The sequence below is a fragment of the Vipera berus genome, assembly GCF_964194415.1.
Source record: "Vipera berus genome assembly, chromosome: 7".
NCBI lineage: Eukaryota > Metazoa > Chordata > Lepidosauria > Squamata > Viperidae > Vipera > Vipera berus.
The window spans coordinates 9,794,488-9,866,576 of record NC_138209.1 but is presented as its reverse complement, the minus strand read 5'-3'; the positions used below and the strand labels follow the sequence as shown (position 1 = coordinate 9,866,576).

The following is a 72,089-nucleotide window of genomic DNA, read 5'->3' as shown; positions in this document are numbered from 1 at the left end:
TTCTTCACTGTGAAGGTTCAGATCCATTGGTGAGATTCAGCCGGTTCGTACCGGTTCGGCAGAACCAATACCTAAATTTTTGTTGAGTTTGGCAAACTGGTAATGATAAACCTGTGCATTCGGAACGTGTCTGGTTTTCATATTGCCTGGATTCTGGAGAAACTCCAGAGCTTTTGAGAAGATTAGCGGTGACTGATAGCTGTCCTCTAGGTTCCTCGTAATGTTCAGAGGACCCTAGCACCTGCCCCTTTCCATCAATTCTCAGGAATAACAATGGCCCAGGAATGTCCTCTGTTGTTACTTAATTATCTCCAGATTTAGAGTCCAGAGGCTCCCTCATTGCTACTTAACTCAAAGTCTGATTGAACAGGGACAGGTGCCAAAAAGCTACAGCTTTTTCTGATAATAGCTTCAATCCATCAAGCAGTTTTCTGCTGCCCTTTGCACATAAAACCTATATACTGGTGAGAAAAATTGGAGAATGTCTACCGTTCCAATAGGCCCTCTCCTATAGCAGGGCTTTTCAACTTTTTCACCCATTCTACCACTTTTAGGATATGGCAACATCCGAGTACCACCAGTCGCCTAGCACGGTGCCAAAACCTTGATGACCCCCCCAAAAAAAAACCAAAGAAAGAAAAAAGTGATGAAGTACAGGTAGTCCTTGACTTACAACAGTTCGCTTAGTGACTGTTCAAAGTTATAGTGGCACTGAAAAAAGTGCCCCCCCCAAGCCACAACTGAGCAAGACACCTGCCTGCCCACCTGGTGGCGCTCTTTCTCCTATCTGAGGTTTTCATTCTTGTGAGCATTTCTGTTGAGGAGTAGCAGCGGGGGTATGGGGGGGGTGTTTGGTTTTTATTCCCCCTGTCTCCTGGGTAGTTGCAGCAGGTTTTGGTCACTTCACATGACCCTGGGACACTGTGACCGTCATAAATATGAATCAGTTGCCAAGCATCTGAATGTAAATCACAAGACCCTGGAGATGCTGCAACATTCCAGCTGATCGGCACTTCTTCTGGGCTCAGAAATGCCAGGATCAGAGCCGAGCTCCAGCTGGAGCCTGGCGCTGATCCTGGTGCTTCCCCTGAGCCCTGACAGCCCTGCAGCTCCAGCCGTCTCTCGTTCAGGCTTGTGCGGTGCTGCCACAGGTTCAGCTCATTCCCCTCCCCTGCTACCACTTTTCTAGGATGGTCGCATACCACCTGCCAGATGCCAATGTACCACAGGCGGTACCCGTACCACTGGTTGAAAAGCCCTGTCCAATAGAATAGAATAGAATAGAATAGAATAGAATAGAATAGAATAGAATAGAATAGAATAGAATAGAATAGAATAGAATAGAATAGAATAGAATAGAATAGAATAGAATAGAATAGAATAGAATAGAATAGAGCTGGAAGGGACCTTGGAGGTCTTCTAGTCAAGCCCCCTGTTCAAGCAGGAGAACCTATACCATCTCAGTCAGGGGACTGTCCAGTCTCTTCTTAAAAACCTCCAGTGATGGAGCGCCCACGATTTCTGGAGGCAAGCTGTTCCATTGGTTAATTGTCCTCACTATCAAGAAGTTTCTCCTTAATTCCAGGTTGCTTCCCTCCTTGACCAGTTTCCAACCATTGTTTCTTGTCCTTCCCTCTAGGGCTTTGGTGAACAACCTGGTCCCCTCTTCCTTGTGGCAGCCCCTCAAATACTGGATCACTGCTATCATGTCTCCCCTATTTCTTCTTTTCTTTAGACTAGCTAGCCAAACCCAAGTCCCGCAACCGTTCTTCGTATGTTTTGGTCTCCAGGCCTTTGATCGTCTTAGTTGCTCTTCTCTGAATTTTTTCCAAACTGTCAACATCTTTTTTGTGATACAGTGACCAAACTTGGCTGCAATATTCCAGGTGTGGCCTCACTAGGGTTTTATGGTCTTGGGCTCTTCATAGCACCATTTCTTTTATAGGCAAATAATTCCCAACCTCTTTGAAACCCAACCTGTGCTTGTCCTACTTTGCTCTCGGGATCCATGGATTTCCAAAGCCCGTGAGCCACCAAGAACTGTCCTACAGAGCAAACTAAGGGTAACTCCTCAATTTACAGCCATTTGTTTAGTGACCTTCCGAAGTTACGACGGCACCCAAAAAAGTGACAAGGCCATTTTTTTTTACACTTAATGCTCATTGCAGCAACCCCATAGTCAGGTGATCAAAATTAGGACTAGTTTGCCCCTGGTTCATACTTACGATGGTTACAGTGTCCCACGATCATGTGATTCCCCTCTTTTGTGACCTTCTGACAAGCAAAGTCAATGGGGAAGCCAGATTCACTTAACAACCGTGTTACTGACTTAACAGCTGTAGTGATTCACTTAGCAACAGTGAAAGAAGAAAGGGCCACTGGGGCAAAATGGGGCAAAATTCACTTAATAACTGTCTCGCTTAGCAACAGAAATGTTGGACTCAATTGTGGCCATAAGCCGAGGACTTACCTGTTCCTTCACCTCTGAAGTTGCCAGCCGCAGTTAATAGCCAAATGTCAGGATAACAAATATTTAGACCAGACTATTAGCCCGGACATTTACTGTATCTGCTCAAAAAGCATTTCCTGCATTTGTTTCGTCAGAGAGGTAGCTATGAGTCAAGGGATGTGAGGAGGACCCCAACATTTCTGGGGTGTCACTCTTTCCTTACCCAACACAGTTTCTTTTCTCCATCCCAATTTCTCCTTCTGGTTTTCCCTCTCTCCCTCCCTTTCCTCTCTCTCCTTTGTTTGGCTGTCCTCCCTCTCTATGGTCTGGAGTCCCGGGAGGGAAGGGCTGCTTCCCAGAGGGCAAAGAGGCAGCAGAGCTGGGAAAGTCTGGTAGGCAAGAAGAAGGCAGAGACGGATCCTCTCTAGCAGTTCACAGAGTGTATCTATGGTTATTCAGATAGTGTTTTTTTGGTCTGGCAAGATTCTGTTAGCAGGCGAACAGCAATTAAAAAAAACCTGCTCAGAAATAACTCCATGTGTCATTCTTGGTTTGTTGGGCCACTGACACTCCCATTTCCAATTACAGATAATCCTCAACTTACAACAGTTCATTTAGTGACCCTTCAAAGTTACAGTAGCACTGAAAAAAGGGCCTTATGACTGTTTTTCACACTTACAACCATTGCAGCATCCCCATGGTCACGTGATCAACATTAAAATGCTTGACAACTAACTCCTATTTACGACGGTGGCAATATCCCGGGGTCATGTGATCCCCTTTTGCGACCTTCTGACAAGCAAAATCAAAGGGGAAGCCAGATTCACTTAACAAACGTGTTGCTAACTTCCACAATTACAGTGATTCACTTAACAACTGTGGCAACAAAGGTCGTAAAATGGAGCAAAACTCACTTAACAACTGTCTTGCTTAGCAACAGAAATTTAGGGCTCAATTGTGGTCATAAGTTGAGGACCACCTGTAATAGGAATCAGAACCAAATATGTTTTGTTTCCCTTGTTGACCTGGAAGATGTTTGGTGTATTATCAAAAACTTGCAATCCCGCTTAATGTATTTCAGTTCTGTAAAACTGTCTTTTTTAAGCTTTTCAGGACCCAGGTCGCCAGTCATAAAACTTTTTCAGTCATTTGATCAATCAATGGGATATGAAAAGAAACGCGTTTTAATAATACTCTTTATTTTCCATTGCATTTCATGGATCAATTCTAAATTTCAGTGGGATATATGAACTAGCATATCACAATGTATTTCATCCATGAGATTTCTTGCAGAAAAATCTTAGGAGCGGTGTGGTCTTGGGAATATAAAGGATGGTTCGTGGGCACGAGATGGTTGCCCTTCAGGAGGATTGGTGAAAATATGTTTCATCAAAACAATGTGAACTATATCAGGACGCTTAAGAACGAATTATTTAGAAAATGAAAATAGAAACCCTGCAGTAAACTGCACTGTGGAAGGAAATGGGAGAGGTTTTTTTGTAATTGGATCTATTAAATCATTCAGTGAGAAATCGGGAAGCACATGAGCTCATAAAATTCATGACCTTCAGTGCCTATCCACAAAGGCTCACACTCTGGGGAATAAAAGAAGATGTACTTGAATTCTCAAGTACACACAATTTAATAGCTATCATGGAAAAGTGGGTAGGGCAATTCTCATAACTGGAAGATAGCAACTGCGGGATACAATTTGTTCAAAAGGAAAGAAGCAATGGAAAGAGAAACAAGATATAGCACAGAGTCTATATCTGCTCCTAATGAATGACAGAACATCTGGGTTCAAATGAGTTTGTGTGTTTTTTTTAAAAAAAGCAATATCTGTTGTTGCACAGGATAAGGCACAAAGTATCAGAGAGGAAGGGCTTTAATTATTCCAGCATACGCTAGAATACAAATCTACCAGGCTTGATCCTTCTAGGAAATTTTTGGCTTGGCTTGTTGATAAATTTCTCCTTTAGAAGGTTAGGAGAAGGTACCTTAAGGACACTATTCACATAAATAAAAATAGACCTAAGTTACAGGAAAGCAGATTCCAACGGAGTGTTCGTGGAAACTCTCCAACAGGAAGAGAAGTCTGACAGTATGACATACTATCAAGATAATGATTGGCTTCCATTCCCTGGATGTGTTGTTAGTAGAATTTGGATGGCTTCCTTCAAAGGCTGAAAGAACACTGCATCCAGTTTTGGTCACCACAATATAAAAAAAAGATATTGAGACACTCGAAAGAGTGCAGGGAAGAACAACAAAGATTAGGGGACAGAGAAGAGCAACAAAGATGATCAGGGGACTGAAGGCTAAAACATATAAAGAACGGTGGCTGGAACTGGGTATGTCTAGTCTAATGAAGAGAAGGACAAGGGGTGACAGGATAGCCGTGTTCCAATATCTCAGGGGCTGCCACAAAGAAGAGGGAGTCAAGCTATTCTCCAAAGCGCCCGAAGGCAGGACAAGAAGCAACGGATGGAAACTAATCAAGGAGAGAAGCAACCGAGAACTAAGGAGAAATTTCCTGACAGTGAAAACAATTATCCAGTGGAACAAGTTGCCTCCAGAACTTGTGAATGCTCCAGCACTGGAAGTTTTTAAGAAGAGGCTGGACAGTCATTTGTCTGAAATGGTATAGAGGGTTTCCTGCCTGAGCAGGGGGTTGGACTAGATGACCTCCAAGGTCCCTCCCAACTCTTCTGTTATTCTGATTCAGTTTAGATTCCTGCTTGAGGTTGCTCTCTCACGCATGAAATAGCCCTTTCCAATACTGTGATTCTGATAAGAAGCTTTCATCCCAATTGAAGCTATAAGAAAGAGCTAAATCTCTTTTGGGTCTTCACGGTTCTCTGCCTCAACTGAATCTTAACACAGAGAGAGAATTTACTTAACTTATTTATATATTTATCCCCAGCATTTTTCTGTTCCCGAGTTGGGTAACTTTAAGCAGCTTACCATATGCAGAGGAAAAAAACAATCATAAAACACTTCATCATTAAATGACACAATTGTTGCTGGTGCTTACAATAGTCCTTGACTTAAAACCATTTGTTTGAAATTATAACAGCACTGAAAAAAGTGATTTACAACCTGTGCTCACACATACAACCATTAAGGTGTCCCCCACGGTCACATGGTCAAAATTCAGGTGCTTGACAACTGAGTCATATTTATGACTAAACTGGTTCTATGAAAGCACAAAAACAGTATCTCTAAAAAGTTAAAACTTAAAAAGAGGCAGGTATGATTATAAACACTGTTAAAAATTAATTGAAATGCGAAGGGAGGGCTGTATCGTACTGAGACACTTAAGTATGGTTTTTAAGGGAAAGTAATTGATATAAAGCTGATTTTTAGAAACAATTTTAATGTTTATGAATAACCTGTTGGGTAAAATGGGAGAGAATTTAAAATTATGTACAGTCATTTCCAAATATGGCTTTATTAGTTTATTATTATTATTTCTACTAAAGTTTATTTTTCATTTTTTCCCCTTCTCCTTCCTTCTCCTTTTTACATGGCTGCATACATCTTTGGTATAATGACAAACAGTGGTAACTATCATTATTAATATTATATTTCTTATTAATAAAACTTTCTAGTTATTTCTTGATGACCTTCATTATAATAATAATAATAATAATAATAATAATAATAATAATAATAAGAAGAAGAAGAAGAAGAAGAAGAAGAAGAAGAAGTAGTTGGAAGGGACCTTGGAGGTCATCTAGTCCAACCCCCTGCTAAGGCAGGAAACCCTATACCATTTCAGACAAATGGCTGTCCAGTCTCTTCTTAAAAACTTCCAGTGTTGGAGCATTCACCACTTCTGGAGGCAGTTTGTTCCACTGGTTAGTTGTTCTAACTGTCAGGAAGTTTCTCCTTAGTTCTAGGTTGCTTCTCTCCTTGACTAGTTTCCATCCGTTGCTTCTTGTCCTGCCTTCAGGTGCTTTGGAGAATAGCTTGACTCCCTCTTCTTTGGGGCAGCCCCTGAGATATTGGAACACTGCTATCCTGTCACCCCTCACCCTTCTCTTCATTAAACTACACATACCCAATTCTAGCAACTGTTCCCTAATATGTTTTATGTTTTATATGTTTTAGCCTCCAGTCCCCCAATCATCTTTGTTGCTCTTCTCTGTAGTCTTTCTAGAGTCTCAACATCTTTTTTACATCGTGGTGACCAAAACTGGATGCAGTATTCCAGGTGTGGCCTTACCAAGGCATTGTAAAGTGGTATTAGTACGTCACGTGATCTTGATTCTATCCCTCTGTTAATGCAGTCTAGCACTGTGTTGGCTTTTTTGGCAGCTGCAGCACACTGCTGGCTCATATCTGGCCTGATGGGATGGGGTCGGGTTTTATAAATTGATCTTAACCTTTTAATCTGTATTAATTTATTACGGGCATTGCTGTTTAATTACTTTTTAATTTTTGTACCTTGTTTTTTATTATGTATTGCCCTGTTCACCGCCCTGAGTCCTTCGGGAGAAGGGCGGTATACAAATTAAATTAATAAATAAATAAATATTTAAGTGATTGTCTACTAGGACTCCGAGATCTCTCTCACAGTTACTACTATCGAGCAAGGTACCACCTATACTATACCTGTGCATTTGATTTTTCCTGCCTAAATGTACTATACATAGTACTATACAATTATTAATTAATCAACATAATAATTGTAAATTATTTGTTTCATGACTGATACTTTAACGATTACTGTACGTATATATTTATCTAACTTCTGGGTCTTTTTTTCTTTTATGGAACTATTTATCCTGTTGCTTTAAATTTTTTAATAAACAAATTATAACCAAAGGGGAAAAAACTTCCAAATGTACAGTGCTCTTTCTGAGTTGGCACAGTATGCTTTTTTATTATATTATGTCATGTTCAATCATTCTTAATGGTTGATGAGCTTGGGAAAATCTCCTTTCATTCCTTTCTGAACTGAGAAACTCTGAATAGCATTTTTGACCCTGGCTTGCGTTCCCAAGAAACTTTGTGCTTTAGTAGGTCACTTAAAGACCTACCAGATGCTTTCACACAATGGGTTAGGTTTATTCTGTAGATGTTACACAGACGAATCCGGTCAGTCTGATTAATGATTCAGTATATTGCATAAACCCAGAAAAGGGGTTAACTTAGCCACCGTATTAAATGCATGATGTGAATAAAACCTCTCTGAAATCAGGCAGTATCAGAAAAATATTGGGGGGGGGGTGGTGCCATAACTACTTGGAATGAGAAAATGGAAGGTGAAAGTGCTTCCCCCAAATAATGTGTGGTTTATTCTGGAAAGAGTACAGAAAAGAGAAACAAAGATGATTAGAGGGCTGGAGGCTAAAATATATAAAGAATGGTTACAGGTTTTGGGTTTGTCTAGTCCAGGGATAGGCAACCTTGGCACTTTTATTTTTTTTTATTTTTTTTTTATTTTAATTCCATTTATATCCCGCCCTTCTCCGAAGACTCAGGGCGGCTTACAAGCTTAGCAGTATGACTTGTGGACTTCAACTCCCAGAATTCCTGAGCCAGCATGGCTCAGCTTGGAAACCTCTCCGTTTTCCCTCAGTGTGGCTGGCTCAGGAATTCTGGGAGTTAAAGTCCACGAGTCATAAAAGAGCCAAGGTTGCCTACCCCCGGTCTAGTCTAGTGAAAAGAAGGACCAGGAGTGACATGACAGCAGTGTTCCAATATTTGAGGGGCTGCCACAAAGAAGAGGGGGTCAACCTATTCTCCCAAGCACCAGAAGGCAGAACAAGAAGCAACGGATGGAAACTATTCAAAGAGAAAAGCATCCTAGAACTAAGGAGAAATATCTTGACAGTGAGAACAATTAGTCAGTGGAACTGCTTGCCTCCAGAAGTGGTGAGTGCTCCATCACTGGAGGCTTTAAAAAATACACTGTCTGGAATGGGATAGGGTCTCCTGCTTGAGCAGAGGGGGGTGAATTAGATTTAGAAGATCTCCAAGGTCCCTCCCAACTCTGTTAATCTGTTATTGCTTTTTAGGCAAGTTAGCATTTGAATTAATCAACATACATGCAATAGAAATATATAGAAATGTAAATAACCAGAGGAAAACAGATTGCTTCCTGCTACTTATTAAGTCAAATCTCTTTATTGTGGTCAAAAGCCAATACAAAATAAACCTCAATTGTACAAAATAAAAATAAAGAGAGAGCGATATTACATATAAAAAAAAGATTGTAACATTAACTGGGCCGATCAATAGGTTGCCTGTACATTCTGCATACGACAGAACAGAATTTAGCTGCGCTCAGGGTTACTGAGTTAGGTTGCTTGCAACTTGCCAAGAAAAAAAAAAGGAGGAACAAAAAAAAAAGGTTTTAATACACGAAACCCAGCAGCAGGTGAATTTTGTTTTTATGGCCTGAAACTTAATATTATTGTCCCTTACTTATCTAAAGCATACTTTCAAGAATCTATTCAGGACCAGCTGTTATGACGGTTCCATTTTTCTGATCTTAGCCTTTAAGCAACATCAATGCAAGTGGATGATATTTCTGCTTAAAGTTAAAAACTACAAAGAGTGACTGTGGGCTGGAAGGGTTTCAAAGATGTTTTTCCCTCCTTGGTTGTGACTTTTAAACTCAAGTAAGCCCTATTTTTGTGGGGTGCTATAGGTAAGAAAGGGACGCGGTGGCTCAGTGGGTTAGGACGCTGAGCTTGTCGATCAGAAGGTCGACAGTTTGGTGGGTCGAATCCCGAGTGCCGCGTAACAGAGTGAGCACCTGTTACTCGTCCCAGCTTCTGCCAACCTAGCAATTCGAAAGCACGTAAAAATGCAAGTAGAAAAATAGGGACCACTACTGTGGGAAGGTAATAGCGTTCCGTGCGCCTTTGGCATCCAGTCATGCCGGCCACATGACCACGGAGACGTCCTCGGACAAGCGCTGGCTCTTCGGCTTTGAAACGGAGATGAGCACCGGCCCCTAGAGTCGGAAACGACTAGCACGCATGTGCGGGGCAACCTTTACTTTTACCTTTATAGGTAAGAAAACAAAGATAGAAATCAGCACGCTAATACATTTTCCCTGGAATAACATCCTAGTAAACCTGTGGTTAAGCAAAAAAATAATAAATCCCACCATAACCAGTGTTCTCGTCAAGCATTTGATTTCACCTACAGCAGACAATCATGTGTTTCTGAGTGTGAAGACATCTTCATTCCCTTCTACCAAACTCTGTCTTTCATGGTGCAGAAAAAGGAGGGATCACCCGGATCCATCTTGATTCTGCTCCTGCTTTGTACATAAAAGAGTTAAAATTGAATAACCCATGGTGGCAGAACCAGCTTAGTGTAGTGGTTAAGTCGCCAAGCTAAAAACTGGGAGATTGTGAGTTCTAATGCCACCTGAGGCATGAAGTCAGCTGGATGACTTTGGGCCAGTCCCTCTCTCTCAGCCCTAAAAAAGAAGCAATGGCAAACCACTTCTGAAATCTTGCCACGAAAACTGCAGTGACCAGTCTAGACACTCAACAGGAGTCAACAATGACTTTAAAGCACCAACCAGCCACCACTACCCCCAATTCCAAAGCTCCCCCTCTAGTAATTATTTGTGCTAATTGCCCACCGCATTCTTTTCAGTGGCTTTTGAAAGTTCTACAGATACAAGAACATGGAGATATGACTTTGGGGCACCTTCGCTCTGGGCAATGTTTCTCTCCTTTATTTGACTTAAAGATGTTGGATTTCAACTCCCAGCATTTCATGCTGGGAGTTAAAAGTCCACATATCTTTAAGTCAGCAAGATTGAGAAACACTGCTCTAGGAGAACAAGCTGACTTGTATCTAACAGGACAATGAGAGAGTTAAAAAGAAATTGTCTTATGCAGAATCAAACCATTCATTCATCTAGGTTAATATTATCTCATTGTTCTTTCAGCACAGCCATGGACACCTAGGGGTGTGGGTGGGTGGCAAGAGATGAAAAGTGCGTTGCAGCATCACAATGCAAATCTGCAAATGACAGCAATAGACTTATTACTTAGACTTAAATACTGCTCCACAGTGCTTTACAGCACCCTCTGAGCAGTTTACAGAGTCATCATATTGCCCCCAACAATCTGGGTCCTCATTTTACCAACTTCGGAAGGATGGGATACTGAGTCAACCCTGAGCTGGTCAGGATCAAACTCCAAGCTGTGGGCAGAGTTAGTCTGTAATACTGCATTCTAACCAGGGCACCATCAGGGCTCCTGATGCATTTGTGTTAAGACAATTAGCCTTTAGGACATATCTCAATTGTCCATAGATGTCTCTGAAGATGTTATTGCTACAGAGGTACCAGAGTCCCTGGCCTATTGTAGGATCTATATATGTGGTTCTCACACACCTAGATACCACAAAAGTAATTTAAACTGAGAAACTATTGGTAATATTAGATCAAAGTATTTCTTATGTGAATCCTCTGGATGCAAAATGCATCTTCTGCTATCAAGGGTGATCATATTTAAATGCTCATGTATTGCAAAACCAGTGGTGGGATTCAGCCAGTTTGCACCACTTCAGTAGAACCGGTAGGTCATTTTTTGTTGCCCAAGCCCAGAATGGACTTCCGGAAGCGGCATCCCCACAGAGAACCGGTGGTTCACATATTTGAATCCCACCACTGTGCAAAACCATTGCTATTGAAACAGAACTTGGGGGTAGAATCCAGGATGGTTTAACTCTGCAATGAGCCCAAGCTACTTTCTAGGAGGTGTGTGTGCTGAGAAACAATTTGCAAAAAAAAAAAAGAGCCTTTCCCACCCCATCCAACAGAGAGAAAATTAAACTTTTGGGGTTGATGGTGTCATTACTTGATTTAACCACTAGATGGCACTGGACTGAGCTGTATTTAGATTAGGCCGTTTTTGTTAATTCTATTGTTGATAAGTGACGAAGCCTCATTTAATTTTCTGGGTTCTAATTTCCAATCTTTATTTTCATATTTAGGGATGCTGAATTTTCCTTTGCACTGAGGTAGCAACATGTGAATCTCCCTTCTCCATTCTGGGCAACCGCTGAGGTCTCCTCACCATAAACGGCCAAATTACAGCCAGAGAGGAAGGTCTAAAAAGAAGACAAAATCTCCTCTAATGACAGCATTTCTTTTATTTTTAACAAGAGGAACCATTATCCCTGCCCCATTTTTATATAAAAATAATTCAACTTTCTAGCCTACGTGGATATCTACTGAAATTTCAGAAGCAAAGAATTAAAAGGGGGTTTAATTGGCCAGAGAGACAGTTTTAAAGAGGCATGTGCCCATATTTTGAGGCATGGCTGGATAAGATACAGGTAGTCTTCAACTTACAAAAATTCATTTAGTGACTGTTCAAAGTTACAATGGTATTGAAAAAAGTGACGTGTGTCCATTTTTCACACTGAACGACCGTCGCAGCATCCCCGTGGTCAAGTGATCAAAATTCAGACACTTGGCAACTGACTCCTATTTATGACAGTTGCAGTGTCACGGGGTCATGTGATCCCCTTCGGTGTCCTTCTGACAAGCAAAATCCATGGGGAGACCGGATTCACTTAACAACCGTGTTACTAATTTAACAACGGCAATGATTCACTTAACAACTATAGCAAGAAAGCTCATAAAGTGAGGCAAAACTCACTTAACAACTGTCTCACTTAGCAAACATAAATTTTGGGCTCAGTTGTGGCCGTACGTTGAGGACTACACCTGTACCAGATTTTTATTTCGTTATAAATTAATAGCTTTTCTTGCTGTCAGGTTTTGTTGTTGTTGTTGTTTTATCCTTTCTTTGGTGCAGATCATATGCGTCCCTAGCTATGAGCTTGTTAAGAAAATCACTGGAAGCTTTCAAGAAGAGACAGGACTGCCATCTGTCAGAAATGGTGTTGGGTCTCCTGCTTGGGTGGGGGGGTTAGACTAGATGACCTTCAGGGTACCTTCCAACTCTGTTATCCTATCCTATCCTATCCTATCCTATCCTATCCTATCCTATCCTATCCTATCCTATCCTATCCTATCCTTATTTCTATTCTATTCTGTTCTGTTCTATCTTATTCCTATCCTATCCTATCCTATCCTATCCTATCCTATCCTTATTTCTATTCTATTCTATTCTGTTCTATCTTATTCCTATCCTATCCTATCCTATCCTATCCTATCCTATCCTATCCTATCCTATCCTATCCTATCCTATCCTATCCTATCCTATCCTATCCTATCCTATCCTATCCTATCCTTATTTCTATTCTATTCTATTCTGTTCTATCTTATTCCTATCCTATCCTATCCTATCCTATCCTTAATTCTATTCTATTCTATTCTGTTCTGTTCTATTATTTCTATCTTATCATATCCTATCCTTATTTCTATTCTACTCTACTCTACTCTACTCTATTCTAGTCACAGTGGAAAAAGACATACTTCTTTATGGAGCATTTACCCCTGACTTAGAGATGGCGGCCCACACCAAGTTGTGGCAAAAGAGCGCCAAATCAACCCCTTTTCCTCACAGCTCTCCACTCCACCGATCAGTCTGGTTGGACACCATGAGGGGCCCACATGAGTTACTAGCTGGCAGTTCGGCATGACTGGCCTTGAATTGAGACATTGGTATAATAATAATAATAATAATAATAATCCCTCCTTTCTGTCTTTCTGGTTTTTTGTTTCATTTTTTTAATGTGAAGGGGCCTCAGATGGCCAGAAAGAACAACGAGGAGCGTGTTCTACTGTGGAAAGGAAATTTTTGGCTTGCTGAGTCCAACTGTACTTTATTCATGGGCCGCGTGGTGACATTTGATCCTGTCCACTGAATGGAAGTTGCTTCTTTGATTAAGCGGCTTTTTTTCTCTGTGGACCTGGAAGAGTAGAAATTCCACAGGGTCATGGGAGAAGTATTTTAAACACTGTCACTGCGGCATCAGAATAAAATTTGTCCCTCCAGCTGTCCGACAGGAACAGCAGGGGGATCGTTTGGAAATCAGGGCATTGGGAAGGGAAGAGCGTGTTTCCTCTAACTTGACCGCTTCCTCGCCCCTCTGCAAAGGGGGAGGAAAACACCTCAAGAAATCTTAAAACACACCTGAAGACTGAGGAAGGGATGGGATCAGCCCACGGTGGGCACTAAACTGAAAGACAGATACAGGGAGTCCTCGACTTACGGCTGCAATTAAGCCCGACATTTCTGTTGCTAAGCGAGACAGTTGTTAAATAGTTTCTGCCCCATTTTACGACCTTTCTTGTCACAGTTGATAAGTGAATCAGTACGGTTCGTAAGTGAATCTGGCTTCCCCATTGACTTGCCTTGTCAGAAGGCCGCAAAAGGGGATCACGTGACCCCTTCTGAAACAGTGGCCAAGGATGTGGATTTTGATCCTGTCACCACGAGGGTGCTGCCATGGTCATAAGTGGGAAGAGCAGTCATAAGTCACTTTATTCAGTGCCGTCGTAACTTTGGAGGGTCACTAAACAAACTGCTGTAAGTCCAAGACTACCTGTACTGTCTTTGATATAAAAAAAAAACCAAAACGTTGAGTCATGTTCACAAATGAAGGGAATTTAAGGGTCCTTGGTGCTCTCTGAGCTTGCAGATATTTCATTAGCCAAACTAGGTAGCAACATCAGTCACCATCACTCTGATGAGGTTACCTAGTTTGGTAATGAAACGTCTGGGGGGAAAAAACCAAGCTCAGAGACCACCTCATTTCAACCCTGAGCTACTAATATTCTCCTTTAATCAGAAGGGGATTTATTCTTCAAAAAATATTAAATGGAGGCAAGAAGACTCAAAGTGCTCTTGTCTGGATTCTTCATATGATGAGGTTTTCTGGGTTCAAATATACCTTAGGTCAGGCATGTCAAACGCACGATGTCACGTGACATCGCGTGATATATCGTGACTTTTTCCCCATTGCCGGCAATGGGGTGGGCGTGGTTTCGGCGTGACGCAGCCGACCCGCGGGCTGGCAGTTTGACATGCCTGTCTTAGGTAGTTGCAAAGGCGATTTTTCAAGGAGGCAACTGTTTCTCTTGTTTCTCTTTGAAGACGTTTGAAGACGTTTCGCTTGTCATCCAAGAAGCTTCTTCAGCTCTGACTGGATGGTGGGGAAATGGAAGGGTTTATATTTGCCTTCCTTTAGAGAGTCTTTGAGGCCACTTGGAGGCTTACCTGTGTCCTCAGGGTCCCCTGAGTAGTGCAAATGGGTGTGGAGCCTTCTTGGAATTGTTGAAAGTCCACATTTTGGACAGAGAAGACAGCTGGTTTGAAAGAGGGGTCAAAGAGGCCATCTATGTCAAAACTGAACAGCCCTCTCTCAACAGAGGGGGGTGAATACGACATCATCTATCTCCAGTCTACAACACAGTCCTTTCAACAATTCCAAGAAGGCTCCACGCCCATTTGCACTACTCAGGTGACCTTGAAGACACAGATAAAACTCCAGGTGGCCTCAACGACTCTGTAAAAGAATGAAAATGACCAGCTGTCTGCAAGGAGTATATAAATTCTTCCATTTCCCCCCCCCCCCGCCACTCCCCATCCAGTCAGAACTGAAGAAGCTTCTTGGATGAGAAGCAAAACGTCTTCAAAGAGAAACAAGAAAGTCCAGTTACCTCATGAAAAAGCTCCTTTGGGACAACCGTGATCTGGATGGTTGAGAATCTCCACAGATATACCCTAGGCAGGTCCAGCTATGAATTGCAATGAATGCCTCAATTTTTTTCCCCGGTTGGGAAATGGAAGAGGATTCCCCTGGGCTGAATCATCTATTTCTGAATGATTTCTGGGGGTGGCGGGGGGATCTCAATCCAATATGGGGCCCTGAAGATCCCGCACCTCTTTCTTGAAATGACAAGAATCAGAGGTCTCCTGTGGAGAGATTTAACTAACTTAATTAATTAGGTCAGCAGTAGAAGCTTGAGCCGAGGCATCAGGAATTTTGAAAATATGTCATAAAATGACTGCTGTGGCACCAGGGCCAGCCAAAGGCAAATGATAGACACCGCTCCCCAACAGCCTTTCAGTTAAGGGAATAATGCAGTTGTTAGGGGTCCTCAAACCTGGCCACTTTAAGACTTGTGGACTTCAACTCCCAGAATTCCCCAGCCAGCATGGGGATTTGAAGTCCACAAGTCTTAAAGTGGCCAAGTTTGAGGACCCCTGCGTTAAGCGAATCTGTCTTTCCCCCACCAACTTTGCTTGTTGGAATTTGGCTGGGAAGGTCACAAAACGGTATTCACATAACCCTAGGACACTGCAACTGGATCTTGATCACATGATTGTGAGGACGCAGCAGTGGTCGCAACTGCGAGGAGCGACTCTATGTTTTTCTATGCCCTTTTGGTTGCTAAACAAATAGTTGCACCTGTAATAATTGTCACTATTTCCCCCTCCTGCCCCCCCCCCGTTAACCTAGCTTAATGGAAGTGATGGCTTTAACACTGCAGAGGGTCAGAGTTGACTTTCAGTAAAATTATATATGGAGAAAAACACTGCGGAGGTTATCAAACTGAAGAAATCTGGGATGCATAATGTCAGTGTTCATGAAGTCTTACTAGTCCATGTAAAAGCAAACTCTCTTTTTGAGTCAAGCTCAACCCCTGACTATCTGTGGAGATGCTCCAGTCCTCTTTTGGTTGTCCCAAAGGTGCTTTTTTCGAAAGGCAACTGGACTTATGCGAGAAGCTTTTTTCCCAAGGGTGACTGCAAGGTATATAAATCCTTCCATTCTCCACCATTTAGTCAGCACTGAAGAAGCTTCTTGGATGACGCTGATAGTAGTAGTAGTAGTAGTAGTAGTAGTAGTTATTGTTATTATAAAATATTATATTATAAAATAATAATCTTACATTTTAAGGATACCTGGTTGATACCTAGGATGCGGGCAGCAACCCGTGCCAACCATTAGTGCCAGTCAATTTGAGTGTTCAGTTGACTGAGTTTCATGTTTTATGAATAAAAGTTTAATAATAATAATAATAATAATAATAATAATAATAATAATAATAATAATAATAATAATAATAATAATAGAGTTGGAAGGGACCTTGGAGGTCTTCTAGTCCAACCCCCTGCTCAGGCAGGAAACCTTATACTATTTCAGACAAATGGCTGTCCATTCTCTTCTTAAAAACTTCCAGTGTTGGAGCATTCACAGCTTCTGGAGGCAGGTTGTTCCACTGGTTAATTGTTCTGACTGTCAGGAAGTTTCTCCTTAGTTCTAGGTTGCTTCTCTCTTTGGTTAGTTTCTATCCATTGCATCTTGTCGTCAGGTGTTTTGGAGAAGAGCTTGACTCCCTCTTCTTTATGGCAGCTCCTTAGATATTGGAACGCCGCTATCATGTCCCGCCTCCTGCTTCTCTTCATTAAACTAGACAGACCCAATTCCAGCAACCATTCCTCATATGTTTTAGCCTCCAGTCCTCTGATCATCTAATGAGAAGGAAGGACTCACTGGAGAAGAGCCTAATGCTGGGAAAGATTGAGGGCAAGAGAAGAACGGGACGACGGAGAATGAGGTGGCTGGATGGAATCACTGAAGCAGTAGGCGTGAGCTTAAATGGACTCCAGAAGATGGTAGAAGACAGGAAGGCCTGGAGGAACATTGTCCATGGGGTCACGATGGGTCGGACACGACTTCGCAGCTAACAACAACAACAACCTCTGATCACGAGATGAGAAGCGAAATGTCTTCAAGGAAGAATAAAGAAAGTCCAGCTGCCTTTTGAAAAAGCACCTTTGAATTAACTCCTGATGATTTCATGGATGTGACCATGTTTGTTGTCTTGGCAACAGTAGGGAAATGTTTGACACAAGATGTTCTTTTATCTTCTCAGTTTAGCTTACAACTCTGGGATTTCCAGCAGTGTCCAGTACAGTACTTATCAACTCTGACCGTCTTTAGCTACTTGAGTGTCAGCCAGGGGTGATAAAATATTGTATTGTAGGTGGATACTACAAGTATGAACTCCCCTAAAGTTTCTCGGATGTTTAGGTTGAGGAGCAACACACAATTGCCCGCCAAACAAGTGTGAAATGTTGCTTTTTGTTGAAAGTGGGTGAAATCCCAAATAAAACAACCTAAATAGGTCATGGAAGATTCTAGACACTCAAGGCAAGACCTTAAACAATGGTATCCTCAAAGAAGATGGCATAAGTGTACAAATGGCAGGTACAGGTAGTCCTCGACTTATAACTATAGTTGATCCCAAAATTTCAGCAGGATGTTTGTTAAGTGAATTTTGCCCCATTTTAATGACCTTTCTTGCAACAGTTGTTAAGCGAATTACTGCAGCTGCTAAGTTAGTAACACGGTTGTTAAATGAATCTGGCTTCCCCCATTGACATGGCTGGTCAGAAGATCGCAAAAGGGGATCACGTGACCCCGGGACTCTGTGGTCGTCATGAGTCAGTTGCCAAGTGTCTGAAATTTGATCATGTGACTATGGGGATACTACAATGGTCATAAGTGTGAAAAACAATCCTAAGTCACTTTTTTCAGTACCGTTGTAACTTCAGTAAACAAACTGTTGTATGTCAAGGTCTACCTGTACTGTCCTTGTAATTTCACATCAGACCATTCCATCCCAGTCAATTTATTACATTTTCCTTTCCTCCTTACCAGATTCCAACAGTTCTGACTTCTTAAAACATTTAGATCACCAGAGGAATGCATTGAGCAAATCCACTGATAATCGTAATTTGAGGTATTTTCAAACATGTTCTTAAAAGTGCAGGGGGAAAAAAGCGACGGGACAGACAAACACACACGTGCAGAGAACATGACACGAGCCACCGTCTTCACCTCTTTTCCCTGAACTTACAAGACAAAAAAAGTAGAGAAATAAAGCAATTAAAAACCAGAGAGAATTGATAAAAAGAGAGAGAGAGAATAGACTCGACGTATGAGGTAATCTTTCACATCTCGGAAAAGTTATTTTACACGCAGCAGTTCAGCCATTTAAAGCCAGCAGAAGACAATCCGTGGTCAAGGACTGGAAAGCAGAAAGAAATGGGATGGGAAATTAAGGCTTCTTTCTGGAATTTAATCTGAATTCCTTTGGTGCTTTCCTCCTTAGCATAGCCGAAGGACTCCATGTCTTTCTTTCTTTTTTAACTCTCTCCCCCAAAGTGATTCAACTTGCAGGCTAGGCCTCAAATGAGATCCGAATATGGAGATGAAGGTATATCACAGATCACGGTCTGTCTTTCTGCACCATGACGCTGCTTGGAGGCAGTTCCTGAGTAAAGAAGATTGTTTCTTCATTTGAGAATGAACAAGGAATTGCTACCCAAAGCGAAACTTGAGTCTGTACTTGATGGGCTTCTTCTGAGGAACTTTGGGCTTGGCTGGAAGAACCACCTTCTTCTCAGGGACAGCTACCGTAAAAGAAAGCTCTGGAGGTTCGGCTTGTTTGAACCGTGGAAGGAAATGAGTGGAGACGTGCTGGGGTTTTACTCGCGGGCTGCACCCACGCTTGGCTTTCCCTCTCTTGTTCAAAGCCACGTACCACTCTCTTCCGGTTTTCCCCGTCTGGTGGACTGCTGAGGAGTAGGTGTTATAGCTGTTCTCTTGAAACCTCTCCCTGAACTTGCAGTCATCGGTGAATTTGGCCTGGAAAAAAAAAGCAGGAATTGACAAAAAAGAAATTAATTTGCATTAGCGTTAAATCTCATTACAGGTCTGTTGTGTACTGGGTTTGTTGCTTGAGAGAAGAGACGAGGTGAGTGAGTTCAGTCAGGAACATTCTTTATTTGCTTGCAGGAATTGAACTGAGAACAGGGCTGCGAGTGCAGCTATTTATACCCTGGCCTCTAGGTGGCGGCCAATAGGTTTAAAACAACCTATTGCCGCCCTAGAGGCAGCCAATGCCAGCGCTGGAGACAGGTTGTCTGAGGAGCTGGGAGCCGTTAGCCAGCTCCCTGCTTAAGCAACTGTCCAGCATTCAAACCCCACGTGTTACACTCAGCAAAACAAGGCCCAATACATTACAAGGTCCCCCTACTTTCTTTCATCTAATGTTAGTGGCACTTCCAGAGCATCCCCTTCCCAACTTTGGAAGTCAAATAACCAAACCTGATATCTTCTTTTCTTCTGTTTTGCTTTATGAAGCTAAAAACAAAAAAAAGGATTAGGTAGACCTCGTTTTACAACGATTTGTTTAGTGACTGTTCAAAGTTACAATGGCATTGTAAAAAGTGATTTATGACCATTTTTCACACATATGACCATTGCAGCATCCCCGTAGTCATGTGATCAAAATTCAGATGCCTATCAACTGACTCATATTTATGACGGTTGCACTGTCCCAGGATTATGTGTGATCACGTTTTGAAACCTTCTGACAAAGTCAATGGGGAAGCCAGATTCTCTTAATCACCGTGTTGCTAATTTAACAATTACACTTAATGCCTATGGCAAGAAAGATTGTAAAAAGGGGCAAAACTCACTGAACAAATGTCTTGCATAGCAACGGAAAAGTTGGGCTCAATTGTGGTCGTAAGTCGAGGACCACCTGTAGTGAGATGGGTGGTGTATAAATGTGATTAATAAATCAATAAATAAAAGCAATTCCTCATAATTGTCTTAATTTAAAATCCATATATTTTGTACTTCATTATCTCTTGCTTATCTAGACTTGGTTATTTTTACTAAGTTTTTCATTAGGTTCAGAACAGCTTTGGAAGTTGAGAAATATAACTAGCAAGAAAATTAACAAAAAACTTCATCCAGTTGAGCAAAAGATACATATAGATAATCAAATCCTCAGTAAAAATAATTTTAATATGTATGTAAGTACAGTGGATTATATGGGGACGCGGTGGCTCAGTGGGTTAGGACGCTGAGCTTGTCAATCAGAAGGTCAGCAGTTTGGCGGGTCGAATTCCGAGTGCCGCGTAGCAGAGTGAGCGCCTGTTACTCGTCCCAGCTTCTGCCAACCTAGCAGTTCGAAAGCACGTAAAAATGCAAGTAGAAAAATAGGGACCACTACAGTGGGAAGGTAACAGCGTTCCGTGCGCCTTTGGCGTCTAGTCATGCCAGCCACATGACCACGGAGACGTCCTCGGACAAGCGCTGACTCTTCGGCTTTGAAACGGAGATGAGCACCGGCCCCTAGAGTCGGAAACGACTAGCACGCATGTGCGGGGGAACCTTTACCTTTACCTTACAGTGGATTATAGTAATGAGCTAATGAAAGAACTAACTGCTATGATATAATCATTAATCAAAGCATTGATAAGAACAAAAAATACTATTTCTGCAAGCATACTGTTGCTTAGGAGACACGGGACATGCTTGATGATTGGTTTTAAGTATCTTATTATGGATAGATGGATAGATGGCCTACCTATCAATGACATCTTGGCTTGACTACCCTACTGTGCTTTGCATGGGACTATCCTTAAAGATGGTGAGATCGGTGTAGTAAAGAGGTTTACTTCTCTTCATAACACATATATAGTATATCAGACCACAAGTTGCTGATGTATTTCCAAGTCAGGTTGTTCACCAGAGCACCAGAGGGAAGGACAAGAAACAATGGTTGGAAACTGATCAAGGAGAGAAGCAACCTGGAATTAAGGAGAAACTTCCTGACAGTGAGGACAATTAACCAGTGGAACAGCTTGCCTCCAGAAGTCGTGGGTGCTCCATCACTGGAGATTTTTAAGGCTGGACAATCACTTGTCTGGGATGGTGTAGGCTCTCCTGCTTGGGCAGGGGGCTGGACTAGAAGACCTCCAGGCTCTCTTCCAGCTCCTATTCTATTCTATTCTATTCTATTCTATTCTATTCTATTCTATTCTATTCTATTCTATTCTATTCTATTCTATTCTATTCTACTCTACTCTACTCTAGTCTTTTCTAAAAACCACATTCAACAAATTAATCTATATCTTGCATCTAAATCTTTATTGGTAAGTTCCAATTATTTGTTGGCCCTGCGAGGTGGTTCACATAAGAAATAAAACCCAGGAGTACTAGGTCTATCTTCATTGTAAGTTTATACAGTATTGACAGAATCTTGCAAGATTCTTGTATTTCTCTCCTCCTTGCCATTTACTCTATGAAAAAATAGGGAGGGTCATCTTGAAATCTCCCCATGCTCCTTCCTCTCTTGCTATGGACTATCTTACACACTGGTTGTCCAGTCTGTGGCTTTTTCTCCTATCTCCCAAGGTAATTCCTACATACCATTACATCATAAGATCACTTAAATTTACTGTGACTAATTACGAATGGAAAAGCGAGGTTCTAGTGGTCTGGAGGACTGAATGTAACCCCCCACCCCAGTCCAGACCTTAATTTGAATAGGATGACCACCCAGTGACCTTGGACTACCCCCAGAGATGGAAAAGCTGTGAACCTCCAGATGCTGCTTAAGTAAACTCTCATCTGACTGGGAATTATAGTTCAGGAATTGTAGTTCTACATCTGGATGGTCAGTCACAGATACACATTCATTTCCTTGACCTGGTAAAGTGACGTTATGATTCTAAACAATAACACAAGCTGTTTATTTCGGTAATGAATGCCCTCGACTGATCAATTTTTCCACATCAACCTCACTTTCATCTCTACCCGCGTGTCGCTGGAGAGAATAGGAAAGAGCGGTTTTGAGGAAGCGCTTCCAAATTTCTCTTTTCGTATCCTTCCCCATGCTGGTTGGCTAACTGAATTCCTTTTCCAAGAAGATGGAGCTATGTATCTAGGAATAACAGCAAGAAGCTGAAAGACGATCTGCTTGCAGGGCAATGAATTCCTCTTGCTGACTTGATCCACTCTAAATTTCAGAAGACAATTTCACATGATTACCTCCCAAAGGCCCTAAGTTTGTTTTGGAAAGGAAGCATGTCTCTCATCTGTCAACAGGCCTCCTTCAATTTGGGCGAATGGGAAGGGTGACTGAAGTCAAAGGTCTAATCCTTACCATACAGAAGAGGGGGAAATCGTGGCGAGAGAAACTGTCAACAAAACTGGTCCTCTTCTCCCCTTTTCTCATGGAGGATGGTCTCCTGGCAAACTTTTCCTGCCCCTCTTTCTCAGGAACGCTCATATTTTATTTTATTTTTGGACTGTCTAAGCCCTAGAGAACTTGACCATAGCCCACCTAGTCTTCCCAGAAACGTGTATTAACTCACAGCTTCAGCCCTCCAGGATTGTGTTAATTTGCCTGCGAAGTAGTCTTGGGAAGTTAGTCGGAGGCAAATTAACACAAACCTAGAGGGCTGAAGCTGTGAATAACAATAACAATAACAATAACAATAACAATAACAATAACAATAACAATAACAATAACAATAACAATAACAATAACAATAACAATAACAATAACAATAATAAAGTTGGAAGGGACCTTGGAGGTCATCTAGTCCAACCCCCTGCTCAGGAAGGTGACCCTATACCAGAGGTAGGCAACCTTGGCACTTTTCTGACTCATGGACTTCAACTCCCAGAATTCCTGAGCCAGACATGCTAGCTCAGGAATTCTGGGAGTTGAAGTCCACGAGTCATAAAAGAGCCAAGGTTGCCCACCCCTGCCTTATACCATTTCAGACATGTCCAGTCTCTTCTTAAAAACTTCCAGTTGTTGGTGCATTCACCGCTTCTGGAGGCAGGTTGTTCCACTGGTTAATTGTTCTAACTGTCAGGAAGTTTCTCCTTAGTTCTAGGTTGCTTCTCTCTTTGGTTAGTTTCCATCCGTTGCTTCTTGTCCTGCCTTCAGGTGCTTTGGAGAATAGCTTGACTCCCTCTTCTCTGGGGCAGCCCCTGAGATATTGGAATGCTGCTATCATGGCCCCCCTCGCCCTTCTCTTCATTAAACTACACATACCCAATTCCAGCCACCATTCCTTATATGTTTTGTTGCTCTTCTCTGCACTCTTTCTAGAGTCTCAACATTTTTTTTTTACATCGTGGTGACCAAAACTGGATGCAGTATTCCAAGTGTGGCCTTACCAAGGCATTGTAATTAATACAAGTTTAATAGAAGTTTCCGGGAAGACTAGGTGGGCTATGGTCGAGAAAACAAAGAGTGCAGCCATGGCTTCCTCATTTCGGCTACTGGATGGACTGAGATAACCTTTCTCTCAGTGGCACTGGAGGAAAAAATTGAATTGCAGAGTTACGAACTCAGCTGGGCAGTGGAAGTGTATTGTCAGAAGAGAAAATGAAGAATTCCTTGGAAGCCGAAATAGGCCTAGAAGGAGGTGGAATTCTGATCTTTCCATTCTTGCAGACTCACCAGAAACATAAATACCCAAAAGATAAGGGATCTCTAGCAATAAATCAGAAATAGTTTCTAAGCCTCCATTTAAAACTTTGTCTTATGTTTCACCTTATTAAATGTGCCTTTCCTTTCGTTTTTGTGTCATTTCAGCAAATCCTAGCAAGCAGGTGCACTGGGCCATCCTTGGCCCATCTTCAGAAAACTATGCAGGGTTGGATTTGGTTAGCATGGGAGAAAAGACCACCAAGAAATGCTATGATTGTAGAGGAGATAATTGTGGTGGTATGTGGGAATGACCTTGGCAGAGGAGGAGAAAGGCTGCCTAGGGAATGATCAGATAAGGGCAGGGGGAGCCTGCAGCCACAAAAAGGGCATTGAAAGAAAGTAAAAAAAGGAAATTCCTTCACTTATCAGACTGTAAAAAGAGATAGCGGGAGATGGTATTTTCAGAACTGCAAGATCCTATTCATGTAGCTTACAATAAAGTAGAATTAGTTCAGATGCTCATGTTTCCTCTCTGGTCTAGTATTAGTATTAGTACCGCTTCACCAAACCCTAGTAAGCCCACATCTTGAATACTGCAGCCAGTTTTGGTCACCATATCACAAAAAAGATGTTGAGAGTCTGGGAAAAAATCAGAGAAGAGCTACTAAGATGATCAAAAGCCTGGAGACCAAAACATACGAAGAACGGCTGCGGAACTTGGGTTGGGCCAGTCTAAAGAAAAGAACAAATAGGGGAGACATGATAGCAGTATTGCAGTATCTGAGGGGCTGCCACAAGGCAAAGGGGACCAAGTTGTTCACCAGAGCACCAGAGGGAAGGACGAGAAACGATGGTTGGAAACTGGTCAAGGAGAAGAAGCAACCTGGAATTAAGGAGAAACTTCCTGACAGTGAGGACAATCAACCGGTGGAACAGCTTGCCTCCAGAAATCGTGGGCGCTCCATCACTGGAAATTTTTAAGAAGAGACTGGACAATTACCTGTCTGAGATGGTATGGGTCTTCCTGCTTGAGCAGGGGGCTGGACTAGAAGACCTCCAAGGTCCCTTCCAACTCTGTTATTCTATTCTATTCTATTCTATTCTATTCTATTCTATTCTATTCTATTCTATTCTATTCTATTCTATTCTATTCTATTCTATTCTATTCCATTCCATTCCATTCCATTCCATTCCATTCCATTCCATTCTATTCTATTCTATTCTGGAAGGTTTATAGTAAGAGAGTCAACATTACATCCTGGAAGACAGCCAAGAGGAATGCACTTTTTGTCCGTGTGGGATTTTAGGTCACTTCAATCTGTCAGCTGCCAGCAGCATACAACCACCTAATAAGCAATTTAGGATGAAAACTGTGCAATCAATTAAAAAGCAGAAACTAGAAGTCCAGGCAGTCCTCCCACTTACGACCACAACTGAGCCCAATGTTTATGTTGCTGAGCGAGATGGTGGCTAAGTGAGTTTTGCCCCATTTTACAACCTGTCTTGCAACAGATGTTAAATGAATCGCCACTGCTGTTAATACAGTAACACGGTTGCTAACTGAGCCTCGTTCCCCCATAAATCTTGCTTGTCAGAAGGTCTCAAAAGGTGATCACATGATTCTAAACAAGAGTCCGTTGTCAAGCATCCAAATCTGGATCACATGACCATGGGGATGCTGTAAGTGTGAGAAACGGTCATAAGTCACTTTTTTTTTAGCATTGCTGTAACTTCAAACCATCACTAAATGGATTGTTGTAAGCTTGTTGTAATACTACCTGTATCGTTTCCCCACCTCAACAAGAGCAGAAACCCATGCTGTCAATTTTCAGCAGTCACGTTGCTGAAACTCAGCACTGCAATCACAGCAGATCCTGGGATTGTCAAAAATGAAATACAATAGAATAAACTAAAAAGAATTATTCCGAAGCTCAAAATAATTCACCTCTGTTACACAGGAAGAATAAGTCTAGGCTGCAACAAAATGCCACCTCTTTTATTATCTTATGGATGAGGATTGCCCAGATGTTGGAGACCTCTTCTAGACGTAGCTTCCAGAAAAAACACATTGCTGGAATTTCTAATGTAATTCTACTCTGGTGATCCACCGGCTCTGAAATTAATAAAGGCTGCACCCAATCCTGCAAACATCTGCTATGGAGGTCCGGTTTTCCCTCTAATCTTTGTCTCGCCATTTGTACTACTACACAAAGATGCAAGAGCAGTGATGTGGAGTTACCTACAGCTATTATCTACAGCTATTGAAGCAAAACCTGTGTTTTCTGCCAAGATCCCTGTCAAACAGAAGAGCCGTTCTTTTGTCTCCCGGGACATTAATTTTGCTCCGCTGCCTTTGCCATCCCGCAAGGAAAGAAGAGTGCATTAGAAAATGCCTCAGTAAATTTTGCTCTTTTATGTTCGCACCACTTCGGCAGAACTGGTAGCTAATTTTTTGTTGCCCAAGCCCAGAATGAACTTCCGGAAACGGCATCCACACAGAGAACAGGTTGCTCACATATTTGAATCCCACCATTGCATCAGCATCTAAACCAGATCCTTCCTTACCAAAAGTTATGCCAGTTGTGTTTATTATTTCATGGTTAAGTCCACCCGCTTACATGTCACACATGAGACTGTACATAGGAGATCTCCAATCCCACCCAAGTGACACAAGGGGATAATGTTTGTGGTGATGTTTCTATCTCCGGTTCTCCCAAGAGGGCCCTCAAATTAGAAGTGCTGGTAGAGTTTGTTCCTATTCAGAAGACTGCAACATATTTTTATAATCCAGTCCTACACTCACGATCTTCAAGCTTTTCACATCCCAACTTCCAAAATTCTATAAGAACAACAGCAACAACACACACACTCACACACAAATGCTGGGACTTTACGGAACTCATGAACAGGATCAGGTTGAAGAAAATCAAACTGCTGCAATCCTTTGGTAAGAGATGGGAAAGGTCAGATGTTGCTCAGCTGCAAATCCCACCCACATTTTTAGAGATAAGGCATTCTGGGAAATGTAGTTCAATCACATCTGGAGGAGTACAGAGTCCCTGCTCCATTCAGGAACTTTGCTCCTTATCAGGTGTTTCTACACAAACTCACTTGTAGTCTCTTCTACCATCTCAAGTCTTTGATATAGAAGCATATATAATTTTATATACTGCTTATAATGTCCTTATTTCTTTGTCCTTCAAGCTCTTTCTTCACTTCTCCAAGGGGAAGTCATCCATTGTGACCTTCTTCCTCCACCTCCATTTATCCCACACCTGTTTCATTTTTGTACTGAACACACAGCTGCTTAAAATTCATTCCTAATGTGAGACACATTCCTTCTTGATTTTCTCCAATCAACCCTTCCTTTTCCTCCATTAACATATCTCAACTCCAGACCCATCTATTTTTATGTATATATAATTTATTGTACCATATTTAGTGGGATGTGGTGGCCTAGCAGTTAAAACATTGGGCTTGTTAGATACTGAGTTCGTTGCTTCAATGACGAGAGGAGGCGAGTGAGTTCAGCAAAGATCATTGTTTATTTGCTTGCAGGAACTGAACTGAGAAACAGGGCTGCAAATGCAGCAATTTATACCCTGGCCTCTAGGCGGCGGCCAATAGGTTTAAAGCAACCTATTGCCACCCTAGAGGCAGCCAATGGCGGCGCTGAAGATGGGTTATCTGAGGAGCTGGGAGCCATTAGCCAGCTTCCCTGCTTGAGCAACCTTCCAGCAATTAACCCACGTGATAATCCCTTGGCAAGACAAAGCCCAATACATTACAGGGCTTGCCAACCGAAAGGTTGCCAGTTCAAGACCCAAACATCACACGATGGGGTGAGCTCCCATTCTTGTCCCTGTCAAACTCGAAGCACGCACATGAGACTGCCACCATTACTTCTTCTCAGCTTGCCAATGCACTAGCGGGGAGGAGAGGGGGAAATGGAATGCAGGCTCCAGACAACAAGAGGTCAGCCCGTGTGAACCAAGGACGTTTCAGCAGGTGTTTGCAAACCCACAAAGACACTTCCTCATAACAATAATTTGGGATTCGATTGGACCATGTGACCTGCAGTAATAGGGGGAGGGAGAATTCTATAACTTAATTATAGTGGTTTGCGTGGGAATTAACCAGGGCTGATTTTGCTTCATTTGTGCCAAGATGATGTACTCCATAAACGTTTGCATTAAGAGATCAGATCGTCTCGATAGTGCTTGCTCGGTTGGGTTTGTCAGTTGGAAACGTGACAGCCCCAGCTCCTGCCGACTTAGCAGTTCGAAAGCATGCAAATGCAAGCAGGTAAATAGGTACCACATCAGTGGGAAAGTAACATAATGCTGTGTACCTTGGTGTATAATCATGCCAGCCACATGATCACAGAAGTGTCTTATGACAATGCTGGCTCCCTGGGTTAGCAAATGGAGATAAACACCGGATAGGGAAAAACTTTTACTTTTATTTTTACATTTTTACCGTACTACTTTCTTCTTCATTGCCATCTCCCTCCCGGGATGTTTTTCTACAAGGGTGGGATCTAAACCAGTGGCGTAGCGTGGGGGGTGCAGGGGGGGCCGGCCGCACCGGGCGCAACATCTGGGGGGGCGCGACCGGCGGGCTAGGGCAAGGCTGCTCGCGAGCGAGGGGTATCTGTGCCTGCGCCAACACAGAAACGCTTCTCTCTCCGGGTGGGGGAAGGCTCGGCGGCTCCCTGGGTCTATATACGCCTCTGTATGCGCACGCCGCCGCGCGCTCCCGCAAACGAGAAAGAAAGAACGGCAGCGGCGGCGTCTGCGAGCCTCGCCAGCGGCGGCGTTCCTCGGTGTGGGCGTGCCTGCGTCTTTGGGTGTGAGGCTTTCGGAGAGGCTGCCTTTGGCTCCTGGTACTTGCAGCCGGTGTAAAGGAACAAGTCTGTGAAAGCGGGCGAGAATTTCAGGGGGGTGGGGGGGGACGGGAGATCGCGGGAGGCTCGATTCTTCTTACGCCAGGGGGGTGCCAGGCGTGCGGTGCGGTGCGAGAGCGAGGGGGCGGCGGGCACAAATTACTTGCCTTGCCCCGGGTGCTGACAACCCACGCTACGCCACTGATCTAAACCAGGGGTACCCAGGCCTTGAGCCCTTCAGAACTGGGCCACAGAAGTGGCAGGCGAGTGCATACACATCTCCAATTGCCCAAGCAGCCGGCGGATGACACCCAGGGGGAGGGCCTTCTCTGTTGGGGCGCCTGCCCTCTGGAGCCAGCTGCCCGTGGAGCTTAGGACTGCCCCCGACCTTCGATCATTCCGCCGAGACCTGAAGACCTGGGTCTTTGAGCTTTCCGGCTCAGGCTGAGTTTTAATTGGGGTTTTAACTGGGGTTTTACATGTTGCAGGGACTTAGTCTAATCTTTTTAAATGGGTCTTAATTTTTGTATCGATGTTTTTATATACCCTGTAAACCGCCCTGAGTCCTTCGGGAAAGGGCGGTATATAAATTCAATAAAATTCAAAATTAAATTCAAAAGCGCAGGCAAGGGTGCTTGCCCGCCCCTTGTGCAGAAACATCCCTTCTTCCCCCTACCCCACCTCGTCCCGCCCAGCCTGCAAAGCTGGAAAAGGTTGGAGAAGTCTGATCTAAACTATGCAGCTCTTCCCTCTTTCCTTCCTGAACTGATTCTCTTTAGTTAGGAAAAAGGATTGGAGGGACGTGGTAGGAAAAAAAACAACGGGAAAGTCACAAAAGAAATACATCATCCAGAGATTGTACGGAACCCATAGATAAGGCGGATGCGCAAGGAACGTTGAATACAAAGTCACCTTTCATGGTACATGAATCAAGGAAATTGGCCTGCATCAAAGATTGCATTCGGAGTTTGGTTTCTTTTTTTAGAAGGCGAAGGAAAGGGAGGAGGAGAAAGAGCAGACCGGTCTGCAATCAAAGCTTTAATTGATTTTGTAATGACTAGGTATGGTAAGCATACTTTCCCCCCAGCCTCTTAATTTGTATGACAGATGTACATTCTATAAAGTCACATGTTTAGGCCAGTCCAGCTGACCTGTCACTCTATACTCTTTCCTGCCTCAAGAAAGTTGCTTTCCTGTTTATTCTTTTGAGCCTGCGTGCGTGTTTATCTGTCACGTGGTTAACCTTCTGCCGATTGAAAGATGAAACCGGAAACAATTCCTTGTTCCTGGAGTAATCTGGGCCTGGGAAAGAATGGAGATTAATGGTAGCCGTTGGATCTGGTTTAGCTGCATTGCCTTAAATGTCTTTCCTTCTTCCTAAGAGCTTCCGTAGCAAAAGAGAAAAAAAATCACAAAGATTATTTTTTTATTTTATTTTATTTTTATTACATTTATATCCCGCCCTTCTCCGAAGACTCAGGGCGGCTTACAAGATTAGCAGTAGCCTTCATTCTATGTATATGCCTGCTTGTTAGGGTTTTCACACACACCCCAAGCGGCATTATTACAAAGTCAGCTTAATTGCCCCCAACAATCTGGGTCCTCATTTTACCTACCTCGGAAGGATGGAAGGCTGAGTCAACCTTGAGCCTGGTGGGACTCGAACCTGCACTAATTGCAGGCAGCTGGTGTTACTTAAGGAGGCATTAGCCCACTGCTCCACCAAGGCTCTTTTAGACATGGGGAGCAAAGAAATCCCTCTTTTCAGTTTATCCATTCTAAACAACACCCATTTAAAACAAGGGGATCCTTTTTCCCCTTTGTCAAAAATGGTTTGCTGCTACTGCAAGTAATATTGATTTTATAACCTTGGCATATATTAGAACCTTGAAAATTGATTTGAACAGGAAGAGGAAGAGCCTTGGTGGAGCAGTGGGCTGATGCCTCCTTAAGTAACACCAGCTGCCTGCAATTAGTGCAGGTTCGAGTCCCACCAGGCTCAAGGTTGACTCGGCCTTCCATCCTTCCGAGGTAGGTAAAATGAGGACCCAGATTGTTGGGGGCAATAAGCTGACTTTGTAAAAATGCCGCTTGGGGTGTGTGTGAAAGCCCTAACAAGCAGGCATATACATAGAATGAAGGCTACTGCTAAGCTTGTAAGCCGCCCTGAGTCTTCGGAGAAGGGCGGGATATAAATGTAATAAAAATAAAAATAAAATAAATAAAAATAGCCCAATCCTATACATCCTATGTAAGGGTATAATATACTATATAAGGGTATATATAGCATATATAAAATCCTACATGTATATCCTATATAAGGGGGCGCGATGACTCAGCGGTTAAAGCTAGAAAGCTAACAGCCCAGTTTCCTTGCTCCAGTTCCTGCCCACCTAGCAGTTCGAAAGCATGCAAATGGGAGTAGATTAATAGGTACCACTTCGGTGGGAAAGTTACAGCGGTCTATGTGCCTTTGGTGTATATCAGGGGTAGGCCACCTTGGCTCTTTTATGACTCGTGGACTTCAACTCCCAGAATTCCTGAGCCAGCCATGCTGAGGGGAAAGGGAGAGTTTCTAAGCTGAGCCATGCTGGCTCAGGAATTCTGGGAGTTGAAGTCCACGAGTCATAAAAGAGCCAAGGTGGCCTACCCCTGGTGTATATCCATGCTGGCCACATGACCATGGAAATTGTCTTCGGACAATGCTGGCTCCCTTGGCCAAGAAACAGAAATAAGCACCACACCCTAGAATCAGGCACAACTGACAAGGAAACCTTTACCTGTTACCTACACATCATCGTTCCTCAACCTTGGGTGCTTGAACCTATATGGCCTGGGAAGATAGCTGGCTGAGGAAGTCCACGTAGCTTCAAGCGCCCAAGGTCGAGAATCGTTGCTGCTCATTTTTTAAAATGGAAGATTCTTCTAACACAGCTCAGCTTCTGGAGACTTCACGAACACATCTGTGGGACTTTTTATTTTTTATTTTATTTTAGAAAAACAACACAAGCGGGGGCTTCCTTTTTCTTAGGATGGATTTTCAACTCTCCAGTCCAGCCCGAAGCCCTCCCACCAAACTCAGAGGCAACTTTGCTTGGTTTTGCTGAGATGAGCCAAGCCTGGTTAGGTCCTACCATTTGCATGTTTACTAAGAAGTAAAGTCCATTGAAAGCAACGGGGTTTCTCTCCTGTCACGTTGCAGGAGCTTTCCATCGGAAACATACAGATTGCATGTGTGTGCATGTGTGTGTGCGTGCGTGTGCGTGTGTGTGTGAGAGAGAGAGAGATATGAAGCCATCTGTGTCAGGAGCTCAGAATTGGCAGAACCCTTCTTGCTTCCGAATCCAGCTTCCTTCAGACAAACTGCTTTATAATTTAATTAAACCACCCCTTCGGTGGATGCCTGAAATGTAGCCACGGAAAGGAGCCTATAGAATTTCCGCCCTCCTTCCAAAAACCACAGAACTGAATGTTATTTTGCACTTGGCTAGCAATCTTCTAATCCTTGATAACAAAGACTTCCTATGAGTGACAGGCACAGCTCCGATGAGGCGCTCCTCAAACTCATTAGTCCATCCATCTTGCCAAAGCAAGAACGAAGAGCAGATGCTGTTTTTACATTATCAGCATTATTTAGCCCAGTAATCTTTAGACGTTTGGCTCCGGTTTCAGCTAATTTCTTGCACTGATTTGAAGGAAGACTCGCAGGTCACATCCTTTCCAGAATAACCCCTCTTCATTTGGCTCCATCTGTAACATCGTGTCTGGCTCGAAAACAAGGAGGGGGTTAATTTAATTTTAGCTGTCACTAAACGGCAAGACATGGCTTTAACATGAAATATTAAAGTAATTTCAAGTTATCTGGGAGGAGCAACCAAGCTTTCTGCATTTGGGGGCCTTCCGTACCACTGGCTGGTGAAGAATTATCACAAGCTTACAAAGAATTCATTTGTGTCGATAAAGGCAGATCCTATTCAGGTAGTCCCATCTTATACAAAGCCCCATCTTACACCAAGCTTTACCTTCAAAGGTACTAGGACTATTTTTTAAAAAATGCTGAGTCATTTAGCAAAAAAAAGGGGGGGCAAAGTTTGGGGACAAAATACTCAGTGGAGAGGTCTATGAGAGAATTCTTTCAACTAAAAGGAACTTATCCAATCTCTTCAAGAGCAAAAAGGGCATTCTTTTTGGGGTGCTGGGTGCCTTCACACTAACTTGTTCCAAAAGGCATCCATCCGGCTAAATGGAGAAGGCAAGGCAGTTGAAAAGCACTTAGCAGTTAGTAATAGACTTATATATATCACTCCACAGTGTTTTATGGTGCTCTTTGAGCGATTTCCAGAGTCAGCATATTGCCCCCAACAAACTGGGTCCTCATTTTACCAAACTTGGAAGGATGGAAGGCTGAGTCAACCTTGAGCCCTGTCAGGATTGAACTCCAGGCTGTGGACAGAGTCAGCCTCCAATACTGCATTCTAACCACTGCATACTACAACTCTTGAAAAGCAAAGGTGTTGAGGTCATAGCTTGCTTACCTGACAATGATAACTTGGTCATAAATGAATTGGGGAAAGCTCTCCGACCTAAGGAAAGATATGGATGCTACCTGACCCAACGGGGACTTTTGCAAAGATCAACAACCTCTTGATTGACAAACAATCTCTTCAGACAAACAGATCTAAAAGAAAAGTTGCAGGAAACTGGGTATGTCTTGTTGGAGGAAAAGAAGGAGTGACATGATAGCAAGTGTGCCAATATCTAAGGGGCTGCCCCAAAGAAGAAGGGGTCAACCTGTTCTCCAAAGCACTTGAAGGGAGAAGATAAAATGAAAGCTCATTTGAGAAAGACAGATCCAACACAGAACTAAGGAGAAATTTCCTGAGAGTGAGAAGAATTAATCAGTGGAACAACTTGCCTCCAGAAGTTGCGGGTTCTCCAACACTGGAGATTTTTAAGAAGAGATTGGACATCCACTTGTCTGAAATTGTATAGGATCTCCTGCTTGTGCAGGGGGTTGGACTAGATGACCTCAAAGATCCTTTCCAACTCTGTTATTCTGATAATAATTCTGATAAAGGATCTCCGTGGTGGTGGAGTACAGTGAAATCTCTCAATGTGAGATTCTTATATCTCAAAAGTCAGGAGACATTTTAACGTGTTTAGTTTAGTTTTTCCCTCTGCTCAATTCTGTCAGATTTTCAAGACCCCCTGCACAAGACCCTGTGGTTTTCTTGGCAAGATTTTTCAGAAGTGGTTTACCTTGCCTCCTTCATAAGGCTGAGAGAAAGTGACTGGCCCATTAGGTCACCCAGCTGGCTTTGTGCCCAAGGTCAGACTAGAACTCGCAGTTGCCCAGTTGCTAGTCTGATGTCTTAACCACTACACCAAGCTGGTTCTTGGTCCTATGTAACTAGACAGCAAATTCTGGTACAGTATCCAAATGAATGTTCTAACAGGAACATCAATTCCACAGTGGAACCAGTTACCAATTAAGGAAATTATTCCAGTATCTGAGGGGCTGCCACAAGACAGAAGGAGCCAGGTTGTTCACCAAAGCACCAGAGGGAAGGACGAGAAACAAGCAACCTGGAATTAAGGAGAAAGTTCCTGACAGTGAGAACAATCAACCAGTGGAACAGCTGGCCTCCAGAAATCGTGGGCGCTCCATCACTGGAGATTTTTAAGAAGAGACTGGACGATCACCTGTGTGAGATGGTGTAGGTTCTCCTGCTTGAGCAGGGGGCTGGACTAGAAGACCTCCAGGGTCCCTTCCAGCTGTGTTCTAGTCAAGGAAGGCAGAACTACCCAAACCTTCAAGGTTTCAATTAAAGTCCTTTCCAAAACCAAGCCACAAAGCAAAACAGCACCCTGCATCTCTTTGTCACGGCACAACAGCCCCTTTGTGTGACTCAGAAGCAGCGGCTTTGATGCACGTACAAAAGTCTGCACTGCTTTTAGCAAAGCTGAGGAACTGATCAAGGCACAAGGCAGGGCTGCACTGGGGTGGACTACAGACAATCAGCAAATCCTGGTTACCAAGGCAGGCAGAAGGCTTCCCCTCCCCGCCTCTCTCTGAGATGCTTTGATTCATACAACGGGTGGAGGGCTGGATTCTAATGCTATGATGATACTTTTTTTATAGAAACCGTTAGCCCTTTGAGGTAGTCTGGATGAGCCACACAACGATAAATCGAATTGCAAGAATAAGTAAAGATAAAAGTCCCCTGTCCAGTTGTGTCCGAATTCTAGGGCATGGAGCTCATCTCCGTTTCTTGGCCGAGGGAACCAGCAATGCCTGAAGACATTTTTTGTGTCTTTTACAATTGTAATATTGATTGCAAGAATAGACTGTAATAAATCTAGATGGAAGGTTGTAAGGTTAGATTAATAGAATCTTGCAACACTGAAAGTATTTCCTTCCTTCCTTCCTTCCTTCCTTCCTTCCTTCCTTCCTTCCTTCCTTCCTTCCTTCCTTCCTTCCTTCCTTCCTTCTTTTCTCCCTCCCTATTCCTCCTACTCCTCTTCCTCTCCTCTCCTCTCGTTTTACTCATGGCAAGTGCCTGGACTAGTCCCTACAGTTTTTCAGAGGTGGGTTGCCATTGCCTCCTTCATAGGACTGAAAGAGAATGAAGCTCACCCTGTTGGCTTCATGCCTAAACCAGGACTAGATCTCACCGTCTGTTCTGTTCCAGCCTACAACTGGCCCTGTTTGAATGTCAGGGACAACCCTTTTTTATAGTTAACAGGCTGGAAAAAACCCAACCAAATTTATTGACAAAGAAATCAAAAGTTCAAACAAGAGTTAAACGAAAAGTTCAAACAAGAGTTAAACAAAAAGTTCAGACAAGAGTTAAGCAGGAATTAACAGACCAGGACTCTAGCAGAAGCTCTTCAAATGGTTGCCTTCAGCAACCAGCACCTCCCACACCTTCCCCCCTTATCAGCAATCTCAAGGCGTGGCTTCTCACTGCCTTCTCCCGAGTTGCCTCATTGCCTTCCTCTGCTCTGTTCTGCTAGATTGCCTCCTGCTCCTAGCATCCCTGAACAGAGCCAGCTGTGAATCTTCTTCTTCCAATACCTCGTGCTCACACAGCTGAGTCTGATGAGGAACAAGACGGGAGGGGCCAGGCTGAGAGTCCTGCAGTGCATCAGAACCTCCCTCTGACACCAAAGGCCCTCCAAACCCCTCCTCCTCCTCCTCTTCAGAATCATCAGACCCAGCTGCCAGAACCACAGGCTGACACTGAATCACAACACCGTCTCTCAGTTTCTAATCTGGCACCTTACTTTTTCTCCTCTCCTTTTACTCTCTTGAAAACCAAGGAACGTCGATTCCGAGTAGTTGACACACCCTGCTCTCCTTCTGTGAACTGAGAACATGCCGGCCAGTTGACCAGTGTAGAATTCTTCCGCCTGTCTCCCAAGGTCACCCCCACCTACCTTTACAGAAGTACAACCCTAACCCTTCCTTACTTCTGAAATTTTGGGGAAATGATGAGATTGGAGTAGTCCTTGAATCTCTAGTTAGTTGCTATATCTAGCCTACAGGTCAAATTATCTAGGCCTGGAATGGCTATTTCAGGTCGAAGGAAGATACCATATTATTCCTGTCGAGTTTGCATAATCAAACTTCAGAGCAGATGATGCTGTAGCAGTGTATATTTCCCACTGAAACATTTCAACATACATATTGGAAATGCACGTTTCGAAGATGGTACTTACACTTGCATGCAGTTTTCCTTTTTTCGACATGGCTAAAAATTTGTTGCTGAAAACTCCGCGTATTCCCACTATCCCCTGAGACACAGCGAATATTTCCAAAATACCTACAAAGGACAGAAATCCCCAAAATAAAATTCATTTTTCATAGCACCGTGAACAAACAAACAAAAAGGAGAAAGAAAACTTAAATGCCTTGTCATTTTGCACTATCTGAGAAGGGGGGGGAAAAATCAGAAAAAGTCCCTGTCATTTTAGGCTTATAACCTGTGATTTCATGGTTGATTGCTTCTGGTTTGCTGCTTGGTTTATCTGAATATGCATTTATTTATAGATGTCCTGAGGTTTTAAAGGACAAAACTGATGCAAGATGAAGGCCCGGCGGGGGGAGGGGGGAAGGAGGGAGGGAGAATTTTAACCAACAGCTTCTATTAGTAGTAACTAATTGCCCTCCGTGTCAAAAGCATCAATGGAGATGTCATGGAAGAAAAAGAAAGGACTCTGGCATCTAAAAGTCTATGGAGATTCGCAGCCATCCAGGTCACGGTTGTCCCAAAGGTGCTTTTCCACGAGGCAACTGGACTTCTTCCTTTGAAGACGTCTCGCTTCTCCTCCCAGAAGCTTCTTCAGCTCTGACTGGATGGTGGGGAATGGAAGGATTTATACTCCTTGCAGACAGCTGGTCATTTGCATTCTTTTAGAGGGTCACTGAGGCCACTTGGAGTTTTACCTGTGTCCTCAGGGTCATCTGAGTGGTGCAAATGGGTGTGGGGCCTTCTTGGCTGCAGGATGTTTTCTCCCCTATGTCCCTTCACTGTTGAAGACAGGTGCAACACAGACAACACAGACTCATCCCCAACAGCCTGCACCTGTCTTCAACTGGGAGGAAGGGAGGAAAGGAAGGAAGGAAGGAAGGAAGGAAGGAAGGAAGGAAGGAAGGAAGGAAGGAAGGAAGGAAGGAAGGAAGGAAGGAAGATGAGAAGAGAGAGGGAAGGAGGGAGGAAGGAAAGAAAGGAGAGGGAGAAGGAAGAAGGAAGGAAGATGAGAAAGGGAGGAAAGAAAGAAGAGGAAGGAAGGAAGGAAGGAAGGAAGGAAGGAAGGAAGGAAGGAAGATGAGAAGAGAGAGGGAAGGAGGGAGGAAGGAAAGAAAGGAGAGGGAGAAGGAAGAAGGAAGGAAGATGAGAAAGGGAGGAAAGAAAGAAGAGGAAGGAAGGAAGGAAGGAAGGAAGGAAGGAAGATGAGAAGAGAAAGGGAAGGAGGGAGGAAGGAAAGAAAGGAGAGGGAGAAGGAAGGAAAATGAGAAAGGGAGGAAAGAAAGAAGAGAAGGAAGGAAGATGAGAAAGAGGGAGGATAGAAAGAAGAGAAGGAAGGAAGGATGGATGGAAGGAAGGAAGATGAGAAGAGAGAGGGAAGGAGGGAGGGAGGAAAGAAAGGAGAGGGAGAAGGAAGAAGGAAGGAAGATGAGAAAGGGAGGAAAGAAAGAAGAGGAAGGAAGGAAGGAAGGAAGGAAGATGAGAAAGAGGGAGGAAAGAAAGAAGAGAAGGAAGGAAGGAAGGAAGGAAGGAAGGAAGGAAGGAAGGAAGGAAGGAAGGAAGGAAGGAAGGAAGATGAGAAGAGAGAGGGAAGGAGGGAGGAAGGAAAGAAAGGAGAAGCAGAAGGAAGGAAGATGAGAAAGGGAGGAAAGAAAGAAGAGAAGGAAGGAAGGAAGGAAGGAAGGAAGGAAGGAAGGAAGGAAGGAAGGAAGGAAGGAAGGAAGGAAGATGAGAAAGAGGGAGGAAAGAAAGAAGAGAAGGAAGGAAGGAAGGAAGATGAGAAGAGAGAGGGAAGGAGGGAGGGAGGAAAGAAAGGAGAGGGAGAAGGAAGGAAGATGAGAAAGGGAGGAAAGAAAGAAGAGAAGGAAGGAAGGAAGGAAGGAAGATGAGAAAGAGGGAAGATAGAAAGAAGAGAAGAAAGGATGGATGGATGGAAGGAAGGAAGATGAGAAGAGAGAGGGAAGGAGGGAGGGAGGGAGGAAAGAAAGGAGAGAGGTTTGGCCAGGGTTTCTCAACACTGGCATCTTTAAGATGTCTGGACTTGAACTCCCAGAATTCCCCAGGCATCAGGACTCTCCAGGCAGTCAAAGTCCACACATCTTAAAGCAGTGAAGGTGGAGAAATATTGGGTTAGTCTCTCTCTCTCTCTCTCTCTCTCTCTCTCTCTCTCTCTCTCTCTCTCTCTCTCTCTCTCCCCTAGACAGCTCTTCCTCCACTTCTGTTTCCCTTCTGCCTCCCACTCCTCCTTTTGAGGATTTGCATCTCAAAAGGATGCCTCTTGTAGCTCTGCTTCAGAGGGCTATTGAAAAGCAAAAGACAAATAGAAGCAGATTTTTATTTTACTTTATTATTTTGCCCTGAAGGTCAACAAAGGTGATCCTGGAACTGCAAAAGGATCTGGCTTTAGAGCGAGCAAAACGAAAACAAAACGTTGCGAGTGAAGCAAGACATTGCAGTGTCAAAGGCTTCCTCTGCAGGGTTAGGAAATCTAAGGATCTTCCTTCCCTGCCTTTCTACTCAGAAAACTACACCAGCGTAAAATAAGCCGTCCCCACTGCAAATCCTTAACCTGCCTCTATTGCATCTGTTCCAAGTTCCCGCCAAAGGATGCCAGAGTACCAGACATTGGAAGCAAAGTAATCCATTGCCCTCCTCCCCATCTATCTCCCCCGCCCCGGTTCAGCATCTCAAGATTGTGTCCTAAGAAAAAGGTGAGATTCCCTTTGTTGCATTGGCTGCCCCTCCCTTAAAACCCATCCTGTCATAAGGTGAATACATTGTAGGAGAAGGAGAAGTGAGAAAACGGACCTAGACTGAAATTGTTGGCACCAGTTTTTGCAGTACGTGTGTGTGTGTGTGTGTGTGTGTGTTTGTGTGTGTACCTGTGTGTCCTTGTACACACACGTGTGTGTTCCTTTAAGTCATTGTTGACTTCTGACCACGGCATGGACTAGTCCTTACAGCTTTCTTGGCAAGATTTTGGAAGTGGTTTGCCATTACCTCCTTCTTAAGGTGGAGAGAGAGAGTGGCTGGCCCAAAATCACCCACTTGGCTTTGTGCTTAAGGTAGAATTAGAACTCACAGTCTCCTGACCAGCCCAGTGCCTTAGCCACTACACCAAACTGGATATTTTTACAGAATAGTGTTTTATATTTCCTTATCTCTTCCTATCCTTTCCATAAATAGTCACCAATTGCAAGCCTGCAAATTCCTCTGGTTAAGTTCTCATCCGCACCTATTATTATCATTTTCTAGGACTGTCAGCATTATACCTCAACTAATTTTCTTACATTTTATGGACTGCTATACCCAGCTGTTGATGGTGCAAATATAGGTAGTCCTCGACTTACAACCGTTCATTTAGTGACCATTCTAAGTCAGAACAGCCCTGAAAAAAATGACTAATGCCCATTTTTCACACTTACGACCGTTGCAGCATCCCCGTGGCCACAGAATCAAAATTCAGACACTTGGCAACCGACTCGTATTTATGACGGTTGCAGGGTCCCAGGGTCGTGTGATCCCCTTTGATGTCCTTCTGACAAGCAAAGTCTTAACCACCAGGCTACTGGCTGAACAACAGCAGTGAATCACTTAACTGTAGCAAAAATGGTTGTACAGTGGGGCAAAATTCAAAATAATAATAATAATAGCAGCAATAATAATAATAATAATAATAAAGTTGGAAGGGACCTTGGAGGTCATCTAGTGGAGCTGGGAGGACCTTGGAGGCCCTGGTGGAGCTGGGAGGAGCCGCGGCTTGGAGGGCTCCGAATGGTGGATCCTCGGGGCCGATAGAGCCGCGGCCTAGAGTGGCCTCCGATTTTCCTGTTTGCTTAGTAATGGAGGTTGACTCGGCCTCAGAATAGAACAGTGGAGTGATCGACTGTGAGCGGAATGGGGAGCGTTTTGCTGGCTCGTGGCCCCTGTGTGGTCTGTGGAGGTCTGTTTGAAGTCACTCTTGTCTGCGCTCGACCGGGGAGGCCTGCGGCTGGCGTGGGACTGCCTGACTTCTGGTGCTGTGTGTGGCTGGCTGGGAGACGGGCTTTTTGCCTCCGGCTTTTAGCCCCCTGCATCGGGGTCCATCAATCTGCTATCCTGCGTCTCCTGCTCTCCCCGCTTTCCGTTTCCCGCCTTGAGATGAACTCTGCTCTCCAACTTAACTATGGTTACCCTCAGGTTAATCCTGATAACTGCTACTCTTCTTTTTCTCTCTCTATGGTCCCCACTGAAGCAAGAAGGTCTTGGACGAGCCTCTGTGAGAGGGCGGCTCGTATATGTTATCATCGATACCAACCAATTACCATCTGCTGCCTCCCTAGAGGTGAGAGATCTAGGGAGGTATGCCTTCTTGAGTTGGCAATTGTCCATCCCATCGTAGATCTGGGCCCTTCGTGAGAGGGAGGTGCCTGTTCTATCCTGGAGTCATCTGACGGGTACCCAGCTCAGTGGCAGGGAGCTGGTGAATTGGACACTTTTGACTTTCAGCTTTCCAACTTTTGACTGATGGACTGCCTGACTGGACTCCCCTGGACTAATGGTTTTATCTTACTCCAGCACAGCCTTATTGGCGCTCAGGGGTGCCCCCCTCTCCTGGGTGCGACCCGCCTGCTTTTCCATCGTGCCTCTTGATGACAGACCCAATTATTGGGACCCCGAGAGATGGCTGGGCAGGGACAGGAGCCTCTCTCCCAAATTTAATAAGAGGCCCCTGGTGTGTTTTTTAGCTAAATGTTTTGAGGGGTTAGGGAGGGGGGTGGGTTTATCGGCTCGGTTGGAAACTAGGGGGGTTCCACCAACCGTTTCTCAGTCCAGGTCAGGGACTGATTGCGCCGTGGTAGGGGCTGGGCTGGGGGCTTACGGGGCCCTGGGGCGGGGTGTGGGATTATCTATTCCCACGGTGGTTGGGAATGGCCGCAGGTGTAGGAACAGAGGGCCACATCAATACCCGGGGGTGCGTCCCCGCTGTCTTCAAGCGGTGATGTGCTCCGACCCTCTGATTTCAGCACGTGGTACCGGGAGCGAGGATGAGCAGCCACCTGAGCTCAGGCTCGTGTATTTTAATGCCAGGTCTGTAATGAATAAAGCACCTCTCATTCGCGATCTGATTGAGGAGGAGCATGCGGACCTGGCTTGCATTACGGAGACCTGGTTGGGCCCAGAGGGTGGGGTCCCCCTGGTTGATCTTAGCCCATCAGGTTTCCGGGTGCTGCACCAGCCTAGGGCTCAGGGTAGGGGCGGTGGAGTGGCAGTTGTTGTGAGGGAGACCTTATGTCCGCGGGAGGCCACCATAGTCCAGATAGCCGGGTGTGAGTCCCTCCTCCTGAGATGTGGTCCCAGAGCTCAGTTGGGCTTGCTGTTGGTGTATATTTCACCTAGACACGTGGCAGCAGCCCTGCCTGAGCTTCTCGATATCCTCTCAGGGTTGGTGGTTGAGTTCCCCAAACTTATAGTTTTGGGTGACTTCAACCTTCCATCCCTGGGGGGATCATCTGAGTTAGCTCGGGAGTTCATGGCTTCCATGACGGCCATGGACCTGAAGCAGGTTATTCTGGGCCCAACTCACGGGGGGGGGTCACACGCTCGATCTGGTTTTTCTATCTGGACGGTGGTTAGATGATCTTGGGGGGGGTTCCCCAATTAATTCACCCCTGTCATGGACCGATCATCATCTCCTGCGGATGGTCTTCCATTTTGCCACTCCCTGTCGTGGGGTTGCTGAGCCAACAAGATGGTTCCGCCCTAGGCGCCTTATGGACCCTGAGCGGTTCCAAACAGCGCTTGGGCCCCCACCTGCCTCCTTTGCTCACAGCTCGGTCGATGCCCTGGTGGAAGCCTGGGAAAGGGCAGCCACAGAGGCACTCGACCAAGTTGTACCCATGCGGCCCTTGACCCGACGCGGATCCCAACGGGCCCCATGGTTCTCCATGGAGCTCCGCGAGATGAAGCGTCGGAGACGGGGCCTAGAGAGCTGTTGGAGGTCCAGCCGATCCGAATCCGACCGGTTACGACTAAGGTCGTTTACGAGAACTTATCTCGCAGCATTGAGGGTGGCTAGGTCTAACCACTTTGCCACCCTCATTGCGTCCGCAGATAATCGCCCGGCCGCCCTGTTTAGGGTGACTCGCTCTCTCCTTAATCAGGAGGTGAGGGAGGAACCCTTGCAGGGTCGAGCCGAGGAGTTTAGTCGATTTCTGTCGGACAAAATCGCTCGGATCCGGACCGGTTTGGACTCCGACTGGGCAGAGTCTGACGAAGAGGATACGGGCGGTCTTGTCGATTTAATCTGGGAAGAGTTCGATCCTGTGACCCCTGAAGAAGTGGACAAGATCATGAGGAAGCTGAGCTCCACCACGTGTTTGTTGGACCCGTGCCCCTCCTGGCTGACTTATGCAGCCCGGGAGGGGACACGAGGCTGGCTCCAGGCAGTGATTACTGCTTCTTTGAGTCAGGGTAGTTTTCCCGCCGCCTTGAAGGAGGCGGTGGTGAGACCCCTCCTCAAGAAACCTGCCTTGGACCCAGCAATTTTAAACAACTATCGTCCGGTTTCCAACCTTCGCTTTTTGGCGAAGGTTGTTGAAAGCGTGGTGGCGCATCAGCTCCCTTTGTTCTTGGAGGAAGCTGACTACCTAGACCCGTACCAATCGGGTTTCAGGCCCGGGTACAGCACGGAGACGGCATTGGTCGCGCTGGTGAATGATCTCTGGCGGGCTCGGGACAGGGGTTGTTCCTCTGTCCTAGTCCTTTTAGACCTCTCAGTGGCTTTCGATACCATCGACCATGGTATCCTGCTGCGACGTCTCAGGGGGTTAGGAGTGGGAGGCACGGTTCTCCAGTGGTTCTCCTCTTACCTCCTGGGACGTTCGCAGTCGGTGTTGGCAGGGGGGCAGAGATCGACCCTGAGACCTCTCATTTGTGGAGTTCCTCAGGGGTCGGTTCTCTCGCCTCTCCTGTTCAACATCTATATGAAGCCGCTGGGTGAGATCATTCGTGGTTTTGGAGTTGGGTATCACCAATATGCTGATGATACCCAACTTTTTATTTCTACCCCAAACCACCCCAGCGATGCCCTCGACGTGATGTCCCGTTGCCTGGAGGCGGTCCGGGTCTGGATGGGGAGGAACAGGCTTCGACTCAACCCTGACAAGACTGAGTGGCTGTTCGTGCCGGCATCCCGGGAAATTCCGATTATCCCATCATTGGCCATGGGGGGTGAGCTATTACCCCCCGTAGATAGGGCCCGCAACTTGGGGGTCCTTCTAGATTCACAGCTCTCTTTGGAAGAGCATATTGGAGCTGTGACTAGGGGGGCCTTTGCCCAGGTTCGCCTGGTGCGCCAGTTGCGGCCCTATCTAGACCGGGATGCCTTGCGCACAGTCACTCATGCGCTCGTGACCTCTCGTCTAGACTACTGTAATGCTCTCTACATGGGGCTGCCCTTGAGGTCCACCCGGAGACTCCAGCTGGTGCAGAATGCAGCCGCGCGAGTCGTCTTGGGAGTTTCCCGATACTCCCATGTTACACCTCTGCTCTGCGAGCTGCATTGGCTACCGGTTGCTCTCCGGGTGAGGTTCAAGGTGTTAGTTATGACGTACAAAGCCCTTCATGGCATGGGTCCGGATTACCTACGGCAACACCTGCGACCGGCGTCAACTTCCCTCCGTCCAGTGCGCTCCCACAGAGAGGGCCTCCTCAGGGTGCCGCCGATCAAAGAATGCCGATTGGTGACCCCCAGGGGGAGAGCGTTCTCTGTGGGCGCGCCAGACCTTTGGAACAGCTTACCGGCTGAGCTCCGGACGGCCCCCGACCTTCGCTCCTTCCGGCGCAATCTTAAAACATTCTTTTTCGAACAAGCTGGCCTGGTCTGACGGGATGGGGTTGGGTTTTTAAAATTAGTTTTTAACTTAATATGTATTGATTTTATGGGCATGATGTTTAATGGTTTTTTAATGGTTTTTTAATTTTTGTATCTGATTTTTATTATGTATTGCCCTGTTCACCGCCCTGAGTCCTTCGGGAGAAGGGCGGTATAGAAATCAAATTATTAAATTATTATATTATTATTAAATTAAATTAGTCCAACCCCCTGCTCAGGCAGGAAGCCCTGTACCATTTCAGACAAATGGTTGTCCAATCTCATCTTTAAAACTTCCAGTGTTGGAGAATTCACCACTTCTGGAGGCAGATTGTTCCACTGGTTAATTGTTCTAACTGTCAGGAAGTTTCTCCTTAGTTCTAGGTTGCTTCTCTCCTTGACTAGTTGCCATCCTTTGCTTCTTGCCTTGCCTTCAGGCGCTTTGGAGAATAGCTTGACTCCCTCTTCTTTGTGGCAGAGATTGGAACGCTGCTATCATGTCACAACTTAATCATTGTCTCACTTAGCCACAGAAACTTTGGGCTCAATTGTAGTCGTGAGCTGAGGACTACCTGTATTCGGCCTTGATGGCAATAGAGGACAGAATTGGCCAGGATGAACCTTTGGAAAACTCCTGAGGTTTGCTAGACCATTTTTGTAAAATATTGGCCTTGTTGAAGAGCTGGCCAGAGATCTATTCTTCCTGCTTCAACTGCAGTATTCTACATCGCATCGATATTGATGCTCTTTAGCCAAGCCTTTTATTTACCCAGCAAGAACTGGAACATCTGCTGAGCTCCTCCAGCTGAGGGGAAAAAAACAACCCTTGTGTCAGCAATTCCCGCGATTCACCCCAATTTATTCAGTCTCTCTCACTTCCACTGCATTTTTTCCCTCTTTTGAGTGCCTTGTTTGAATGACCCTCAGTGTTATATATATATATATATATATATATATATATATATATATATATATATATATATATATATATATATATATATATTGTATTCCCTCATTTCTTTTCACTAGCTGTCTTCCTGCAGATCTGTGGGTAGGCAACTCCCATCATGCTCAGCTATGGGCCCTGCTGGCTGGGAATTATGGGGCTTGAGCAATAGAACATCCACATGTGGGGAAAATCAGCACTATTATAATTTTAAATACTTGTAAAATAAACACCAATACAGGTAGTCCTCAATTTATGATCACAATTGAGGCCAACATTTGTCACTAAGTGAGACAGTTGTGAAGTGAGTTTTTCCCATTTGATGACTTTTCTTGCCACAGTTAAGTGAATCACTGCAGTTGTTAAGTTAGTAACATGGTTGTTAAATGAGTCTGGATTCCCCATTGACTTTGCTTGTCAGAAGGTCGCAAAAGGGGATCACGTGACCCCGGGACACTGCGATCATCATAAATATGAGTCAGTTGCCAAGCATCTGAATTTTGATCATGTGACCAGGAGGATGCTGCAATGGTCATAAGTGTGAAAAACAGTCATAAGTCACTTTTTTCAATCCCTTGTTTTTAATTTTGAACTGTTGTAAGTCAAGGACTACCTCTATATGTTTAGGCCATTCCACCTATTAAAAGCACTTGTCATAATCATCCCTCTCAATTTTAAAAGGAGGGGGAGTTAAATCAGTATCGTCTCTTCCTGGAACACTGGATAGTCAACACAATTTTGACTTAAGACTGAGAAATTGCATTCTGCTGGGCAGAAAGTTTGCCTTCTGCCACACATTGATCAGATGGAGGGGCAGATGTTTGAATGCAGAACTTTCTTGCTGGTAAGGACACTGAATTGGCTTTCTGGCATTAGCTGAGTCTTAGCACACCGTAGTTAACAGAATTAACAGTGTTAGAAGGGACCTTGGAGGTCTTCTAGTCCAACCCACCGCTCAGGCAGGAAACCCTATATACCATTTCAGACAAAAGGCTGTCCCATCTCTTCTCAAAAACCTCCAGTAATGGAGCACTCACAGCTTTTGAAGGCAAGCCGTTCCACTGTTTAGTTGTTCTCACTGTCAGGAAATTTATCCTTAGTTCTAGATTGGATCTCTCCTTTATAAGTTTCCATTTGTTCCTTCTTGTCCTGCTCTCAGATGCTTTGGAGAATAGATTGTCCCCCTCTTCTCTGTGACAGTCCCTCAAATATTGTAAGACCGCTGTTATGTCATTCCCTAGCAGTCCTTCATTAGAGCAGACATATCCAATTCCTGCATATGTTCATATATTTTAGCCTTCAGTCCCCTAATCATCTTTGTTGCTCTTTTCTGCATTCTTTCTAGAGTCTCAACATCTTTTGTGGGGTTTTTTTGTGTGGCAAACAAAATTGGATGCAATATCCAAGTGTGGTTCTGGGGATGTGGCTAGTGAATCCTGGGAATCGATACGCCGCTACGTGGGAGATGCCCGGTCTCTGGAAAGAGCTGTTATCTTCATCTCAGCTATTTTAAGAGGTGTGGACTTCAACTCCCAGAGTTCCCAGTCAGCACACTTTTGCAGCAACACAGCCAGCATGCTGGCTGGGAAATTCTGGGAGTTGAAGTCCACACATCTCAATTGGCCAAGTTTGAAAAACACTAACCTAACTGGCAAGAGAATGGTGATATCAAAATATGACTCAGGAGATAAGGATTTCCCCAAATCATTTTTAGAGGTTGTGGGAATACAAATCATAGCCCAGCAACTGAGGAATCACAAGGCAGCACAGGGGCAGCTGTAAAGAACTGTATCCTAAGGCACAACCTACATTTGCTTCCCAATTTTATCTTTTTTTGAAATTTAAATGGTCCAAAATTGTTCGAGGCCTTAGAAATCTCATATAAAACAGAGAACCTGGACATTTCTTTAGGAATTGGGCCAAATAAACATACCAGTAAATGAACTGCAGAGTGCAGTTTTCACCAAAGTGGTTCCCTCTGGATGTGGTAGGATTCCTGTTAAAAGTCTGGATACTGGATACTGGCCAGGTATCCTGCATTAGTAGTTCTGGCACATCTGGAAGGACCCAGTTTAGAAAATGTTGGTTAAGAGCAAAGGCTGGCAACTTTAAGACTTGTGGACTTCAACTCCCAGAATTCCCCAGCCAAGCGCCTGAATTTTGATCACGTGACCCTGAGGATGCTGCAGTGATCTTAAATTGAAAACCAGTCATAAGTCACATTTTCCGGTTTTGTTGTAACTTTGAACGCTCACTAAACAAATGGTTGCAAGTGGAGGACAATCTGTGTAGCCAACAGTCTTAAAAAAATAATTCTTAATGACTATATAGTAGTCCATTCAGCGAAGCAGACTGGATTTATGAGATGCTTTGATAGATGTTAGAAGGGATGCGATGGCTCGAAGGTCGGCAGTTTGGCGGGTCGAATCCCGAGTGCCATGTAACAGAGTGAGCGCCTGTTACTCGTCCCAGCTTCTGCCAACCTAGCAGTTCGAAAGCACGTAAAAAGGCAAGTAGAAAAATAGGGACCCCTACAGTGGGAAGGTAACAGCATTCTGTGCGCCTTTGGCATCTAGTCATGCCGGCCACATGACCACGGAGATGTCCTTGGACAAGCGCTGGCTCTTCAGCTTTGAAACGGAGATGAGCACTGGCCCCTAGAGTCGGAAACGACTAGCACGCATGTGCGGGGGAACCTTTACCTTTTTAATAGATGTTAGGGCCACAAGACATTCTCTTTCTTAGGTGCCATTTCCTCGATTTTTCATGCCAGCCAGCCACTCTCAACCACTTTTTTTTTCTTTTTACGACTCTGTAATCCCTTAATTTGGGGGTAGAGTCGGGGAGACTTGAATGGAGCTGAACATTTACTGGCCAGATGCCCTGCCTGATGCCTATGTGGGGTTCACAGCAGATTTTTTTCTTTGCTCCCTGAGAGAGAAATTAGTGCAGGTTCGCATCCCACCAGGCTCAAGGTTGACTCAGCCTTCCATCCTTCCGAGGTAGGTAAAATGAGGACCCAGATTGTTGGGGGCAATAAGCTGACTTTGTAATAATGCCGCTTGGGGGGTGTATGAAAGCCCTAATAAGCAGGCATATACATAGAATGAAGGCTACTGCTAAGCTTGTAAGCCGCCCTGAGTCTTCGGAGAAGGGCGGGATATAAATGGAATTAAAATAAAAATAAAAAATATCTGCTGCTAATTAGGACTGAACTCTCAGCCTTCCAAAGGGGAGGCAAGCGTCTTCACCGCTATGCTGTCATGCTTCAGCAGATTGTCTTCTAGATATGCCCAGATTATAACTGCCAGAATGCTTCGATAGGCAATAGAAGTGAAGATTATCATTTAATTGTTCCCTCACAGAGAGAGATACCTTGGGGGGTATCATTTCAATATGCCAAATATTTGGGATGGGAGACAAACTTCCCAGCTATTGCCTGAAGTGGTACAGTTCAGGAAAAACATGTGACGTTGCAAAATATATCAACTGCGCCTTGTGAATTGTAGTCTATAGTAGAGGCCCCCAACCTTTTGGGCACCAGGGACTGGTTCCGTGGAGAGAGGTTTTTCCGTGGACCGGAGGGGGTGTGGTTTTGTGTGCTGCCTGCATCCCGCAGATGGGGCTTTGCTTGTTTGTGTGGACCAGTTGCTGGCATGCCACAGCCTGGTACTGGTCCACGGCCCGGGGATTGGGGACCCCTGTTCTAGAGGAATGCCTTTCACTTGTCCCCCTTCATTTGCACCATGCATTATTTGCATTAGGGCCCCTTTCAATGCTTAGTCCTTAACTTGTTGTTGTTGTTAGCTGCGAAGTCGTGTCCGACCCATCGCGACCCTATGGACAACATTCCTCCAGGCCTTCCTGTCCTCCACCATCTTCTGGAGTCCATTCAAGCTCACGCCCACTGCTTCAGTGACTCCATCCAGCCACCTCATTCTCTGTCGTCCCCTTCTTCTATTGCCCTCGATCTTTCCCAGCATTAGGCTCTTCTCCAGTGAGTCCTTAACTTACAACTATTCATTTATTTATTTATTTATTTATTTATTTTAATTCCATTTATATCCCGCCCTTCTCCGAAGACTCAGGGCGGCTTACAAACTTAGCAGTAGCCTTCATTCTATGTATATGCCTGCTTGTTAGGGCTTTCACACACACCCCCAAGCGGCATTATTACAAAGTCAGCTTAATTGCCCCCAACAATCTGGGTCCTCATTTTACCTACCTCGGAAGGATGGAAGGCTGAGTCAACCTTGAATTGACTCAGTAATAAAGTAATTTAGTGACCGTCCAAAGTTACTTTTAAAAAAAAAAGTAACTTAGGACCGTTTTTCACACAACCGTTGCTGCATCCCCAGTCACGTGATCAAAATCCAGACACTTGACAACTGGCATGTATTTATGAGGATTGCAGTGTCCCCGGGTCACGTGATCCCCGTTTTGCAACCTTCTGACAAGCAAAGTCAACAGGAAGCCAGATTCACTTACTAACTTAACAAATGCAGCGATTCCCCTTAACTATGGCAAAAAGAAGTTTTAAAAACGGGGCAAGCTCAGTTAACGGCCTCCCTTAGCCACACAAATTTTGGGTTGCCCGGTTGCCATCGTACACACGGAGGACTAACCTGTACTACGTTCTCTCAGATGTTTGCATTGGATTCTGTGATGGTTTTTGTAGTCACAAGCAACACATTTCTTCCATAGTTACACCGACGTCCCCCTGACCTCACTTGGGTCTTGCCTCCAAGCAGGTCAATGAAATAACAGCCTATGCTGTAACGTTTTCTCTACCTGGGCAAAATTCTGTCTGTTTAAAACTGAATAGAGTCTCGACCTACTTAATAGGAGACTGATGCCCTGGAGACATAAGGAATATTCAAGATTTCAAGAAAGCACAAACAGCACAATCGTAAGCTTCCCCCCCCCCCCAATTATTATTGTAACACTTTCTGGTAATTTTCATATGGACTGCTTATCCATATATTTATCAATGCTTTGCTCAGAAGCTTGCCCTGGTATATCTTCCATTGTCAGTTTATAAGCCCTTTATTTAGACCAGGGGTTCCCAACCGGGGTTGCGAGAGGATATTCCGGGGTGTGTGTGTGTGTGTGTGTGTGTGTGTGTGCGAAAACTCGGCTTTTCAAAATTATAGCGTATGCGCATAATTCGTTGCCATTATTTCAAACTTTTGTAAGGGGTGGGAGAATATATCGGAAGCGTTCCCGGGCTGCGGGGTATAATAAAGGTTGGGAGCCGCTCTTTTAGAGAGAATCACCCCCCTCGTCCAAATTTCAGCGCCCAGTGCTTAGGATTTTCCTTGACTGAACCGCAGCGAAATCCCAAAGGCGTTGGAGCACCTGAATTAACTCGCGGAGCGCATGCAGCGGCGCTTCCAAGCTAGAAATTCCCTAGGCAGAACCGAGAGGAATTGCTCAGGGTCTTGCACCAAGCTAAGGCAGTCTTAAAACTACATAAATTAAATATTTTTAAGATGGACTTGAAACTCAGGCTTGCAACCAGGCGCGCGGGGACGGCGAAGTCAACCCCCCCCCCACTCCACGAAATGCAGAATTTAAGCGACCGGGCTGGCCCCGGACTTCGCCCAGCACTTACTTAAGAGGCTGTCTTGGTGGGAGCCGTTGACCTGGCCATCCGGGTGGATCTGGAGGTGGAAGCCGATGCCCACCCTGCAGTAGAGGCTGCCGGTTCGACGCCCGGAGGGACTCCACTTAAAACTGCTCATCTCCGCGCCGCCGCTTTGAACTCCCGCGGAGGGGGAGGAATAAGAAGAAGGTGCGGGAAAGGAGGAGGAAGAGGAGGAAGAGGAGGAGAGAGACGAAGTGGCGGGGCGATTTCCAAGATTGCTGCTGCTGCCGCTGCTGCTGTTGTGGTGCTCGGCCTCTCCAAATTGCGCCCGAGGGGGCCGCGGGTGCGCCAGAGCCAGGAGGATCAAGTGGCTAAGCAAGAGGAGGAGGAGGAGGAGGAGGTGGCAGCTGGAGAAAGGCAGGCTCATGCTTCCAGCCCGAGGGACGCGCCTGGCATTTTGGAGGAGGAGGAGGAGGAGGAGGAGAAGCGGCGGCGGCGGCTGCTGCTGCTCCCGCCGCTGCTGCTGCCGCCGCCGCCGCCGCCGCCGCTGCTGCTGCACCTTCGGGGCGGCCGGCCGTGCGCTCCGCCGCGCTGGGAAGGCGGCATAGTCGGCCCGCGAGAGGGAGAGCGCGGTCCGAGAGCGCGGCGCTGGCACGGAGATATTTATAACCCGGGTGATCTCACAGCTCTCTCGACATGCCTGGAGTCTAAAGGAGGCTCGCTTCGGCAGACCTTCCGAGGCGGGGTGGGAGTGGGGGGCGGGGGGGTGGGAAGGAGGGGGCGGAGGTGGAGACGCGTCTCGCAGGACCACCGAGGAGGAGGAGGAGGAGGAGGAGGAGGAGGAGGAAACGGCGAAGAAGGACGCCGGGCAGGCGAGGGTCACCCCTGGTCACAGCGGAGAGCGCACTTTTACACACCAGCCGCGCTTTTACGCACCAGCTGGTGGGTTTGGGTTTGCCTCCCGCCGGGCAAGGGAGGAAGAGAGGGACAAGAGCCGGGAACGGAGTCGGGGATCTCTTTTTAGCGAGGGGTGGAGGCGGGTGCCAGGATGCCCCCCCCCCAGAATCGCTGCAGGCGGTGTAGTAGGGCTTCATGGAAGCGCGGTTCGGTCCCGACATCTCCATCTTGCGCTTCTGGGTGGCTCTCCAAAAGGAGGAGTGGATTGAAGGTGACTTGCACGGTAGCGTCCGGCGGAATCCCCTGCTTCGTGATTTGATGATTGCCCAACTTTCTCAACTTGCAAGATGCGTGGACTTCAATGGCTGGGGAATTCTGGGAGTTGAAGTCCACGCATCTTCAAGCTGCCAAAGTTGAGGAAAAAAAATACCGGCGTGGAGAGGTTTTACAAAGTGCGGTGGGGAGAGAGAATTCAGTGGAAGAGTTAAGAAGACACCTGTCCCAGGAGCCCTTAGTCGCGATGACAACGAAACCTCGAGGCTCGGTGGCGGGGTTTACACGAAAGGAAAAGAAGTCTGGGTTGCATTTATAATCCCTGGGCTTCTACATTCCCAGTCCCGATTGACTAGATAAGATTCGGATCGGGCTGCGCACAAAAGTCGATCTAACAAAGCAACCAGCACCGCGATCCTCAAGACGGCCTGTCGTGGGGGAGGGGGGGGGAAACAGGTATTTCATTATCTCATAAGGCAGGCTTGTTGGCTGGGGATTATGGGATTCAGAGTACCAAGCGCACGGTTGGTTGCAGCCTGAAGTTGCGAGGCCGTTTCGGTCTGCATCAACCAGGTAGGCCAAGATGGGCGGGAAAGAGGCAACATCGGTGGCGAAAGTTTGGAGCGAAACTATCAAAGGGTAAGAATCCTTTTATAAGCCTGGAAAGTCTCGCTGGAGCAACGATTCCAGGTGGAAAATCCATCCAGGCCTGGAATGGCGAGTCTTCCGCTGACTCAAACGGATAAACCTGGATTATTTCTAGCTGACACCAGCCGGTTAACTGTAATACCGTTCTGCGCATGCTCAATTGGCTACATCCCGGGGTGTTTCCCGCCCCCCCCCCCCAGTTTCCAGCGCCGCAAATGACCCAAAAAACACGATCTGGGTTTGAAGTGCGGGAAACGTGGTGTAGCTGTTTGAGCTTCGGGACATTTGCGCTTCTCTCTCTCCCCCCCCCCCACTTAGCTTAAAAGCGCTGTGAATTAAGGCACGTTGCAGCGCTGGTCGTCTTTCGTGGCACCTACAATCCGTGTCTCTCATTTCACACCGTGGGTCAGAGGGCTTCTTCTTGTCCCTGCGTTCGGTGAAAAGCGTGGACGATCCACTCTCCGTCACCCGTTTTAGCTTGGCTAGAGTTAACCTGGGTTAGATATTCTTCTGGCATCGGGCGTTGCCCGTCTGATGAGCTGCAGCAGGGTTCACCGATCAGGTTAGTCACCTAATCGCGTGGAAACGTGTCGTCTGAAGGTAGCCAGAGCGTGGGAAGGACTGAGACCTGGGCGGACATCGCTGGCAGCGCCGTATTGGGGAGGCTTCCTCCTTCAGTCACCAGTTACCTCGCCGGACTCCTCCCGGGGTGGTTAGACGACAAGTCCCATCACCCCAGCCTTCGGCCCCAAAGCCGGGTGATGGGAGTTGTAGTCAACCCCAGACGCGCCCGGGTAGCAGGGACGGGCGCAGCGCGTCCCAAGGTCGGAGAGGCTCGAAGGCTGCTTTGTTCTGCGCCCTGCGCGCTTCCAGCCCGGCCGATGAATTATTCACCCGACGTGGCGATGATGCCCGAGCCAAAGGCGCGCCCGCTCCTCCGCTTTGCCAGCCGCCGCCGCCTCCTTCAGTCTCCCTTTGCCCGGCCCTGTGCGTGAGACCTTGGCTGTCTCCTCTCTCCAGCACCGACCAAGAAGCCCACTTTTGCTGTCTGGTGAGGGTGGCTGGATGCCTAACTCACCCAAGTTGTTTGGCCCGCTTCTTGTAAAAAAACCTGAGGAGGGTGTTATTCCTCGGGGATGAGAAGGGAATGAAATTATCCGCCAATTCACCTTTTTTTCGGGCCCCATTTTTGTACACACTGCACCGTACACAGCCACAAGGGAAGTTCCCATTTTGGCCTGTCATGGTTAGCTTTAACTGTGGTCTGTTGGCCACAGAACCGTTCGTGGGTGATATCAAGGAAAATCATGGTTTGTGAAATGCAATTTGAATCTCTCTCTTTCTCTCTCCCTCCCTCCCTCCCTCCCTCCCTCCCTCCCTCCCTCCCTCCCTCTCTCTCTCTCTCTCTCAGAAGTTGTGGGAGCTTCATCACTGGAAGCTTTCAAGAAGAGACTGCACTGCCGTCTGTCAGAAATGGTGTAGGGTCACCTGCTTGGGGGGGGGGGGGTTGGACTAGATGACATCCAAGGTCCCTTCCAACACTGTTATTCTATTCTATTCTATTCTATTCTATTCTATTCTATTCTATTCTATTCTATTCTATTCTATTCTATTCTATTCTATTCTATTCTATTCTATTCTATTCTATTCTTCTATTTCCTGTTTCTGTTATTCTATTCTATTCTATTCTATTCTATTCATCTATCTAATCTATCATCTGTCTTTCTATCCGTCCAACCATCCATCCATCCCTATCCATCTCTCTCTCTCTCTCTCTCTCTCTCACACACACACACACACACACACTGAGGTCACCTTATCACATTTGGAAGACCTGGCAAGTGGCCTGCATTTATGGTAGTTTGCAGCATCCCACAGTCATAGGACCACAATTTATGTGTTGTTGTTTTTTGCCGGAACTGGCATTTAATTTGCTTAATGACTCCAGCATTCACTTAACGACTGTAGTATTCACTTAATGACCACTGCCAAAAAAGTCATAAAAGCAGGTGTGATCACCTGGTGACCTGCTTAATGACTGGCATGAGTTAAAAAGTCTGATTTTAGACTCAGTTACATTGTAAGTTGAAGACGACCTGCATATCTTCCAATGAAATACAATTTATTTTCTCTTAAGGACGATTGATCACTAAATAAACTTTAAATAAACGATAAAGGAGAATGTTTGTAGCTTGACATGAAGGCCCCTTGGTGCTCTCTGAGCTTGGTTGTTTTCTTGCAGACATTTCATCAGGGGTGTCAAACTCGCAATGTCACGTGACGTGTTGCGACGTATCGCGACTTTTTCCCCACTGCCGGCAATGGGGCGGGCGCGGTTTCGGCATGACAGCAGGTCTGCAACCCGCGGCTCCGGAGCCGCATGCGGCTCTTTCAGCCGCCTCCTGCGGCTCCCAGTCCTCTGCCATGTGTAGTCCCCCCCAAAACAAAGTGGGACTAAAAAAGTTCAACCAATCAATTCAAATATGCAGGGCAGGTGCATATCTCGCCTTGGCTCCACTCTTCAGTCAAACTCTGTTCTGCACATGCACGCATGTACGCGCATGTGCACACATTTTTTGCGGCTCCCAGTTTTCCTTTTGTGAGGGAACCGGTTCCAAGTGGCTCTTTCACTGTTTCAGGTTGCTGACCCCTGGGCATGACGCATAAGGTCCATGGGCCAGCAGTTTGTCACCTCTGCATTTCATGACCCAAACTAGGTGACATCATGAGTGCTAGCTGTAAGGATGTAACATTGGAAGTTAGATAAAGAAGTGATGTTTACAAGGATAGAAATAAATGGAGCCTGGCAAACCACTTGTATATAAACAAAGAGCAAAGCCCACTCCCTTCCAGCACTGATGGTGTTACTTAATTGGATAATGAAATGTCTGCAAGAAAACAGCTCAGCTTAGCAAGCAGCAAGAAAGCCCTCATTTTACTGATATTTGCCGAGTTCTTTCATCTATCATTTATACCTGCATACACAGAGAGACTCCAGACCACACGCCTTTGGCTGTAGAACATCTTTGATCAGCTTCTTTGTTGAAGAATTTTCATCCAGAGTTGTATCACACACACACACACACACACACAGAGAGAGAGAGAGAGAGAGAGAGAGAGAGAGAGAGATTGATTTAGATCAGACATGTCAAACACAAGGCCCGGGGGCCGGATCCGGCCCGCGAAGTGGTTTCATGTGGCCCCCTAAGCCATCCTGGAAACAGTGAGGGAACGGCCCCCACTGCCTTGGCCCTGGCCCAGAGACCCTCCTCTTGCCAGAGACCCTCAGATCTGTCCCACTCCTGCCCAGGCCCCCATAGGCGCCCTTGATGCGAACGATGTAGAGCTGGCCACGCCCACCCAGTAGGCCATACGCACTCTAGCCACGCCCACCCAGTAGGCCACGCCCACCCTGGCCATACCCACCCGGCCCCCTGAGAGCAACCACAATGCTGATGCAGCCCTCCATGAAATTGAGTTTGACACCCCTGATTTAGATTGAATGTAGCAAATCTATATTCCGAAGATGCGGCAATTTGTTCGAAGAATTCTACCCTCCGTTTTGTAAACTGGTTTTTTTAGGTCTTAAGTACAAGAACAAGCATTTTTATATTCTGGCAAATACAGTATCTGCAATCTCCCCATTTCTTGACATTTTTGCACCCAGCCATCTGGGTCTTCTCGTGCTATTTTAACCCTTTTTGCGCCAAACCATCTGTGTTTTCAAATGTCCTCGTAATAATCCATTTTTTGTTTTTCTGAGCAAAGGCTTCATCCGCCGAAATGACAGTGCAGAGCTTAAAACTACAAAACCCACGAAGAACGGGAACGAGTGTGAGCCTGTCGCAAAGTCTTCTTATCTGGATTGCGCAGGAGAAATTAGCAAAAGAAAACAGCCCAAACAGATGGTTATTTTCTTTGTCAGTTTGATGAAAATGTCCCAGTTCTTTTCTGCTTGAGCTGGAACTTCAGTTAATAGAACTAAGGGACTTTCTCTTAAACTTAGCAATATACACCACGTATTGTCAATTACAGCCACAATTTAGCCCAAAATTTGTGAGGCTAAGGGGGGACGTGTGTGAAGTGAACTTGGCCCCATTTTACGACCTTTCTTGCAACAGGTGCTAAATGAATCGCTGCAGTTGTTAAGTTAGTAACACCATTCTTTAGTGCATCTGGCTTCCCCATTGACTTTGCTTGTCAGAAGGTCGCAAACGGGGATCGCGTGACCCTGGGACACCGTCATAAAATGTGAACCCATTTTCCAAGCGTCTGGATTTTGAACCCGTGATCGTGGTTCAAATGGTTGTAAGCCTGGTAAAACAGCCATAAGTCATTTTTTTTCCAGCGACGTCGTAACTTGGAACGGTCACTAAAGGAATTGTTCAAAGCCAAGGACCGCCTCCTATGCAGCCCTGCGGTTTCAAAGCACATGGATGTGTCCACGCAGCATCTGTCTGTAACTCCTTAAACATCTGTTTTCCTGGGATAAGCAGTTTTGTTATGAACAATGTAAAAGAGGACTATTGAGATGTGCTGATCAATAAAGTAAGGCAATCATTAAGACAAAGAAAGCAAAAATAGAAAACTGTGGTGTGTGCCAACATTTGTTCTGTACCAGCCTGCTACCGGCCCTGCAGAAAAGGCAACCCCTTTACAAACGGCAAGAGGCTGGAATGACGTCTGCCAAATTTATTACTACAAAAACAAACAAGACACGAACCAAGATACAGGAGCTTTGAAACACTATCTGAGCGGTTGCTTTCAGCAAACCAGCCCTCCCCACACATTCCCTTTATAAAGAGTTCAGGGCGTGGCTTCTCTCTGCCTCCTTCCGAGAAGCCCCACTTCCTTCCTCTGTTTACTCCTACTTGACTGCCTCCTGTGTCAGGCGTCCTTGAACAGGGCCAGCTGTGGGTCATCTTCATCCACACTGTCAGGCTCACACAGCTGGGTCTCCATGGTGACCAAGTGGGAGGGGCCTGCCTGAGGGCTATCATCAGCAAGATCTTCAACCCCCTCAGCAAGGTCTTCAACACCCCCCTCCTCCTCTGAGTCGTCCGACCCAACTGCCGAACCCACAGGCTGACCCTGAATCACAACAACATTATTCATTATACAACTCCATTTTGAACATAATATTTGTAGCTCAGGGCTGAATTGTAGGGTCTTTGGTGCTCTCTGAGCTTGGTTGTTTTCTGTAGACATTTCCTTACCCTACTAGGTAACATCATCAGTGCTGCAAGGGAGTCGGGTTTGATCTTTGTTTATATACAAGGGCTTGCCATGCTCCACTTACTTCTATCCTTGTAAACATTACTTCTTTAACTAACTTTAACCATTACTTCCTTACAGTGCTTTTTTGTAAAAGAAAAAGGTGCCGGAACTCACATATGTCATACAACCTGCCTTGCCTACCCTACAAGGTTCCATCCAAAAAAGGTGCCGGAACTCCGTTCTGAGCGTTCTATGAGAAAAAAAGCTCTGCTTCCTTATCTAACTTCCAGCAGGAGTTAGTCTACCGGCTGGGAAATTGTGGAAGTTGAGGTCCACCCATCTTTAACTTGCCAAGGTTGAGAAATAGTGCTTTACAGTATGCATTTTTCCCTCCGATGAGGGCGGAAAATAAAACAAAAGTCTTGGCTTTCATTTTTATTTGCAGGAATGTGATCTTACAGAAACCAGCAGGTGAAACGTCATGTCATAAGAATCGTTATCACCGTGAAATGTTTGCTTGAAAGAGAAACCGAGAAACCTTGGGAATGTAGGAGGTGATTGGGCTGAGTCTGAGGGAGGGGGTCAAGGAGGTCATCAGTTTGGAATCTCTTCGTGCCCACAAGAGATTTAAGTCCAGCCCAACTTGAATTCCACTGACTCTTCTCTGCCGGAATGGGACAACTTGGTAGAGCCAACTCAGTGTGGCCAACGCAGCCAACTTGCAGCGGGACAACACTCTGTTGCCAACTTATCACGGGCCAACTCTCTGTGGGACAATTCAACAGTTCAGTTTAAGTTTGAAGTAATTAAAACATTATTTTAATTTTTGTCACTCCCATCTCATCTTGGCCCTCCTTTTGCAGAATTCTATTCCACCATTTCTGGCTAATTGGCTAAGGTGAGTTGGCCACATCGAGTTGGCCGCACCACGTTGTCCTAGACCTAGACTCCTTATCTACCACCAATTTGCATTGACCATTAATAGTTCAGATTCTGGTTTAGAGGTAGCATGAAATAAAATTGCATTCATTTTGGATCTAACCTTTGCTCCTGGTTTCTCCTACCTGACGGGGAAATCCAATAGTCTCTTAGGTTATAACCTCTTTGAGCTTCTGAAGATGCTGTTAAATAGCAATATTAAAAAGCATCTTTATAAAACTAATTCAGAGGCCTTTATTCCAGATGTTACTGTGTGAATAATTTCTCCAGAAGAACAGAAGCAGGTGTGATTACTTGAAAAAGACAAAGGCTGCAGCTATATGTTGTGTAGCCACCAAATCACATTTGTTCATTCATTCATTCATTCATTAATACATTCATTCATTCATTCATTTTTCCTATTTCTAAACTGTCCATTTCCCCCCACCTTTCTATAGACCTTGAAGATTACTCTGTCGTTGAAAGCAGCAAACAGAGATCCCAACTTTTTGAAAGGGGACATTTCAAAAAGCCATTAGCATAACACAAAATAACCTAAAAAAATAATCAAAGAAAGATGCCAAACTCTGCTTTAAAATCAGACACACTCTCTTTGTAGCCCTCCCGCAAGCTTGTGTTTCTTCTGAGATAATATCCTACAGAACGTCAAGTATAATCTGTTAGAAAGATTTCCCAAGAGAGAAATTTAACAGTCAGGTCAAAACTGGAATCATCCCATCATGATTTGTAAGACAAGCATAGCTATAGTTATATATCTATAAAGTTTATTAAAAATCTACAGATAAAATAAACACAAAAACATAGCGCAGAAACGTACACAGAAGCATTAACATACAAATGCAACACGCTAAACATCTAACTTAAAAAACACGCAGCCCTTGAAGTTCCTCACAGATCCAATAACCACTGTAATTGCTACTTAAATTTTTCCTTATTTCCCCTTATTTAAATCTATAAAAGCCTTTATCACTGAGCTATTTACACAGACACACACAGAGACACACACACACACACACTTTTATAATGTAATCCATAAGCAGACTCCAGTCTGCAATAATGGCCACTCTAGATTTCTCTCTTACTAGGTGTGTTAGTTTTGCCATTTCTGCCAAGCTTATAACTTTAAATATCCACTCTCCAGCAATTGAAGCCTCTTTATTTCTAAGGCTCATTTTGCAATTTTTGATTTGCCCCAAACTACAGAAAATTCACTAAGAATAGGTGGACAATAACATGCTTTTCCACCGAAAACATGCTTTACCTCCCTCCCACCATCAGAGATTGTTAAAGTTACAGAAAATATTATTTTATTTATTTGGCTGGTTGATTTGCAAATAGTCCTCGACTTACAACAGTTCATTTCGTGACCGTTCGAAGTTACAACGGCACTGAAAAAAGTGACTTAAGGCCATTTTTCACACTCACGACCCTTGCAACATCCCCATGGTCACCTGATCAAAATTCGGATGCTCGTCAGCTGATGCTCGTTGGTATCCCAGGCTTTTGCGACCGTCTGACAAACCAAAGTCAATGGGGAAGCCAGATTTACTGAACCACCATGTTCCTAAATTAACAAGTTCGTGATTGCAACTGTGGGGAAGAAAGGTTGTAAAATGGGACAAAGTTCACTTAGCAACTGTCTCACTTAGCAACATAAATTTTGGGCTCCATTGTGGTCGTAAGTCGAGGACTGCCTGTATACCCCACCTTTGGATTTAACGAGTACTGAATTCTAATACAATTGAAATCGCACGACTAGCTATTTTGTCGTCGTCGTTGTTGGAAAGCAAAGAACCACAAAATACGTTATTTGGCCCTTGCGCCTCTTCTCATCCAGCCTTGCTCCTTTGCACAATATGGATTTTTTTTCTGCGCGTTTTAATTACGGCAAATGTTTTTAGCGTGTGGACTTTGTTTTTCTTTTTATCCTCCCTGGCTTTGGCCAGCAAGGAAACACCTGTTGTCTGGATCTAGAGAAAAACATCTGTTGATAGAAACTGGAAATGGTAACAGTAGAAAGTACGGGGGGGGGGGGAAATCTTTAGAGTTTTCACAAGAAATAGAAGAGAAAAAAACACCTGTTTGGCGCAACCAGAAGACCCAATGACAGTTTAGGGATTTCAGCCCAGCTTTTAACTTGAGATAGTTGTGGCTACCACATCTGTTAACAGGGAGACAAAATTGCTAGATTGGAGACCTGTCTTTTTTTTAATTAAAAAAAAATAAATAAAAATAGAGCAGAAGCAGTTGTGGACTGTCAGCAAACCCAACCGTGGATGATAAACTTCATGGATTGTTACTAGATTTTTTTTTTTAAAGAGAGTATTATAGAAATGCAACGAGGACGTGTGGGATCCGAAGAGCAAGGAAACCAGGGCTGGGGAATTAAAAAAACACCAAGATACAGCTAGTCCTCGACGTACGACCACAATTGAGCCCCCAAAGCTCTGTTGCTAAGTGAGGTTTACTAAAGGGAGCTTTTCCCCATTTTATGATCTTTCTTGCCACAGTTGCTAAGTGGATCGCTGCGGTTGTTAAGTTAGGGATGCTCCTCCAGAGCCCAGGAGAGCTAACTTCGATTGTTCTACGCTCCTAGGATTGTTTCCCTGTCTTTCCTTCCATGGGATCTACCCTCCAAGGCGGTCAGAAAAGCTGCAAAGACGGCAAAGCCGCCCAGGAAGGTCCCTGGTTAGTGAGGAAGCTAAGACAACCTAGAGCTCTGCCTTGTCCACGGCCCATAAAACCCTAAATTACTTGGAACCCCAGTAATTACTTAAAAACCCATTTCCCTGGATGCCACCCACTTCTCCACACATTAAGTCTCAGAAAGAGCCTGTGAGCACCTTTGGAGTGTGACCAACGTCATCAAGGGGAGAAGCTTTCACCAGCTGCAACTCCCTTCCTCCGTTAATCCACACCATCCGTTGGATGGACATCTTTTTCCTATTTAGTTCGTATTTACAGTTTGCATTTTTAATTATTTTTAAGTTTTCCCCTCCTTCCTTTTTTCCTTCCTTCCTTCCTCTGCTTTTTCTTTCCTTCTTTTCTTTTCCTTCTTTCCTTCTTTCCTTTTTCCTTCCTTCCTTCCTTCCTTCCTTCCTTCCTTCCTTCCTTCCTTCCTTCCTTCCTTCTTTCCTCTGCTTTTTCTTTCCTTCTTTTCTTTCCTTCCTTTTTTCTTCCTTCCTTCTTTCCTCTGCTTTTTCTTTCCTTCTTTTCTTTCCTTCCTTCCTTTTTCCTTCCTTCCTTCCTTCCTTCCTTCCTTCTTTCCTCTGCTTTTTCTTTCCTTCTTTTCTTTTCTTTTCCTTCCTTCCTTCCTTCCTTCCTTCCTTCCTTCCTTCCTTCCTTCCTTCCTTCCTTCCTTCCTCTGCTTTTTCTTTCCTTTCCTTTTCCTTCCTTCCTTCTTTCCTCCACTTTTTCTTTCCTTCTTTTCTTCTCTTTCCTTCCTTTTTTCTTTCCTTCCTTCCTTCCTTCCTTCCTTCCTTCCTTCCTTCCTTCCTTCCTCTGCTTTTTCTTCTCCTTCCTTCCTTTTTTCCTTCCTTCCTTCCTTCTTTCTTTCACTTTCTTTTCTTTTCTTTTCTTCTCCTTCCTTCCTTCCTTCCTTCCTTCCTTTTTTTTCTGAAAAATAATTACAGATAGCACTGTTAAAAAGAAATATATTAATTATTATTATTTTTTTTAAAAAAATTGATTTTAAAAATCATTTCTTTTCCAAAAGGACCCTCTGTAAATCCACATATCCAGGGATACGGGCTTTTTATGCAGACCCCCGTCTTCCTTTCCCTTCCTTTTTTCTGCTCTGGGCCAGGGGGGTCTCTCCCTCATTGCCCTGCCAGTGGCTTTCTACAAGGACAGCAAAATTCTTTCAGAAAGAGGTGCGGTATGGAAAGTACTCTGAAATATTCTCTCTCTCTCTCTCTCCCTCTCCTGAACAACTGCGAGCCGGGGCTGTGCCGAAGGAAAGCCTGCTTGGATTCTGAGACACCAGGGCCAGGCCTTTAGGATCCGAGGGCAGGGATCAAATTGCACAGGGTCCCAAGTGGACCTCGGCTTCCTGCAGCAGCTGACGTTTCATGGAAGCTGGGCTGCAAATCCTATGTAAATCCCATCTCCGGACAGACAGACCCCTCATCCCCAGCCTCCAGAGCTTCTGTGCTTTCCTGGCATTAGGGCAGAGGAATGGGATACGGGGAGTCCTCGACTTACGACCACACTTGAGCCCAACCGTTTCCGTTGCTAAGCGAGACAGTCGTTTCAACTGAATGTTGCCCCATTTTACAACCTTCCTTGCCACCGTTGTTAAGTGAATCCGCTGGCGACATGCCTGTTGACTGAATCTGGCTTTCCCCCCCCCCCCTGTTGACTTTGCTCATCACAAGGTCGGAAAAGGGGATCACCTGAACCCGGAACACCGCCACCGTCACAAATATGAGTCAGTGGCCGAGGGCCTGAATTTTGATCACGTCACCCTGGGGATGCTGCAACGTGAGTTACCCAACAGCATGCGTGGCAACGCCAGAGGGTGCCAAGGGAGAGTTGATCCTCTTAAAGCAAGCAGAGATATTGGGACAGTAAGAGGAGGCTAAACGCTGGTCCTGACTCCTGGAAGGATCTAACTCTTTGAAAAGGAGAGTGATCGTTTAAATAATGACAACGACAACAACAATAAAATTGGAAGGGACCTTGGAGGTCATCTAGTCCAGCCCCCTGCTCAGGCAGGAAACCCTGTTTGTTTATTTATTTATTTATTTTTTATTTTACAACTGAGGTTTATTTTGTATTGGCTTTTGACCACAATAAAGAGACTTGACGTAATAGGTATCAGGAAACAACCTGTTTTCCTCTGCTTATTTGCATTTCTACATATATCTATTACATGTATGTTGATTAAACCAAATGTTAATTCGCCTAAAAAGCAATAACAGATTAACAGAGTTGGGAGGGACCTTGGAGATCTTCTAAATCTAATTCACCCTCCCCCCCCCACTCAAGCAGGAGACCCTATCCCATTCCAGACAAGTGGCTGTCCAGTCTATTTTTTAAAGCCTCCAGTGATGGAGCACCCACAACTTCTGGAGGCAAGTCGTTCCACTGACTGATTGTTCTCACTGTCAGGAAGTTTCTCCTTAGTTCCAGGTTGCTTCTCTCCTTGATGAGTTTCCATTCGTTGCTTCTTGTCCTGCCTTCAGGTGCTTTGGAGAATAGCTTGACTCCCTCTTCTTTGGGGCAGCCCCTGAGATACTGGAACACTGCTATCATGTCACCCCTAGTCCTTCTCTTCATTAAACTAGACATACCCAATTCCAGCAACTGTTCCTTATATGTTTTAGCCTCCAGCCCCCTAATCGTCTTTGTTGCTCTTCTTGGCACTCTTTCTAGAGTTTCAGAGCAAAATCTGTACAGCCACTAAACTACATCAGCGGGTCAACTGATTCATTCTTGGGGCTCATGATATGAACCCCCAGCTTACTCCTATCTTCCAGCCAGTTCATTTTCCAGCCAATTTCCTCTGGCTGCTCTTAGGATGCAGCTTTCATGCATTGGCTGGTACAGCGTTTTAGTTGTGTTAAGTATCTTCATTTTATTTAAGAGCCACAGCGGCACAGTGATTAGAATGCAGAATTGCAGGCTACTTCTGCCGACTGCCGGTTGCCTACAGATTGGCAGTTCGATCCTGACTGGCTCAAGGTTGACTCAGCCTTCCCTCCTTCTGAGGTCGGTGAAATGAGGATCCAGATTGTTGGGGGGCAATCGGTTGAGATTTGTAAACCACTTAGACCGGGCTGTAAAGCCCCGTGAAGCAGTGTCAAAGTCTAAGCGCTATTGCTACTATTATTTCATAGAATCATAGGGCTGGAAGGGACCTTGGAGGTCTTCTAGTCCAGCCCCCAGCCCAAGGTTACAGCCCCCTACACCATTTCTGACAGGTGGCAGTCCAGTCTCTTCTTGAAAGCTTCCCACAACTTGAGAGAAAGAGAGAGAGAAAGAGAGAGATTCGAATTGCATTTCATAAACCATGATTTTCCTTGATATAACCCACGAACGGTTCTGTGGCCAACAGACCACAGTTAAAGCTGACCATGACAGGCCAAAATGGAAACTGGTTGCCCAATCCTTTCTTGAAAACCTTCAGTGACGGCTGGCATCTCTTGGAGAGACAAGCTGTTCCCATTGGTTAATTTTCACTGTTGGGATGTTTCTCCCTAGTTCTAGCCCCAGAAATGTTGTAGAATAAGTTGATCCCCTCTTCTTTGTGACCGCTCTTTAAGTACAGGAGGAGAGTTATCATGTCACCCCTAATTCTTCTCTTCGTTAGGCGAGTTATACCTGGCTCCCTTAACCATTTCTCATATAATTTATACTGCAGGTCCTTTATCACCACTACTAATTTCTAGCCTGGTGACTTAACCAGTAGACCAGACTGGCTTCATACAATTTATACTAATGCAAAATAAATCTTCCAGCTGTATCAGTAACTTCTCCTAAATTTTCCTTTATTTACTATATATATCAAAGGGAGATGGTAAGTCAATAAATGCTTTTTCTACAATATTATCTCCCTTTGTGAAGCCTGCCTCTTCTGCTGCCATAATCTTGTACCCACTCAATCAATAGGTTTTTTAAAAATACCTTGTATATGGCTTACACCCTATGCCCGGGGTCTTCAAACTTGGCCCTTTTATGACTTGTGGACTTCAACTCCCAGAATTCCTCAGCCAGCATGCCTGGCTGAGGAATTCTGGGAGTTGAAGTCTACAAGTCATAAAAGGGTCAAGTTTGAAGACCCCTGCCTTATGCCAATGGGATGAAAGCAGGGCTTGTGAATCCCCCTGTTAAAATATTGGAATTACTACACTGTAGTAATTTTATGCACTGCCTAGTTATTTGTCATTATTTATTTATTTTACTTTTTTTTCCTGCCTACAATATTTTTTTTAGGAACAACACAAGATTAGGAAGATACCTAATATGCCTTCCTGCTTCTATTTTCCCCACAACAACAACCCTGTCAGGTGGATTGGGCTGAGAGAGAGGGATTGGCCCAAAGTCACCCAGCCGGTTTTCATGCCTAAGGCGGGACTAGAACTTACAGTCTCCTGGTGATTGGCCCAAAGTCATCCAGCTGGCTTTCATGCCTAAGACAGGACTAGAACTCACAGTCTCCTGGTGATAGACCAAAAGTCACCCAGTTGGTGACTGGCCCAAAGTCACCCAGCTGGCTTTCATGCCTAAGACAGGACTAGAACTCACAGTCTCCTGGTGATTGGCCCAAAGTCACCCAGCTGGCTTTCGTGCCTAAGGAGGTACTAGAACTCACAGTCTCCTGTTGATTGGCCCAAAGTCACCCAGCTGGCTTTCATGCCTAAGGTGGGACTAGAACTCACAGTCTCCTGGTGATAGACCCAAAGTCACCCAGTTGGTGACTGGCCCAAAGTCATCCAGCTGGCTTTCATGCCTAAGACAGGACTAGAACTCACAGTCTCCTGGTGATAGACCCAAAGTCACCCAGTTGGTGACTGGCCCAAAGTCACCCAGCTGGCTTTCGTGCCTAAGGAGGGACTAGAACTCACAGTCTCCTGGTGATTGGCCCAAAGTCACCCAGCTAGCGAGTCTAGAACTCATAATCTCCTGATTTCTAGCCTGTTCCTTAACCACTAGACCCAACTGCCCCCCCCTCCTTTACAATACAGCTCTTGGTTCTAAATTTTCCCTGTGAAACCCACAACATGGGGGAATAGGTCGCCTTTATTCTGGCTCACACTCATCTGATTTTGTCCATTTCAACACCAACTTCTCCGCCGCCCCCCCCCGGGGCAGGTGGCACGTGGCCTCCTCCGCTGTCCACATGCCATCTCCAGGGACCAACGCCGTCTATTCCTGCACAGTTAAATTTGTTTGCTGCTGTCTGAACAAATCCAGATCTTTGTTCTGGCTGAAATGTTTTCTGTGGCTGTTCAGCCAGAGGGCAGCAGGTTCAATCCCCTTCCACAAGGGCTCCCTTTGAAATGTTAGATGGCAGGTTTTAGGTTTTCGTCTCTTTTTCTCCAGTCCGACTCCCAATTCCTGGCATTGCTGAGTATTTCAAGTGAACAGGAGTCAAGGGGGGGGGGCTGTTTCATCTTCTCTGACTCCAACAGGTGCTGGGGGGGGCGTTCAGGGTGTGTAAATCGGGAGCATTAAGTGGTTGACTCTTCTGAAGCAAATTCAGTCAGCTTTGGATTTCAGTTACCATCGCAGGCCCGCCTCCCCCCGCCGCCACCGCCATTTCTCCTGGGCTTCAGCTCAGCCTCATGGCTGTTCCAGGCATCCTTTGCAGCAAGAGCACCGAAGCTTTTCAACCCGAAAGGAAACGAGAGAGGAGAGGGGGAAAAAGGGATTGTGTTGCACAGCTCTGGGCTCTGGGAAGGCAAGAAGATCGCCAGCAGCTGCAAGGGAGGGTCAAGGTACTCAGGAGCAGGCAGGACAGCACCCCCACACGGATCCTTGTCTTCAAGATTTAGCCTGACCTAAGTCCAGATGGGTGATGGCACCACCCCTCTTGTTTGTTGTTAGTTGTGAAGTCGTGTCCGACCCATCGCGACCCTATGGACAACGTTCCTCCAGGCCTTCCTGTCCTCTACCATCTTCTGGAGTCCCTTTAAGCTCACGCCTCCTGCTTCAGTGACTCCATCCAGCCACCTCATTCTCTGTCGTCCCCTTCTTCTCTTGCCCTCCATCTTTCCCAGCATTAGGCTCTTCTCCAGTGAGTCCTTCCGTCTCATCAGGTGGCCAAAGTATTTGAGTTTTAGCTTCAGGATCTGGCCTTCTAAAGAGAAGTTAGGGTTGATCTCCTCTAGGACTGACCGGTTTGATCGCCTTGCAGTCCAAGGAACTCACAGGAGTCTTCTCCAGCACCATAGTTCAAAGGCCTCAATTCTTTGGCGCTCAGCCTTTCTTATGTTCCAACTTTCACAGCCATACATTGCAACTGGGAAGACCATAGCCTTGACTCTACGCACTTTTGTTGGCAGGGTGATGTCTCTGCTTTTTAGTGTGCTGTCTAGATTTGCCATGGCTTTCCTCCCCAGCAGCAAGCGTCTTTTAATTTCTTGGCTGCAGTCCCCGTCTGCGGTGACCACCCCTCTAGCAACAGGCTAATCTGCAGCAATAAGTCCACTGCATGTCGGGAAGGGACTATGCAACTTTTCTTTAATTAGATTTGACTTGGCCACTTTCTTACAAAGGTTGGATCAGGCTGCATTTAGTCCAGGTTTTGGGTTCGCATTACACACCGAACCTTACCTTAACTGAGGGGCCACATGAAAAAGTGGGACTGTTGCAGAGGGCTGGACCAATAGGGATGTGAAGGTGCACAAGCATGCATGCACGCACATAAGTAAATTGAGGGGGGAGTCACCTTGAAAATAAAAATAAAATGGACAGGGTGGACAGAGATAACCAAAGGGCCAGATGTGGCCTGGGGGGCTATAAAATGCCCAGATGTGCCTTAACTTAATGGCATGGATTCACACAATACGCTGTTAAAAGAAAATGATTAGGGGGCTAGCAGCTAAAACACGAAGAACGGTTGCAGGAATTGGGTATGTCTAGACTAGTGAAAAGAAGGACTAGGGGAGATATGATAGCGGCGTTCCAGTATTTGAGGGGCTGCCACAAAGACGAGAAGGGCAAACTCTTCTCCAAAGCACCAGAAGGCGGGACAAGAAACAATGCAGCTTAGACCTTGACAGAAGTTTTCAAATTAGGTGGGAAAACTTCAGAACCATCCTATAGAACCAAGCACCATGCCTGGGTTTATCCATTATATAAAGACATTAATACACCAAGCATAGTATGAGAAGGAGAATGAGTATCTAATATCGCATGTATTGACAGCAGCGAGAATAGCATTTGCCCAATATTGGAAAAATGAAAACCTACCAACGGAAGAGATCTTAATCAAGAAAATTTTAAAGTGTGCAGAAATGGACAGATTAACCTTAGAGATTAAAGAGGAAGAGGATTCAATTTATTTTAAAACATGGGATAAATTTTACCAATGGTTAGGAAAATGAACTAGCGAGAAATGAATGTGATATGTTATCTTGAATATATATTAGTATATTCTAATAGTATATATGATAGAATGATATGTATTGACTAACTGATACATTTATGATTATCGTTTAGCATATACATTACAGCTATTTACTGTTATATTAATTAGCGTTAATTTGACATAGGTACCTGGACAATAGTCTGTTTGCTAAAGCTTGAAAATGTTATTGGGGGGCAACCCCAATGTTGTTCCTAACCCTGTTCCCACCCCACTCCCGATCCTAACCCCACCCTAAACCCTGATCCCTACCCTGGTTATATCCCCTCCCTAACCTTAAGGGATGCGGTGGCTCAGTGGGTTAGGACGCTGAGCTTGTCGATCAGATGGTTGCCAGTTTGGCGGGTCGAATCCTGAGTGCCACGTAACAGAGTGAGCGCCTGTTACTCGTCCCAGCTTCTGCCAACCTAGCAGTTCGAAAGCACGTAAAAATGCAAGTAGAAAAATAGGGACCACTACGGTGGGAAGGTAACAGCGTTCCGTGCGCCTTTGGCGTCTAGTCATGCCAGCCTCATGACCATGGAGACGTCCTCTGACAAGCACTGGCTCTTCGGCTTTGAAACGGAGATGAGCACCGGCCCCTAGATTTGGAAACAACTAGCATGCATGTGCGGGGGAACCTTTACCTTTTTAACCTTACAAAATTCAATAAAAACTTCTATAAAAAAAATACACCAATCCAAAGATGTCATCTTCTCTGCAGTGTCTTCCCCTTAAAGGTTGAGGAATGATCATTGTGGAAGATGACTATGGTTAGCTGACTTTGGCTAATCTTGGAATGAACATCATGGTCTGCTTAAGACCTGGGATGGAGTCCTAAAGCTGCTTTTTCCAAAAGGCAACTGGACTGTCTTGGTTTTTTCCCTTGAAGAAAAAGGAAGCTTCTTCAGTTCTGAAAAAGTTAAGAAGAAGAAGCTGACCTGAAGAAGCTTCTTGGATGAGAAGCGAAATGTTTTCAAGGAAAAAAATCCCAGAGGAAGTCCATGAGCTCCATGATTGAGAATCTCCTGGACACCAGGAGGATCGCCAAGGATATCCATCCCCTCAAGCTAGACTGGGAAGTCAAGGAAAAAAATCCTGAAGAAGGGAATTTATTAATTCACACAACTCTTTAAATCAAGAAATACCACTCCCCAAATCACAGTAGCTGAACTGATGTATACCCACACAATCACCAATAAAGTGTGTTAAGCAGCATGTGAATAAAAGCCATTCTGAATCTAGATTAAAAAAAACCCCATCCTGTTCTGCTGAAGGTTTGACCTGAGAAAATCACCATAAACACTTTGCCAGAAGGAGACTATTGTTGATCTAAAGTAATCCACTTTTAATTAAGGTTTATTGCTTTATTGCAGGTGGAGCCTGCATTGGCTGAAAGAGCAAATGTTTTCTATTAATAGCAAAAGGCAAACGATCACTGTAATAGCTCCCAATGTATGCAGTTCTTCTCATATTTTTCACAGTAGGTTGCTAATTGCTGAGAGAGAACAATGTGTTTCAAGAACACAATTATGATTTTTGCTTTGTTAAAAAGCTGAAATGTATTAATCGCTGCAATGGACCTGAATAATTAATTTAATCAAAAGACATTTCACTCATTTTTTTTCCAAAGTTATGAGCAGCTTCAACTGGGAATTAGAAGTTGGTCCTCAACTTAGGACCGCAATCAGGACCTGAATTTCTGTTGCTAAACACAACTCAGTTGTTAAATGAGCCAAGCCCAAATTTACAACTTGTTTTGCCATGGTTGTTAAGTGAATCACTGCTGTTGTTAAGCAAATTTGGTTTCCCCCATTAACTTTGCTTGTCAGAAGACAGCTTGGGATCATGTGATCCTGGGATTCTGCAACCGATGTAAACACAGGTAGTCCTCAAGTTATGAGTGTAATGGAGCCTGCCCATTCCACTCGTAACTTGAAAACTCGTGGGAGTGAATCTCGTACCTCGAACAAGATCACTCCCTCGCTCGTTAAGACACATGGGGCTCGTTAAGTGAACATGAGGTATCTCAGGGAGGGGAATGCCATGGAGGGCCTAGTAATGGAACAGGTCTCCAAGGCCTCCCTGACCCACTAAGATACCTCATGCTTTCCCCTCACTTCCTGCCGCACCGAACTCACCTGGAAAAGATCCGACTCCTCTTTGCCACGGTTCCTGCTGCCGCCCGGATCTGAGGCCGGGGGATGCTTCTGCAGCCCCCCCCCCCGTGGCCCGATCCGGGCTCCGGAGGCCTTTTCCAGGCTGCTGCTGCCCAGATCAGGCTGCACGTGAGGGGGGCACGGAAGCATCCGCCAGCCTCAGATCCGGGTGGCAGCAGCCTGGAAAAGGCCTCCGGAGTCCAGATCCAGTCTCCGGAGGCACGTGGAAGCATCCCCGGCTTTGGTTCCATTCTCTGTTGCAGAGAACAGAGGCCTAAAGTATCATGAGATCACGCGAGATCAGTAGCATGAGATATCGCCCCACTGACGTTGCATTACTCTAAGCCTCCATTTTCTGCAAATGCACCGAAGGCCTGGAGCAGCCAAGAAAGCGAAGGATCTCGATCTTCGCAGGGGAGTATAGAAGGCCTGGTGCCTAGGGAGACCCGGGGCGGGGGGGGGGAAGGGAGGGAATAACCAGGGTGAGTGTTACAGAGCCTCTGCGGTCGGTCTGTGGCGCTGCAACATTCGTAATTTGGGGACTTGCTCGTAAGCACCAGGGGGCGCTCATCATGTAACTTTGGACGAGAATTAAGTGAATGCTCGTAACTCGGGGATTACCTGTACATGCTAGTTGCCGAGTGTCTGAATTTTGATGATGTTACCGTTGGAGAGCTGTGATGGTTGTAAGTGTGAGGACCAGTCATGGGTCACTTTTTTCAGAGCCGTTGCAACTTCAAACGGTTGCTAAAGGAATGCTGGTAAGTCACCCAAAGTCACCTTATAGGGGAAATGGGTGGCAGGAAAATTTAATAAATAAGGAAATAAAGTTGGGGACTAGGCTCTGTTCAGTTTCTCAAGAGCTGGATAATTCAAGGTGTTCCCTGAGTTTTACTAAGTCTTTTTCCAACGCCAAAGTAACATAATCCCTGGAGCGCTGCTGCTGGTGCAGTGGCTAAAATGCAGTACGACAGGCTAACTCTGCCCACAGTCTGTAGTTCAATCCTGACTGGGCTCAAGGTTGACTCAGCCTTCCATCCTTCTGAGGTCGGTAAAATGAGGACCCAGATTGTTGGGATCAATAGGCTGACTCTGTAAACCACTTAGAGAGGGCTGTAAAGCACTATGGAGTGTTATATAAGTCTAAGTGCTATTGTTATAATGGCATCCAAGCTAAATCACGTTCAAGCT

General features: G+C 45.2%; 1 protein-coding gene across 1 annotated transcript; it reads right to left on the bottom strand.

The window, feature by feature from the left end:
- Positions 1-18,742: 18,742 nt before the first annotated feature.
- Positions 18,743-51,120, bottom strand: FGF5 (fibroblast growth factor 5; the record flags this gene model as incomplete). Its single annotated transcript, XM_081332131.1, has 3 exons — positions 18,743-19,069; positions 36,277-36,380; positions 50,721-51,120. 3 exons carry the CDS (start codon positions 51,118-51,120, stop codon positions 18,743-18,745), a joined length of 831 nt encoding a protein of 276 aa, XP_081188257.1.
- Between the last annotated feature and the right edge of the window lie 20,969 nt (positions 51,121-72,089).